General features: G+C 36.4%; 2 pseudogenes; one reads left to right on the forward strand and one right to left on the reverse strand.

Annotated features, from left to right (window-relative positions):
- Positions 1–11,147: 11,147 nt before the first annotated feature.
- On the reverse strand, positions 11,148–35,563 carry LOC100991507 (putative POM121-like protein 1-like; annotated as a pseudogene).
- LOC117980333 (NADH-ubiquinone oxidoreductase chain 5-like) lies at positions 34,848–37,390 on the forward strand (annotated as a pseudogene).
- Positions 37,391–72,089: the final 34,699 nt, after the last annotated feature.

Below are 72,089 nucleotides of genomic sequence, written 5' to 3' on the forward strand. Positions count from 1 at the left end.
AAGAACTCTGAACAGAGCTGTTCATAGCAGTTTAAAATAATAAGAAGTTTTAAGTAACCAAACTGTCAAAAAGTTAGGAAGTTGTTATACAAAAATATAGTAACAACTGTGGAAAGAAATTTTAGGCAACGAACAAAAATCAAGACATGTTTAAATGATGACAATATAATATTAGAGGAGAAAGCAGGATAAAACTGTGTATTCAATAAAATTGGATTGTAAGTCATTACCCTTTTTTTAGTCAAAACAGTCAAATATTGCCATTTTAAATAAAAATATAAATGTATTTTAAATAATTATAATTATAGGACTTTAAAATTTCATAAGTCAAAATGGACTATATAAATATAAATTAAATTGGATAGAATGATTACAGGGAGAAAATACTAACAGGTGTTATCTTGAGGTGATATAATTTTGGTTGATTTTTATTTTTCAAATTATCTATAGAGAATGCACTGTATTTTGTAATCAGAGTATAAACTACTAGTTTCTATCCATGTTTTGGAGTTCACACTGTGAACAACTTGTAAACTTCAAAATATCTTGGCTATTAAATACTTATCCAGAATGAGTGACACAGATGTAGGAAAACATATTCTAGTGTTATTCATTGCAGTGTTTCTTTAAATATGCATGAACTGTATCATTCTACTCTCAGGGTATTTATACCATTAGAACAGCGTATATAGAACAAGTGCACTGCTTTAAGATAGGATTTGATATTATGGATTCACGAAGAGCTGTGTTCCTGCTCTACCCCATCCCATTGAGGAACTTTGTTGGCTTCACATCTATTTGGCTTACTTTTTGCTGCTGTAGGCATTTTTCATCTTCTGCATAGAAAGCACCTTTTCTCTGTTAAAGTTCAGTGCCATTCAGAAAGATAGTGGCTTAGAAGGGAGGTTGCAAAAGCAAGATAAGAGACTTTTAAAATTAATACATTAACAGACAAGTCTGAACTGAGTCATTTTCTGATATGCTTGCTGAGGAAAAAGTTCAATTGATGGAATTTTAAAAATTCATTCATTGTGCAAAAAGCTGCACTCATCATTTTCAGTTGAAATTGGCCTAAATGTTTATAGTTCTGTTTTTTATTTGATTGGGAGATGTATATAAACCCATTATATTTTCTTCATTGAAGTGTATTTTTAAACATGGTTAAGATATTTTAGCACTCTGAGAAAACTTATTTTGTAATAAATTCCTATTAAATTTTCAGGCCTTCCTGAGTGTAACAGTTTAATGACACTACACATTGTTGTAGATTGTATAGCACACATCTTGTCAGTCAGTTGTAAAAAATAATTTTATGCACTAATATGATAGATTATGTAATTTTAGTATAAAATTAATAATTGTTTAATGACTGCACCATTTTTTCTGGCCTTTAAAATTAACTTTTACTTTGTATAACTAAATACATTTGTGTATATTCATATATCTGCTAATTTTAAACTTAAATTATGTCAAGTTTTCCTGTATATAGCCTGAAGACTGTGGTAGATCTTTCGAGTTAGCATAAAGTTTTTCAAAAATCTCTTTAAAAAATGCCTTATAATGTCACACTTCTCTGAATTCAGGATGATAAGATTCAAACTGATACAAAGAAAGTAAGCCCTGTTTGGATATAAAATAATTGCCTAATGTGAAATACACATGATTCAAACCAAAAAAGACTGAAGGCAAGAATTCTTTTAAAAAAAAAATAGCTTACTTTGCTTTGAAAATCTCAATTTCTAGTCATATAGGTTTAGAATACTTGAGCAATAACTTTAAACATAGTATGAAAAATGAAAATATGTACAGAGGGTTTCATATGCTATGGGCAACTCACCACTCTCCTTAACGAGTCACTGCAAGTATTACCCCTAAGATATGTTGGGCAAGATGTCATTATTTGTCAAGTGTGTCTCCAGGAACTGCTTCTGTAGGTAAAATGTTTTATTTACAGTATTAAGTCTTTATCTTTCATAATTCTCTCCAGTATCTAGATAATATTAAAAATGATTGTATGTCAAATAGTATGTATGAAAAGGAGAATAAAAAGTTAACTCATTAGATTAAGGTGGCATGATTATGGATATCTTTAAACTTAAATATTATAGTAATATATTTTAAGACATAAAAATAAACAGTCTAGCTGATTATATTATTAAACACAACTTGATAAATGAGTTGTTTAAAATGCCTAATTATGGGAATTTCTATCCTGGAAAAGAAATTATAGTAACCAGATATATTAATCATGTTCATACTTAGATTGAAGTTAAAAATAGCTTTCTCATAGAAAAAATTGAATGTCTGTGTAATATCACTAAACAAAGCATCCTTTCCATGCCAGCTGTGGGAGGTGTTACTTTTTACTTCTTTTTGGAGCCAGTATATGTAGTCTACACAAAGGCCCATCACCTAGAGGAAAATTTTTTTTTTCTCAATAAGCTACCAATTTTCTTGCTAATGCTTATTATTTTTACTTTTTTGTCAGAGTTATTGATAACTACATTTTGCTGGTAATAAGTTAATGGTCTAAATAACTATGCTAACTACAATTATATTTGAGGTGATTATATTAACTATTATTTCTTATTTTTTTACTTTATGACCCAATTGGCGATACTATAAAACTGGAAGATACTCAAGAAATTTTAAGTGCAGTTACTATATCCTATAAGTGGAGAAACTTTCTATTCAGAAATGTATAAAATAATGTCAAGTTATCAGGCAAAATAGCATCAGAATTGAGAGATATATGATGAATTATTAATTATTGTTTGATGTTTATTTCATTGCACTCTAACATCATTTTTCTTTGACTTGTAGTGGAACAGAGTAATTTTTTTCTAATCCTTTGGTTTAGCTGTTGAGAAAATTAAACTACATTTTTATTTATTTATTTATTTATTGGTGACAGGGGTCTTGCTCTGTCGCACAGGCCGGAGTGCAGTGGAGTGATCAGATTTCACTGCATCCTCTACCTCCTTGGCCAAGGGATCATCCTGTCTCAGCCTCCAGAGGAGCTGGGACTAGAGGTACATGCAATCATGCAAGGCTAATTTTTAAAAATTTTGGGGGAGAGAGAGAGTCTCACTATGTTGCCCAGGTCGGTCTTGAACTCCTGGGCTCAAGTCATACTCCCACCTCAGTCTCCCAAGGTGCTGGGATTATACTGAGAGTCACTGCACCAGCTAAAGTACAGTTTGAATCAACTTTGTAATGATATAAAACTGTAGAATCTGTGCATCTGCATTCGAACTTTCTTTTTTATTTATTCCAAGTCTACCTATATTTACATTTGAAATGATCTTATATTTATTTTTTATGTTTCTGTACTACCTTATTTAAAATTCTTGGGACCAGATGAGTTTCAGAATTTAAATTACTTTTATGTTTATTTTAGGAAGGAATTTGGAACATATTTTAAATATTCACAACAACTCATAGTCAACTACATTCATATTTCTGCTGCAAAATGTATAAATACTCTAAGTGGAATAAATAAATACCAACATTAAATTTACATGAGTTCTAGTCAGGTTTTGTAGTCAGATCAATGACAGACTGTTTATCTTCAGAAATTTTTGATTTTAAAATTTTTATAGGGATTGTGTAGATGTGGTTGTTTTTCTGAAAAGTTTATATTTAAAGTGAGTAACTAATTTAAAAAAAGGAGAAGTAAATGTACTAGAAGATCAGAATTTTCAAAATAATATAATGGCCAATCATTGTGCTAAAAAAATTGCCGGGGTAAAGCAAATATTTCTTTTTAATTTCCCTTTCCTAATAGACCATTATTAGTTCCAAGTAGTTAGAAGAAAAGGCTTCAAATTCAAATGCTTGCTTTCTGGGGTAAGTCAGGTAACATAAAGATGTGAAGTGGTCAGATGATTTGTTGAATTAGAGAATGGTGGAGAACTGAAACTGAAAAGAGGATGCTTGTCTAAAGACATTCAGTCTCTCCCTCTCTTTCCTCTCTTCCTTCTCTCTGTCTCTATCTCATAGTACACACACACACACACACACACACACACACACACACACAGAGTGAGAGAGAGAGTGCCAGATGTGATGTCTAAGTCAGAAATACATATACATTGTAAGGAAATATGGAACAGAATTTATTATGAAAAGCTTTATTTCACCTTAAGTGATTTTTCACGTTTAGCTTCTTTGTTGTTGTCATTTACTTTTACTTCCCTAAACAATTTACCTAACCTATCACTGAATTATTCATTTTCTTAGTCAATCAGTCTTTCAACAAATAGTATTACATTTCCACTGTATTGAAAAAATGTAAAACTCTGGAAAAATACAAATGAATGAGGCAGTTCATACCTTAAAGATGAGCTAGCCAAGATACAATTAATAATCAGAGGTGAGAGCAAGGTGCTGCAGGAATGCAAAAGATGTGTACTCAATTTAGTCTAAGGATGTCAGAGAAGCACTTGCAGAAGTGATGAAACTATGGTTGGAAGGAGAAAAAAAGTTAATCAAACAATGAATAGGGTGAGTGTTTTCCAAGCAGAGAGAACACGAGGAAAAAATGCACTGAGTATGAAGGAAGAGGTGTATTTGAGTAACTGAGGGGAATTCCTTATAAAAACAGCCTGGGGGTAAAAAAAAAATATCTCTAGTTTCAAACAATCTGGGCAAAATACAGCTACCTCAATTGTTCAGAATGTTTGAATCTTTGTCACTTCCACATTTTATCCGTCCCCCAGCAGTGACAAAATTCAATACAATTTGAATGTAAATGATACTATTTATGTGTCTGCTCTAGTTATTTTCATTTGTTAAAACATTCTTTGAAATCCCTACACTCTGAGACCACAAATAAACAAACAAAACCTCCTCTGATTATATTTGATAAATGCATGCCAAGGAGAAACAAAAGAAATGCAATAATATATAAAAAGGGAAAACTATAGCAAGAAAAAAAGTGGCTAGTTTTTTCTTAAACATAATTTCAGAGTAACTTTACTTCATATTTAAAAGAGAAAATGCAATTTTTATTACAATTGGGATCCAGTGTTATTTTATCATATCAATGTTTTAATTTTAATATAAACCTCATTGCACTTTAAAACACCAAAATAAAAGTCTAAGATATGCTTTAAAATGTTCATTTTATTGCTATTTTAAGCTGCTGCACAGTAGCAAAATGAAAGAAATTGAATTAAACGAAATTATATATTGCCCTCATTTATTAAAAAATCCCTACAAATGGGGGAAAAATATCTGTTTCAATTGCACCCAAAGTTATGATATGAAAACTATAACAGAGCAACAATATCTTGGAAAATTCATCAGGAGAAACTTCACACTGACCTGGGTAAGACTGCTAATTTAATTTTATCGTTTCAAGTGAAAGTGACTTGAAACCAAGGGAGACTAATTTGAACAGTAAGCTTGATAGCAAATGCCTCAGTACATTATGCAGATAATAACAGCTCCCATGTGGATAATAGAAGTTAGCAAGAGTACTGAAAATTACACTTTTTTTCTTGCCATAGTGAAAATGAACAGATATTGAATCTTATCTCCTTATCCACATACTAAAATAGAAATTGCTTTCCAGGTTTTACTAATTTTACTGACAGGATATTATGTGAAGGATTTTTTCTCTTATGCATTTATTTTGATTTAATTTAAAAGTACACCCAGAAGCAATATTTGAAAGTTATAAAAAATCAGAAAAGGAAAATTCTAGTCATGTACACATCTATGATTTCATATGGCTTTATCAGCAGCATTCATTATGATATCCAAAAATAAAATCTGAAGATTTCTCTTCCAAATGAGTCTATATTAAGCAAAAGATATTCTGCTGCCTCTTTGAGAAACCGGATGTATCTGAAATTAATGTGAACGGCTAAACCACACACACAAACCTTACACTGTCAAATACCGTAAATGCCATTATGAATAAGTTTGAGATGTTTAATATTTGCATATGAGTTTAAATTAGTTGAGTAAATTATACTTCAAATAAAAGTAAGACTTTCATGTCTCCAATATAGAGTTTTAAAAGAAATCAGCCACTGGGAGAGATTATATAGCTACACACTGTGGGAGCCTGAAAGGCAGTTCAATAGCACCGACCTTCTAAGAGCACTTCAGTAAAATGAACACGAGACTCACTCAAGTCTTCTGACTCTGAGTCAGTTTGTTCAAATCAGTCTCTTAATGATGTCTGATGTACTCTTAGGAGAGTTATCATTATGTTTATTTTTTATATCTCTAAGTTTATAAGATTTTGTGCTCTTTTTCTCCTTTTAGTGAATATTTAGTAAATATACTTACTATGGCATAATAGTCAACTGAACCCTTCCCACTGAATGTGATGATAAAGTCTAAAGCTTTTTGAAAGGAGAGAGGGTGATACACATTAGTTCTTTTAATATAAATGTTAAAACTGAAAATTTGTGCTCATTCCCAAGTTGGAACAAGACAGTTTTCTTTTTGAGACAAAGTCTTGCTCTGTCACTCAGGCTGGAGTGCAGTGGTGCCATCTCGGCTCACTGCAGCCTCCACCTCCCAGGGGTAAGTGATTCTCCTGCCTCAGCCTCCTGAGTAGCTGGGATTACTGGCACTCGCCACAACATTGGGTAATTTTTGTATTTTTGTAGAGATGGGGTTTTGCCATGTTGGCCAGGCTGGTCTTGAACTCCTGACCTCAGGTGATCCGCCTACCTCAGCCTCCCAAAGTGTTGGGATTATAGGCGTGAGCCACTGCGCCCAGCCTCTGAGCTCTGTTTTCTATCTTTCTAATTACCTCCTTCATATCCTTTTGGTAAATGACGAATCATATATACAGTCAGCAGCAGAGATCCTGATACTTCATTGAATGGTAGCACTGAAAGCCTCATTTTGTAATTTTGCTTTTTAATTTGTCATCTTTCTTCTTAGTTAGGAGAACAGTCAAGTTTGCAATTTATTCTGTTCTTCCTTGATAGAAAGGAATTTATCTCATATTTGTCAGACTGCATGTTTGTTTTCCATAAGATTTTACAATTTTTAGTTCTCCTTTCTTTTAAACACATATTTAGTAGAGTTTGTATTTTGTGCCAGGTTCAGTGCTGGGCACAGACAAGGTCTCTGTCCATATGGTGCTAATACTCTTGAGGGAAGGATAGGTACAGAATAGAGGAACCACAGATGAAGTTGTAATTTTATATTGTGTTGTAGTGAGATGAACACTGGTGGGGTTAGCCTTATTAGGAGGAGAAATAACTTTTAAATTGTAACAGGAGGGAAGAAGGATAGCATAATGAATGTAGAGGCAAGTGAGTTTCTAGGTGGTGGTAGCAGAAGCCACTTCTAGATTTTTAAAACTACTGTTCATTTATTTTTGTTTTTGATTGTTTTTTAAGACATTATTGTTCGGGCATAAAAAATGACTGTTTTCACTTGTATATTTTCCTTGACATCTTTAGAGTTCACGTCTAATTTTAACATAAGTATTATTATTTATGTATGATTCCCTTATATTATGAAATCGGTATTTGCAAGTGCTAATTGAAATGAATATGTTATTTTGTCAGTATCTGACTTATTTAATTATATTAATTACATTTCAAGTCTATTTATTAGGAGAACTGATTTATAGAAACTTCCTTTATGTAAAACGTTGACTCTGGCCAGGCGCCGTGGCTCACACTTCTAATCCCAGCTTTGCGAGTCTGAGGCAGGCAAATCACCCGAGATCAGGAGTTTGAGACCAGCCTGGTCAACAAGTGAAACCCCTTCTCTACTAAAAAATACAAAAATTAGCTGGGCGTGGTGCTACGTGCCTGTCATCCCAGCTACTTAGGAGGCTGAGGCAGGAGAATCGCTTGATCCCAGCAGGCAGAAGTTGCAGTGAGCCGAGATTGCACCACTGCACTCCAGCCTGGATGACAGAGTGAGACTCTGTCTCAAAAAAAACAAAACAAAAAAAACCTTTGATTCTTTTACTGTGTCCAATGTATGGTAATCGCATTAAATATTCCTACTGCAGTTCTTTTCTTCTTAGAGGGCAGTAGATCTAGGCACTTTCTGCTTTGAGAGAAAGCTACATATATCTTAGGAACAAGGAGTTACACATTGGATATTGACGTGTGAATTGGACCTAGGAAAGTTCACAGGGAAAGCAATTGTTTTTTTGTTTTTGTTTTTGTTTTTTTTTTTGAGACAGGGTTTCGCCTTGTTGCCCAGTTGGAGTGCAGAGCCACCATCTCAGCTCATTGCAACCTCTGCCTCCCGAGTTCAAGCAATTCTCCTGCCTCAGCCTCTCAAATAGCTGGGATTACAGGCATGCGCCACCATGCCTGGCTAATTTTGTATTTTTAGTAGAGATGGGGTTTCTCCATGTTGGTCAGGCTGATCTCGAACTCCCAACCTCAGGTGATCCGCCCGCCTTAGCCTCCCAAAGCGCTGGGATTACAGGCATGAGCTAGGGTGCCTGGCCTGCAAATTTTTTTTTTTTTTAAGACAGAGTCTCGCTCTGTCACCCAGGGTGGAATGCAGTGGCACGATCTTGGCTCACTGCAACCTCCGCCTCCCAAGTTCAAGCGATTTTTGTGCCTCAGCACTACAGGTGCATGCCTCCACGCTCAGTTAATTTTTGTATTTTTAGTAAAGATGGGGTTTCTCCATGTTGGCCGGGCTGGTCTCAAACTCCTGACCTCAAGTGATCTCCCTGCCTTGGCCTCCCAAAGTGCTGGGATTACAGGCATGAGCCACCGTGCCCAGCCGAAAGCAAATATTTTATGGAGCCAATATAAGTACTATTATTATGTGATTAGTCACTTAAAAATTCAGCTTTAAAAATAATTGTTTAAGGTGAATATACCGAGCCATTTGACCATAAGGGACAGATAATTCTGCTTTGTTCTACTTTGTTAAATAGATTTCTTAGAGCTCCCTTGGTGTTACTCATTTTGGTAATTTCAGATTCATATGGTTTTCATTCAGTTATGATTAAACTATCTTAAAAGTTTTCCTTAGATTGTATATTGAAAATGCTGAATTATTGTAATTATTTGTAAGATTTTTACTTGTACACTAAAGCAACTTAGTTTATCTTACGGAATTGCAGTGATAGCTATTCTGAGTACATAGTTGATGATTTGGGACAAAATTGTCAAATAGATTTAAAGTATTTTTCTTTATTGCAAAAGAATTAATATAGTAACAAAGTCTAATAATATAGAAGGCACCATCCATTCCCGCTTTTCAGAAGTAACAATAGTTGGTGGTTTGTGCTTCCAAGGCCTATAACATAGGGGGTGGGATTAAAGAACAGAAATGGGGGTTATAATTGACCATATGTCATTTTGCTCCAGTCATTTTATTTTATTTTTTTAAAACCAGGTGTCTGCTTTGGGTCTGGATCCCTCAGATGCCCGTTTGGTGACAGGAGGATATGACTCTGATGTTAAGTTTTGGGATTTTGCTGGAATGGATGCTTCTTTTAAGGCATTTCAATCCCTTCAGCCCTGTGAGTGGTATGCATTCACTTACTTAATATCTTCATATTTGACTTAATATCTTCACATTGGAAGACAGTGCTATTGGCTTTGGAATCCCATCTACAATGATTTGTATCAAAATACATTATGTTTATATGACTGTATACTGCCTTCATAATTTAAATGAAGTAAAATGAGCCTTACATTTCTTTTGTTTCATAAACTTATATTTTAGGCTGGGCGCGGTGGCTCACACTTGTAATTCCAGAACTTTAGAAAGCCGAGGCAGGCGGATCACCTGAGGCCTGGAGTTTGAGACCAGAATGGACAACATGGCAAAAGCCCGTCTCTACTAAAATTACAAAAATTAGCTGGGCGTGGTGGCGCATGACTGTAATCCAGCTACTCGGGAGGCTGAGGCAGGAGAATTGCTTTAGCCTGAGAGGTGGAGGTTGCAGTGAGCTGAGACTGTGCCACTGCACTCCAGCCCAGCAACAGAGAGAGACTCCGTCTCAAAAAAAATTGCAAAAGGCTGGGCACAGTGGCTCATGCCTGTAATCCTAGCACTTTGGGAGGCCAAGGTGGGCGGATCACCTGAGGTCAGGAGTTCAAGACCAGCCTGTCTAACATGGTGAAACTCCATCTCTACTAAAAATATAAAAACAAGCCAGGCATGGTGGCTCATGCCTGTAATCCCAGCTACTTCGGAGGCTGAGGCAGGAGAATCGCTTGAACCCGGGAGGTGGAGGCTGCAGTGAGCCAAGATTGCGCCACTGCACTCCATCCTGGGCGACAGAGCAAGACTCCATCTCAAAACAAAAAAATTAAAAAAACAAAAAAATAGTTTGTTTTAAAACATTCCAATTAATCCCAAGAAATGAGAAATTAACATATGGTAAGCCATTAACCAGGTACCAGTCCATTTTGTACTGTCTAGGTATGGTCGGCTAGCATTATGTTAGAAAGGGCCTTCCATGTTGCTACAATGAGCCAGCCTTTCTCTTTTTTTTTTTTTTTTTTTTTTTTTTTTTTTGAGACAGGCTCTGGCTCTGTTGCCCAGGCTGGAGTGCAGTGGCGAGATCTTGGCTCACTGCAACCTCTGCTTCCTGGGCTCAAGACATCCTCCCACCTCAGCCTCTCAAATAGCTGGGACTATATGGGTGTGCACCACCATGCCTGGATAATTTTTGTATTTTTTTGGTAGAGATGGGGTTTCACCATGTAGTCCAGGGTGGTCTCAAACTCCTGATCTCAAGTAATCCACCTGCCTCGTCTTCCCAAAGTGCTGGGATTACACGCATGAGCCACCGCGCCTGGCCCATAAGCCACTCTCTTTTCTGTTTTTGACCATATCTGATCTTTTGGCATATTGCTTTCTTATGGTATCATTTAACTCAGCGGTCCCCAATCTTTTTTGAACCAGTGCCTGGTTTTGTGGAAGACAATTTTTCCATGGACTAGGGGTAGCGTGGAGGTCGGGGTGGTGGGATGGTTTCCGGATGAAACTGTTCTATCTCAGATCATCAGGCATTAGATTCTAATATGGATTGTGCAACCTAGAGATCCCTCGCATGTGCATTTCACAATAGGGTTCATACTCCTACGAGAATTGAATGCCATTGTTGATCTGACAGGAGCCGGAGCTCAGGTGATAATGCTTGCTCACCCTCCCAACACCTGCTGTGCACCTGGTTCCTAACAGGCCATAGACTGATAGCAGTCCATGGCCTGGGCTTTGGGGACTCCTGACTTAACTTGTTTCTTTATCTCCTCTCCAATATTTCCTGTGGAATATCAAAGGCTTTATCAGAATTATATTGTATCACTTCAGATGGCATGTATTGTCTAGTTGTTTCACTGTTAGTGACTAGAAATTAAGGTAAATCCCTGGATTAAGGTAGTGACGTCTGATTCCTTCATTGTAAAGTTACTATTTTATACTTGAGATAGGCAAGAACTTCGTAGAGAGATAGTTTGGTACTATGTAACTATCCAGATACTCATCATTCTTTCACTTAATGAGCTTAGTGTCCATTGATGATTTCTTCCTGAATCGGTTATGTCACCGAGGGCTACAAATTGGTGATTTTCCTATTCTGTTATTTCATCTGCCTTTATTTCCTGGCATCTTCTTAAAGAAAAACTTTTCCATCGATGTTCATTGGGGATATTGGTCTAAAATTCTCTTTTTTTGTTGTGTCTCTGCCAAAATCCTCAATAAAATACTGGCAAACCGAATGCAGCAGCACATCAAAAAGTTTATCCACCATGATCAAGTGGGGTTCATCCCTGGGATGCAAGGCCGGCTCAACATACACAAATCAGTAAATGTAATCCAGCATATAAACAGAACCAAAGACAAAAACCACTTGATTATCTCAGTAGATGCAGAAAAGGCCTTTGACAAAATTCAACAGCGCTTCATGCTAAAAACTCTCAATAAATTAGGTATTGATGGGACATATCTCAAAATAATAAGAGCTATTTATGAGAAACCCACAGCCAATATCATACTGAATGGGCAATAACTGGAAGCATTCCCTTTGAAAACTGGCACAAGACAGGGATGCCCTCTCTCACCACTCCTATTCAACATAGTGTTGGAAGTTCTGGCCAGGGCAATCAGGCAGGAGAAAGAAATAGAGGGTATTCAATTAGAAAAAGAGGAATTCAAATTGTCCCTGTTTGCAGATGACATGATTGTATGTTTAGAAAACCCCATTGTCTCAGCCCCAAAACTCTTTAAGCTGATAAGCAACTTCAGCAAAGTCTCAGGATACAAAATCAATGTGCAAAAATCACAAGCATTCTTATACACCAATAACAGACAAACAGAGAGCCAAATCATGAGTGAACTCCCATTCACAGTTGCTACAAAGAGAATAAAATACCTAGGAATGCAACTTACAAGGGATGTGAAGGACCTCTTCAAGGAAAACTACAAACCACTGCTCAACGAAATGAAAAAGGACACAAAGAAATGGAAGGACATTCCATGCTCATGGATAGGAAGAATCAATATCATGAAAATGGCCATACTGCCCAAGGTAATTTATAGATTCAATGCCATCCCCATCAAGCTACCAATGACTTTCTTCACAGAATTGGAAAAAACTGCTTTAAAGTTCATATGGAACCAAAAAAGAGCCCACATCACCAAGACGATCCTAAGCCAAAAGAACAAAGCTGGAGGCATCATGCTACCTGACTTCAAACAATACTACAAGGCTACGGTAACCAAAACAGTATGGTACTGGTACCAAAACAGAGATATAGACCAATGGAACAGAACAGAGGCCTCAGAAATAATACCACACATCTACAACCATCTGATCTTTGACAAACCTGACAAAAACAAGAAATGGGGAAAGGATTCCCTATTTAATAAATGATGCTGGGAAAACTGGCTAGCCATATGTAGAAAGCTGAAACCAGATCCTTTTCTCATACCTTATACAAAAATTAATTCAAGAAGGATCAAAGATTTAAATGTTAGACCTAAAACCATAAAAACCCTAGAAGAAAACCTAAGCAATACCATTCAGGACATAGGCACGGGCGAGGACTTCATGTCTAAAACACCAAAAGCAATGGCAACAAAAGCCAAAATTGACAAATGGGATCTAATTAAACTGAAGAGCTTCTGCACAGCAAAAGAAACTATCATCAGAGTGAACAGGCAACCTACAGAATGGGAGGAAATTTTTGCAACCTACCCATCTGACAAAGGGCTAATATCCAAAACCTACAAAGAACTCAAACAAATTTACAAGAAAAAAAACCCCATGAAAAAGTGGGTGAAGGATATGAACAGACGCTTCTCAAAAGAAGACATTTGTGCAGCCAACAGACACATGAAAAAATGCTCATCATCACTGGCCATCAGAGAAATGCAAATCAAAACCACAATGAGATACCATCTCACACCAGTTAGAATGAAGATCATTAAAAAGTCAGGAAACAACAAGTGCTGGAGAGGATGTGGAGAAATAGGAACACTTTTACACTGTTGGTGGGACTGTAAACTACTTCAACCATTGTGGAAGTCAGTGTGGCGATTCTTCAAGGATCTAGAACTAGAAATACCATTTAATCCAGCCATCCCATTACTGGTTATATACCCAAAGGATTATAAATCATGCTGCTATAAAGACACATGCACACGTATGTTTATTGTGGCACTATTTGCAATAGCAAAGACTTGGAACCAACCCAAATGTCCATCAATGATAGACTGGATTAAGAAAATGTGGCACATATACAGCATGGAATACTATGCAGCCATAAGAAACGATGAGTTCACGTCGTTTGTAGGGACATGGATGAAACTGAAAACCATCATTCTCAGCAAACTATCGCAATGACAGAAAACCAAACACCGCATGTTCTCACTCATAGGTGGGAATTGAACAATGAGAACACATGGTCACAGGAAGTGGAACATGACACACCGGGGCCTGTCATGGGATGCGGGGAGGAGGGAGGGTTAGCATTAGGAGATATACCTAATGTAAATGATGAGTTAATGGGTGCAGCACACCAACATGGCACATGTATACATATGTAACAAACCTGCATGTTGTGCACATGTACCCTAGAACTTAAAGTATAATTAAAAAAGAAAAAAAGAAAAACTTTTCCTCATTAACTGATGTTATTTGGTTACCCTGAAATATAGTTACTACTGAAGAGGCAGGATAAAAGCTTAGTTATCTTTCTTTAATTGCCCATTTTTAGCTTAAGGGCTGGTGGTGATAAATGAGTTGTTTCTGTTATTGGTGATGGTTTCTTTTTCTTTTTTGAGTATCAGTCTTTACGATTTTTAAATTTTCATGTTTCAGTGAATTGCAGTCATTATTCTTTTTGATGTTTAAATTGTCCTAGATTTGTCTAGTAGGAGTCCTTGATTGCTGTATAATTTTGACATGACCTTATTAGTCTTTAAAACTTTCTTGGTTTCTGGCACAATATGATGTAGGCTTCCTGTTACATTCCTTTCCAAGTCCTGGAATCAGTACTTTGCCGAGTAGCCCGTCTTTCTTTTTGTGGGAATGGTATTTAGAGACCAAATCTGGTTGCTAGGCATGCTCATTGATATTGGGATGTCATTGCTTTTGACCTTTTGATGGAAAGAGGTAGAAAATATAGATGCGTATGTATTCATGCATATATGTGTCTATGTTTAAATTACAAGGTCACTTTGATATTTCTATTTCAATTTCAAAATATTTAGTAAACTTTTAAATTTCAGAATATTTTTAAACTTATAGATAAGCTACAAAGATAGTACAGAGTTTATGCATACACTTCACCCAGTTTTTCTTATGATTAACATCCTATGGTCCGTTTGTGACAATTAAGAAACTAACATTAGTCAGTTACTATTAATTAATCTCCAAACTTTATTTGGATTTCACTGTTTTTTTTTCACTAATGATTCCTCCAAGATACCACATTACCTTTGGTCCTTGTATTTGTTTTGTCCCTGACAGTTTCTCAGTCTTTCATTGTTTTTCATGGCCATGACAGTTTTGAGGGGTATTGGTCAGGTATTTTGTAGAATGTCTCTCAATTTGCTTTTGTCTGATGCTTTTCTCATGGTTAGATTGAGATTATGAGTCCTTGGGAAGAATATCACAGAGGTGAAGTGGCTTTCTTATTACATCATATCGGGGTACTTCTATCGTGTTTTTTTAGGTTCTTCATGGTAAAGTTACTTTTTCCTTTCCTTTCCATATGCCATTCTTTGGCTGCAAGCCACTGAGTACTGCTGAAACTAGAGGCAGTGGAAAAATTCGGCTCCACTTCCTGGAGTGAGTGGTATTTAAATAAACTTTTTGGTTTTCTTGTATATTTATTTTGTTGCTCAGCTTGTTTCAATTGTGGTGATTGGGAGCTCTTTTAGTTTGGTCTTTTGTCCCTTTGACATGCCTCCTTTCTTTCGTTTTTGGAAATACTTCCTTAATTTTTGATACTACAGGATGCTCCAGGCCGGGCGCAGTGGTTCACGCCTGTAATCCCAGCACTTTGGGAGGCCAAGGCGGGCAGATCACCTGAGGTCAGGAGTTCAACACCAGCCTGGCCAACATGATGAAACCCCGTCTGTACTAAAAATACAAAAATTAGCCGGGCATGTTGGTGGGTGCCTGTAATCCTGGTTACTTCAGAGGCTGAGGCAAGAGAATCGCTTGAACCCGGAAGGTGGAGGTTGCGGTGAGCTGAGATCGCGCCATTGCACTCCAGCCTGGGCAGCGAGTGAAATTCTGTCTCAAAAATAAATAAATAAACAAATAAATAAAATCAAATGCTCCAGGCTATAGATGCTTGTATTTTCCCTGCCCCAGTTCTAGAATCAGTTCTTTTCCCCAGGAAAAGTATATTAGCAAATAAGATCTAGGTTCTTTATTATTATTATTTTTACTATAGTTCTAAGTTCTGGGATACGTGTGCAGAATGTGCAGGTTTGTTACATAGGTTTACACGTGCCATGGTGGTTTGCTGTACCCATTAACGCATCATCTACATAGCTATTTCTCCTAATGCTGTCCCTCCCATAGCCCCCCACCCCTGACAGGCCCTGGTGTGTGATATTCCCCTCCTCGTGTCCATGTGTTCTCATTGTTCAACTCCCACTTATGAGTGAGAACATGTGGTGTTTGGTTTTCTGTTCTTGTGTTAGTTTGCTGAGAATGATGGTTTCCAGCTTCATCCATGTCCCTGCAAAGGATATGAACTCATCCTTTTTTATGGATGCATAGTATTCCATGGTTTATATGTGCCACATTTTCTTTATCCAGTCTATCATTGATGGGCATTTGGGTTGGTTCCAAGTCTTTGCTATTGTGAACAGTGCTGCAATAAACATATGTGTGCATGTGTCTTTATAGTAGAATGATTTATAATCCTTTCGGTATATACCCAGTAATGGGATTGCTGGGTCGAATGGTATTTCTGGCTCTAGAAGATCTAGGTTCTTAATATGCTCATTGCTCCTGGGATGTCACTGCTCTTAGGCTGACTCAGCTGACAAAGCTAGGAAATACATGCATATATATTATACTAACCTACGTATATAGCATATAGTATTTTGTATTTCTGTACATCCACGTTAACCTGAACACCAGTTCATACTGATGTTCTAATTCTAATCCAGTACTATGTTGATTTATTCTAACCTTCCTGCTTTTCCGTATCATCACTTTCCAATGGTGAGAAACCTAGCTTCCACTATCCATTTACTTACTTATTCAGCCTCAGTATACATGTAAAGCAATTTAAGAATTGTTCATTGTAACTGTGTTCCAATTTAAATTTAGCATTACAGAATTTTTCTTAATGTCTTTTAATTTGATATTCAAATTAAAAGATAAAAGTCATTTATAAGAAAACACTTATTGGTCAAGGGGTTGGCAAAGTTTTTTTATAAAGGGCCAGGTAGCATTTTAGGCTTTACAGGTCACAAATGGTCTTTGTTAAATTTATCTGTATGTGTATATATTTATGTGTGTGTGTGTGTGTGTGTCTGTGTCTATGTGTGTGTTTCTGTGAGTGTATACATTTTCTTTTTCTTTTTGTTTTTTTTTTTTTGAGATGGAGTTTCGCTCTTGTTGCCCAGGCTGGAGTGCAATGGCGCGATCTCGGCTCACGGCAACCTCTACCTCCTTGGTTGAAGCGATTCTCCTGCCTCAGCCTCCTGAGTAGCTGGGATTACAGGCATGTGCCACCACGCCTGGCTAATTTTGTATTTTTAATAGAGTCGGGGTGTCTCCATGTTGGTCAGGCTGGTCTCGAACTCCCCACCTCAGGTGATCTGCCCGTCTTGGCCTCCCAAAGTACTGGGATTACAGATGTGAGCCATTGCCCCTGGCCTACTTTTTTTAAGAAAAGACAGTAAAATCTGACTTGATGCCTTTGATTTGGTTAAGAAAGAAAATAAAATCGTTTTCTCGCTGTACTTTCTGTTTGATTGAGTATTCCAAGGGTCATCACCTGATGATTCCAGTAGTTTAAGAGTGCTGTCCAATATAACTTTCAGTGGTAGTGGAGATACTATGTATCTGTATCATCCAGTATGGTAGTCACTCATCACATGGGGTTACTGAATACTTGAAATGTGTTTAGTAATTCTAAGGAACTGAAATTTCTTAAAATCGAATTTTAATTAAAATGTAAATAACTACACGTGGCTAAGTAGCTGCTGTATTGGATAGTGCATATCTTGAGCCTCCCTTTAAGTGGCCAAATCCAGTACACACAGACTACCACGGTAGATAACAGGGTACCTCTAGACATAAAAATATGTGACTTAAGTTCAAAAACAGGAATACTACCACCAAAAACTCACTAAAGTTTAATGCAGATTTTTAAATGAAGAAAAAGTGAGGCCGGGTGCGGTGGCTCACGGCTGTAATCCCCGCACTTTGGGAGGCCGAGGCAGGCGGATCACGAGGTGAAGAGATTAAGACCATTCTGGCCAACATGGTGAAACCCCATCTCTACTAAAAATACAGTAATTAGCTGGGTGTGGTGACACCTGCCTGTTGTCCCAGCTACTAGGGAGGTTGAGGCAGGAGAATTGCTTGAACCTGCAAGGCAGAGGTTGCAGTGAGCTCAGATGGTGCCACTACACTCCAGCCTGGCAACAGAGTGAGACTCCATCTCAACAACAACAACAACAAGAACAACAAAAAAGACAAAAGAAAAAAAGTGAAACATATGTATTTTGATATTTATTTTCCCCTTCAATTTCATTCTCTTAATTTTGTTGGATCATTGTTCTAGTTTCTGATTGTAACACCCAATGTGTATGTTAATGATCACTGCTTGTGTTTTGCCAATTGCAAATTTGGTGGATGTACAGTAAATTCTCATTCAGCTGATACCTGTGGAATATGGGAGGGTCAAACTCTCATATGCCATTAGAAGCCTTTCTTTATTTTGACACTGATTTTTTTTTTTTTTTTTGAGATGGAGTCTGTCTCATGTTGCCCAGGCTGGAGTGCAATGGCATGATCTCGGCTCACTGCAACCTCCACCTTCCGGGTTCAAGTGATTCTCCTGTCTCAGCCTCCTGAGGAACTGGGATTACAGGTGCATGCCACCATGCCCGGCTAATTTTTGTATTTTTAGTATAGACGTGTTTTCACCATGTTGGCCAGGCTGGTCTTGAACTCTTGACCTCAGGTGATCTGCCTGCCTTGGCCTCCCAAAGTGCTGGGATTACAGGCGTGAGCCACCATGCCCCCGCCCGACATTGGTCTGTTAACCTTTTAAATTACGTTTTTCACCCAAGTGAGAATCCACACATGCCTATAACTGAGCTAAATTTCCCCACATCTTTTTGTCACTGATCTGTATTATTCCTATATTATCCACAAAGATAACTTGAGGGAGTTTGTTGACTGTCTTGAAGATGTGGAAACATAGTATGATGTTTTCAAACCATCTCCTCACCTGGAATAGCAAACATCAGAATTTGTTTGAGATCCAACAGGCAGCATCATGGTGAGTAAGTGGATATCAAAGAGGCAGTCACACTCAAAGAACGCCCCCGTAGCTATTCAGGAAGGGAGACAGAAGTCCAAGTCTAGGAGTGAAGCTGAGGTAAATAAAGTATTCTGGATTTTGGGCATCTCTGACGAATTTCTCCAGAAGAGCTCTTTGGTGCTGTAGTATTCTTAGCTTGTTTCTCACTCACCTAGCACACTTTAAAAAGACTGACGTTACGTGTTTTTTTCTTGGTCTACCAGTATGAAAATTGAATTTTAAAAAAAGCTTTTCTTTTGTTGTTAAGCACAGTTTATTATTTGATATACATTATTTACCTGAATATATTTTTCCTTCTTGCCGAGACCAGCTCTGTCAGGGAGACCCTAACCCAGTGGCGCTAGAGGAATTAAAGATGCACACACAGAAATATAGAGGTATGAAGTAGGAAATCAGGGGTCTCACAGCCTTCAGAGCTGAGAGCCCCGAACAGAGATTTACCCACATATTTATTAAGAGCAAGCCAGTCATTAGCATTGTTTCTGTAGATATTCGATTAACTAAAAGTATCCCTTATGGGAAACGAAGGGATGGGCCGAAATAAAGGGATGGGTTGGGCTTGTTATCTGCAGCAGGAGCATGTCCTTAAGGCACAGATCGCTGATGCTATTGTTTGTGGTTTAAGAATGCCTTTAAGCAGTTTTCCGCCCTGGGCGGGCCTGGTGTTCCTTGCCCTCATTCGGGTAAACCCACAACCTTCCAGCATGGGCATTATGGCCATCAGGAACATGTCACAGTGCTGCAGAGATTTGTTTATGGCCAGTTTTGGGGCCAGTTTATGGCCAGATTTTGGGGGGCCTGTTCCCAACACCTTCTCTTTGACATTTTCATGGTAAAATTATGTAAACTGTCTGTAATAGCCTTTTACTTAATTTCCTGGTTTTTGCTTCCCTCTGTAACTGTCATCAAGTTACATAATTTTAAAATTTTATCTTATTAAGATCCAGTGACCTTCTTTTGAGTCATGTCTCAGCTCAGATGTCAGCTCCTCAAAGAGACCTTTCCTCACCATACTGTCAAAAGTAGCTCCTCTCCCACCTCTCCACTACCACCCACTCTACCCATTACCCTGATTTATTTCTTTTGTAGCACTTATAACAATCAGAAATGATGTGTTTTTCACATTTGTTTACTTCTATTCCAGCACCTAAAACAGTGTTTGGGATATACTTGGAACTTATTATTCATTAAATAAGTCATACAATAATAGTGTTTCATATTTTTTTTCAGTAGTTTTCTGTTGAGAAATAGAGCAGAAGGCTATTTTCAGCAAGGTGTATCCACCTTTTGGAAAAGAAAGGAAGCATAAGGATTTCTTTTTCTGGAAGATCTGAAATTCTTGGCTTAAACCCTATCAGTTCAGGTCAAGTAAGGAACAGTTTTTGAAATCACTGGCTCTGCACTGTAAGTGACACCTTGAGCTACAGGCTTAAGGCTGATATGTTTAGCTCTTTTTAAAAAAATAAAAATATGTATTCTGAAGATAATTGAATAGTGAGTTTTAGTGCATCTTATGATTTCCATTCATTTTATATTAAAAGTGATTGCCACTGAGAAATTTCCATCTATTCACATGGTATTTGTAGTTCTTGCTATGTATGAACAGTTACTTGATTAAAGAGTTTCAGAGTTCAAATAAATAAAAAAAGAAAAAAACAGATACCTACTGTTTTGCATTTCTGAGTCGATCCTAGATTCTGAAATTTAAAAATTTCTGTTACTGGAAATCAGAATGGATGAGTCAATGCTGTAGTCATTGAGTGTTATACACTGTCTTCTCTGCTAATTTAGCTGAGCTTGTGCCATAACTATCAGTTTTAGTGGAATGAGGGGGAGATTACTGTCCTAGATTTTCACTGAAGTATTTTTCCTCCTCTTTCTTTTTTATAGCATATTAGTTGATGTAAAATTTAATTCTACAACTAAGTATAACTATAGACTTAATGTGCATAATGGAATGTGAGCATGGATTCTGACTCATGAAAATCTGAATTTGAATTATGTCTTGGCTTGTTCATTTGCTATATGGCTTTAGGCATGTCATTTAATCACTTTGACCCTTAGTTTCCTTGCCTGTAAAATAGAATTAATACTACCAGTTTTTTGGTGTTCTGATTGATGATTAAATGAAATAATGTATATATTATAAAGTGCATGGTACAGTGCCTGGCACCTAGTAAAGCATTCGGTAGATAATAACTCACCTAGTATTTATTTAATATGAAGGAATCTCAGTGCACAGATTCTTAAGTTGATATCTCTCATGTCTTTCAAGTATTACTTCCCATTTCTGAGTTTTTAGTATTGTAACATTGGATTTTACCTCTGAAAAATCAGACTACTGTTGAAGACTGTCACCTGTCCTGATTTCTTTCTTTCTTTCTTTCTTTTTTTTTTTTTGTGATAGAGTCTAGCTCTGTTGCCCAGGCTGGAGTGCAGTAGCACGATCTTGGTTCGCTGCAACCTCTGCCTCCCAGGTTCAAGCGATTCTCCTGCCTAAGCCTGCTGAGGAGCTGGGATTAAGGCACGCCACCATGCCCGGCTAATTTTTGTATTTTTAGTAGAGACGGGGTTTCACCATGTTGGCCAGGCTGGTCTTGAACTGACCTCAGGTGATCCTCCTGCCTTGGCCTCCCAAAGTGTTGAGATTACAGGTGTGAGCCATCGCACCTGACCCTGATTTGTTTTCTGGGAATATAGGCTATTTAGCTTTGGCTCTCTGTTATCTGTTCTCCATTTCCCTTTTTCTCTCTCTGGTCCAGTTCTCTTTATCCTTTTTTTTTTTTTTTTTTTTTTTTTTTTGCCACAATTTGTGAAAACTTCTTAAGCCAATTCACTTTACTAATTTTCTACTCTTTTAATGAACTTTTTAAAAGTCACATTTATTCAGGTATAATTTACATTTAGTAAAATTTATTCTTTTTACTTGTGCAGTTCTATGAATTTTGAGAAATGCATACAGTCATAGTCATACACTATGATTATCCTCCAAAGTTCCCTTTAGCCCCTTTGCAGTCAGTCCCTCCTTCTGACCCCCGGGTAACCACTGATCTGATTTTGCCTCTATCAGTAGTTTTGTTCCCTTTTATAGCTGTGTAGTACTCTTTTGTATGACTATATTACATACAGTTTGTTTATCTCTTTACCAGTTGATAGACATTTGGCTTATTTCCAGTTTTTAGGTACAAGGAATAAAGCTTCTATAAATACTCCGTACTGTAGAGGTCATTTTTATAGACAGGTGTTTTTATTTCCCTGGGTCAATACCTAAGTGTGAATTGCTTTGTCAGATGATATGTGAGTATTAACTTTATAGGAAACTGCCCGACTTTTTAAAAATGCCGTATCAGTTTGCTTTCTTAGCGGCAATGTGTAAGAGTTGTAGTTACTTCATATCCTTACCTACGCTTGGTATTGTCAATATGTTAAATTTTAGCCATTCAGTTGGGTATGTAGTGATATGTTATTGGGTTTTAATTTGAATTTCCCTGATGATTAGTGATATTGAGCTTATATGTCTTCTTTGATGAAGCAACTGTTCAAAAACTTTTGCCCATTTTAAAAACTGGGTTCTTTTCTTGGATTGGTTGATAAAGTTCTTTATAAGATATGTGTGTCACAGATATTCCAGTCTGTTGCTTAGATAGAAAGAGTTCCATAAATATTTTTTAAAAAGAAAAAGTAGTTTCCAAAAAAATTCCACTTTTGTAATATATAATTTATGTATATGTGTTTTTTAGTTACTAGGGAAAGTTTGAGAGGTTATGTCCTAGAAATGGAAGTGTATTATGTGGGGGTATTGGAGAACTTTCATTTTATATTTTTATATGACATAACAAAACAGCATGAATTACTTTTACAATTTAAAAAGATATTTTACACTTCAGAAAACAAAGGACATCAAAAACAAAATTAAAAGACAAATTATAAACAAAACATTGTAACACAGATGGAAAGCAATGGGCTACTATCCATAATACAGTTTCTGTAAATAAAGAAAGGGATATTTGAAAACTAAAACTAGCCAAAGGAAATGAATTAATAGGTAACAGCAGAAGAAATACAAATAGTCAATAAACAAAGATATTCAGCTTCATTAATAAAGAAGGAAAAATTAAAGTGCCAGTGAGGTACTATGTATTACCTGTAAGATTGGCAAAAGTGAAGAGAACATATACTATCCAATGTGAGAAGGCTAAGGTGGGGGTGTAAATGACCAGACTTTTTTTTCCGCATAACAATCTGATGATGTCTTTCTTTTTTTTTTTTTTGAGACAGAATCTTGCTCTGTCGCCTCGGCTGGAGTGCGGTGGCGCAATCTTGGCTCACTACAACCTCCACCTCCTGGGTTCAAGCGATTCTCATGCCTCAACCTCCCAAGTAGCTGGGAATTCAGGCATGCACCACCATGCCTGGCTAATATTTGGATTTTTAGTAGAGATAGGGTTTCACCATGTTGGCCAGGCTGGTCTCCAACTCCTGACCTCAAGTGATCCACCCGCCTTGGCCTCCCAAAGTGCTGGGATTACAGGTGTGAGCCACCGCACCCAGCCAGTATATCTTATTCTTATGTAAACTGTAAACTATGATGGCAAGATTTGGAGAAACAAATACTATCAGGCATGGTGGGAGTGTAAATTGGCACTGTCTCATAGATGGCAATTTGGCATTCTCTTCCAAATTACAAATGCATATACCCTCTGAACAAGTAATCCACTTTTAGGAATTCCTCTGACAGATATATCCACATATGTGGAAATGGTCAGGAACAAGTTTATTTATTATAGCATTATATGTAATGATGACACGTTTTCTTGAATTTTTTTTCAGCACAAAATAACAGTCTGATAATATGTTCTTTTTCCTTTAAAAAAATTCCACAGCTATATTCTTTGTCTTTTCTATCTTAGAACAGTACAGAGTGTGACCAGTGGCTGAACTGTAGTCCATGGCTTGTTTTTGTACGACACTTGAACTAAGAATGATTTTTTACAGTTTTAAAGGGTTGTGAAACAAACCCCAGAATAATGAAGAAGAATATGATACAGAGATCATATATGGCTTGCAAAGCCTCAAATATTTATCTGATCCTTCACATAAAGTTTGCTGACCCTACTGTAAAAGCTCTTCACAACCGCTTATTATTTTGCTCTTCTTATTTACGCTCTCTGCCTGGTGAGATACAGGCTGAAAAGATTCTTCTTGTATCTCCTTACCTTCTTAACCTCACTGCTTGTGGCCAGTGGAATGTGTCTGTGATCTTAGGAAGTTTGAGGGAGCTGGGGCTGAGAGTAATCCTTATATGTGTGTTGGGGAGTTTCTCCTCTATGTGATGGATGCTATAGTTTTGTTGTTGTAAACTGTGCAACAGAGTGAGACGGAGTCTCACTCTGTTGCCCAGGCTGGAGTGCAGTGGCGCCATCTCCGCTCACTGCAAGCTCTGCCTCCTGGGTTCACGCCATTCTCCTGCCTCAGCCACCCGACGAGCTGGGACTACAGGTGCCCGCCACCACACCTGGCTAATTTTTTGTATTTTTAGTAGAGACGGGGTTTCACGGTGTTAGCCAGGATGGTCTTGATCTTCTGACCTCATGATCTGCCCGCCTCAGCCTCCCAAAGTGCTGGGATTACAGGCATGAGCCACTGCTCCCGGCCTGTATGCTGTAGTTTTAGGAAAGATAGTAGGTTTTTGACTATATGTCTTTGTTTTATTAACCCTATATTATCTCTTCCACATTGTTTTTTGTGCCTGCTGCCTAATTTTTGTGACAACTGCTTCCGTAAGGGCATCCTTGCTGCTTTGAGAATGAACCGCCCATGGACTTCATGGTTTCTGGGTAGTTTCATATGAGGCTGTTGCACTCTTTCTGGGTGGTGCTTTCCTAATCATTCTGATCTTTTCCTACTAGAAATTTCTGGATAATTTCCAGTTTTCAGTAGTCCTTTCATTTATCCTGATTTTATATTTTTCTAGGTTATTTCTTTTGGCATTTGGAGTAGGGAAGTCTGATGAAGTCCTCAGCTCTTTTTCCTTAGACGTCTTCTATATTTCCTATTTCCAAATTCTTAAGGATTCCTTATTTCTATTCTTTTTTTGCACCCTCTGCAGAATCAACCTTATATTGACAAAATATATTTTTACATTTTTGGGTGACATTTACAAGTCCTTAATTAATTAATTAATTAACTAATTTTTTGAGATGGAGTCTCACTCATTCACCCAGGCTGTAGTGCGGTGGCGTGATCTTGGCTCACTGCAAGCTCCACCTCCCGGATTCATGCCATTGTCCTGGCTCAGCCTCCCGAGTAGCTGGGACTACAGGCGCCTGCCATGACGCCTGGCTAATTTTTTGTATTTTCAGTAGAGACGGGGTTTCACCGTGTTAGCCAGGATGGTCTCGATCTCCTGACCTCGTGATCCGCCCGCCTCGGCCTCCCAAAGTGTTAGGATTACAGGCGTGAGCCACCACGCCCGGCCCAAGTCCTTAATTTGTAAGTCTTGAGTATTTTGGTTAGCAATAATTAAGACATGTGCTAAACATATACTAACTTGTAGTGCATTTGAAATAACATTGCATTTGGCTACCAAGATTTTATACCCCTCAAATAATCTTAGCATTGGAAATAAAGTAGTAATAATAATAATTACTTGTTTCAGTTACTGTACTAGGTGTCTTTATGTATATTATTTTTAATCCTCACCCAATTTTATAAAAAGTATTATTTCTCATGTTTTTTTCAGTGGAGGAAACCAGGACTCAGCAAAGTTATATTAACTAGTACATGAACTCTGTGGGTTCAGGAGCATCTCTGTATAGTGCTGCCATCTAGTCTTGTCTCCTCATTTTCCATGAAATAAGGAGACTGAGGCCGGGCGTGGTGGCTCATGCCTGTAATCCCAGCACTTTGGGAGGCCAAGGTGGGCGGAACAGGAGGTCAGGAGTTTGAGACCAGCCTGACCAACATGGCGAAACCCCGTCTCTACTAAAAATACAAAAATTAGCCCAGCGTGGTGGCGTGCGCCTGTAATCCCAGCTACTTAGGAGGCTGAAGCAGGAGAATTGCTTGAACCCAGGAGGTGGTGGTTGCAGTGAGCTGAGATCGTGCCACTGCACTCCAGCCTGGGTGACAGAGCGAGACTCTGTATCGAAAAAAAAAAAAAAAAAAAAGAGACTGAGTCTAGTGAAGCCAGTGGACTTGCTCATCATCACGCAGCTAGTTAGCAGCAGAATGAGGACTTGGATCCCTGAACTCCTGACTCACATTCCGGTGCACTTTTCACTACAGCAGGACACCTTGACTCCTGAGCCCCAAGTGACAGCCCCAGACAGCTGTGTTTATCTGTCTTGCATGTCCCAGCTTGTTTTGCTAGCTGAGCAAAAACTACTTAAAAGGATCCTCAATCTTCACCTTCCCACTCCCTTCCACTTCTACTCATATACTCCCACTTGCCCCATGAATGACTTCATAGAAACAATTGTGCAGAGTCACTAAGCCTTCCTCTGGTGTCAGAGTTACTCCCTGAGAGAGCATTCACTTCCTCATGACTCTGGTTTACTGGTTAGATTGGCTTTCCCTCTCTTCTCTTTGATCGGAATCTTCGTTGTTTAGGCAGGAATTTGAGGAGCAGATGTTATGCCCCTTGAACAGGCCCTTTAATTCTCCTTAGTACTGTGTCTAATGACTCTTAATCCTGTCCTTTTAACTCTGTGGCTAGCAGATTTCGGAGTGAAGTGAGACAGAAATGATGAGCTTGATGCTGAACATTTCATTTTAATGTTGGCAAAGTAGTCTACAGAGAGTACATGACAAACAGTGAGACAGAGGGAAAATGTTAAAAGTGTTCCTATATAGCAGAAAAACAATGTGAACATTAGTGTGGGATCACTGAAATTTTGGGTTTCCCGTCAAATGTAGATAGAACAGTTTGGTTGATTAGTTTGCCAGAGAAATGGAGCCATTGACTGTTTCTACTTTGTCTTCTTAAACTTTTATATTTTTTAGATTTTCATTTCCCTTTTAAAATAAAAATAAATCATCAGAAGAAACAAAGTGATCTCTTATTTTTCCTGGTTACTGGAGAAAATTACACTTCCCCCAAATGGGAGTAGCATTAACAAGCATATATCCTGTGAGCTGATTCCTTCCATTCTTTAGAGACTTTGGTTTAGCGCTCTGAACTTTCTGATTATCAGATCTTATGTGTTTGCTAATATATAAAATAACAAATTAGACATAATGCCCTATAATTGTCTCAGTTTGATTAATTGCCTGAAATTTGATCTATCAGTCAGTGTTTGATTAGAATAGAGAAATCACATGTAATTTGAACAAGGAAAGATTAATACGAAGAACTGCTAGCTATAACAGGGTTTTGGAGCAATGAGGATTGGCTAGTAAAAAGTAAAGAGAACTCTAAGCGATATAAGAATAACAGATAAAAGGAGCATCAACCCCTGGGGTTGAGATAGAACATCCAGGGCCTCTGGGATTAAGATCCAGACCCTGTTTGAGGGGGCATGGCTATGGCTCACTGAAGGAAGAGAAGTTGCTGTGGTAGAAATCTGTCTCATCAGAATCACTCTGCTATAATACTGCCTTGTGGAGGTACTGGTGGAAGATACTTGGTGCTGCTGACTGCTGTGCACTTCAGGAGCCTGACAATGGAGCAAACTGCATGGGTTCTGGATCTGGACACTGGAGAAGCTGTGTTGCAGTACAGAAGCCTGCCAAGAGGAGCACACAAGACTCTTGGAAAGAAGAGGAAAATCTCCTCTTACAATGTCAATCTAACATCATGCCAACTAGCAAAGGAAAAATGTTTAAAGGGTCCAAGTTCATTTCTGCAGAGCAGACAGGAAAGGATGAATTCGGAGCTGAGAGACAATAAGTGGACAACTGGCACATTTGGTCAAACTTGTAATTTTATATCTTAGATGGACAAATTTAAACCCAGGTCCATAGGTGTTTTCCTTACAAGCTTACATTTAAATTTGCGATCCTGGTCAGAATTTTGCTAAGGACTTCATTCTTTCCTAGTGTTTCAGGAAGGATACCATGGGGCCAGAGCCACTTTTCTTTATTGTAAGGTCCTGGGCTGTGGCCCCTTTTGCTTTTCTGGGCTCCTTTCTCATGGGCATCTGTTTTGGGAGCTTCATTTCCTCATCTGCTTTGACACTTTAATCTTGGACGTTGTAGTGAAATGCTTCACATTGTCACACATTCTAATCTCAGAGACCACTCCAAATCTTTTTGAATTTTCTTGGCCATTGGAATTAGTACTCTGGAATCAGTACATTAAGAATGGTTTTTTAAAAACTATGAGCTAGAATTTCAACATTTTAGAAGAAATGGGCAGTATAAATTTGGAGAAGCAGTTTCTAGCCAGTAGTAGCTGTGCAGAAAAACAGTTTTATTGATAAGTATCTGATTTGGATTTAGGAACCAGCTAGGATGAAAAATTCAATTGAGGTCTGGCCAGTTAGACATAAATTTTATTTTTCCTTTATATTCTGTGTCCAAAAGACAAATTGTCATGAGTTATTTTTTTTTTCTGAAGTATCCGTTTATTTCTCAGCTTTGGAATTAGAGGTGTAGAAAATAAACGGGACTCAACAGCCTAAGATTTTGTTTAAAAAGATGTTCTTATTTATTTATATTAAAAAAATTTCTAAACTATTTTTTTGCAAGAAACTGTATGTCAGCATTTTCATTTTTGATAGATAAATTTTATATTTGGGATTTTGATTATGAAGTTGTTTCTGCACCAGAATTCCTTATGGATTTTTGTAATAATCTGTATTTAGTGTGTTTAATTATTTGCTTTCCATTTATATTTATTTTGGGATTTCTTTTTTTAAGAGAATGGCACCTGTGACAGCATACTGTTAATATTACCCTTGTATCGTACTTTACCATGCCATCTCTGAAGAATATTACAGACCATTTTGGAGCATGGTGAATAACAAATTTTTACCTTAGGAGTTCACTTGAATAGTCGTTTTTATATTTGTGACTGCAAGTCACTTTTAGGGGCTGTACTTCCTTAGTACTGGTAGCATTATTATCCAATGGACTTTTATAGCTTTCATTAGGTTTTCTTTTGTTTTTGTTCTTTAAAGAAAATTTTACTTATCTCAGTATTTCATTTTTCATCTATATTATGAGGCAGTAAGAGTCTTCTGTTTTTCCAAAGTGGAGACTGCTTTATATTTATTTCATATTGTCTACAGCTGTAGTGTTCAATACATTAGCCACTAGCCACATGGGGTTATTTAAATAAGATGAAATAAAAATTGGCCGGGCATGGTGGCTCACGCCTGTAATCCCAGCACTTTGGGAGGCTGAGGCGGGCAGATCATGAGGTCAGGAGATTGAGACCATCCTTAATAAGACGGTGAAACCCCATCTCTATTAAAAATACAAAAAATTAGCTGGGCGTGGTGGCGGGCACCTGCAGTCCCAGCTACTCAGGAGGCTGAGGCAGGAGAATGGCTTGAGCCTGGGAGGCAGAGTTTGCAGTGAGCCGAGATGGCGCCACTGCACTCCAGCCTGGGGGACAGAGCGAGACTCCATCTCAAAAAAAAAAAAAAAAAAAAATTAAAAATTAAGTTCTTTAGTTGCACTAGCCATATTTCAAATACTTGATGGATACATGTGGCTAGTGGCTAACATAATGGATAGCACAGATATAAAACATTTCCTCATCATATAAAGTTCTATTGGATAGTGCTGGTCTGTAGCTTACTTATAGGATGGTATCTTAGTCTGCTTCAGCTGCTAAAACAGAATACCATAAATTAGGTAGCTTAATCAGTAGATATTTTGACCAGGCATGGTGGCTTATGCCTGTATTCCTAACACTTTGCGAGGCCGAGGCAGGTGGATAACTTGAGCTCAGGAGTTTGAGACTAGCCTGGGCAGCATGGCAAAACCTTGTCTCTACAAAAATTAGCTGGGCATGGTGGTGCACGCCTGTAGTCTGAGCTACTTGGGAGGCTGAGGTGGGAGAATTGCTTGAACCTGGGAGGTGGAGGTTGCAGTGAGCCATGATCGCACCACTGTACTCCAGCCTGGATGACAGAATGAGACTCTGTCTCAAAAAAAAAAAAAAAAAAAAAGAAGAGATATTTCTCACAGTTCTGGAGGCTGGAAGTGCAAGATCAAAGTGTTGGCAAATTACGTTTCCTAAAGAGGGCCTGCTTCCTAGATTGGAAATGGCCATCTTCTCTCAGTATCCTCACATGGTAGGGAGAAAAGCAGCTCTAGTGTCTCTTCTTATAAAGGAAGTAATGCCACCATAGGGGCTCTATTCTCATGACCTCATCTAAACCTAATTCTCTCCTAAAGGCCACGCCTCCCAATATCCTCACCTTGGGGGTTAGGGCTTTATCATATGAATTTTTTTTTTTTTTTTTTTTGAGACAGAGTCTCGCTCTGTCTGTCACCCAGGCTGGAGTGCAGTGGCACAATCTCCGCTCTCTACAAGCTCCGCCTCCTGGGTTCACGCCATTCTCCTGCGTCAGCCTCCTCAGTAGCTGGGACTAAGGCGCCCGCCACTGCGCCCGGCTAATTTTTTGTATTTTTAGTAGAGACGGGGTTTTACCATGTTAGCCAGGATGATCTCGATCTCTTGACGTGGTGATCCACCCGCCTCGGCCTCCCAAAGTGCTGGGATTGCAGGCATGAGCCACCGCGCCCGGCCTATCATATGAATTTTGAGGGAACACAAACATGCAGTCTGTAGCAGATGGTAATAGGCTGATATATTGCACTTGTTGATGTAAATCTGATAGGTTTCCTTATCTCCAAGGACAGCTTTTAAAATATTTAACAATACCAATAATTTTTCAGGTTCTGTGAGAATTTTGTAATTTAGAAGTTGCAAACTTAAAATAATCTATAATCTATTTTGTCCTAACAATTACAAATATATTTTTTATTTCAGATTATATGTATTCCTACCAAATGGAGATAATTACAGCTTTAAAAATTTTTATTTTTTCATTTTATTTCACATATTGACATTAAATTTTTATTGACACATACTTGTACATATATATGGGGTACAATGTGATGTTTTAATACATGTACTCAATGTGTAATGATCAAATCAGGGTAATTTGCATAATGATTTTTCTGTAGGGAGAAAATTCAAAATCTACTCTTCTGGCTATTTTCAAATATATAATAGGTTATTGTTAACTATACTCATCCTACTATGCAATAGGACACCAGAACTTATTCCTGGGTTCTACATCTGTTTATTAAGCCAACCAAGGATCGGAAATATTGGGAAAAAAATTGCGTCTGTACTGAACATGTACAGACTTTTTTCTTGTCCTTATTCCTTACACAATATAGTACAATAACTATTTGCATGACATTTACATTGAATATTATGAGTGATCTAGAGTTGATATGAAGTATATGGGAGGATGTGCAAAGGTGATGTGCAAATAGTATGTCATTTTATATCAGGGACTTGAGTATCCTTTGTTATCCTCAGGAGATCCTGAAACTAGTCCCCCATGGATACTGGGGGCTGACTGTATAGTCCTATCCTCACGGAACTTTCATTCTAATGAGGGAAGACTGACTATAAACAAAATATATATAATAGGTGGTGGTAAGTACCGTGGAGAAGTAACAAATGGGGCAAAGTGAGTTATACAGCTCCATTCTTAGAAACGTTGGAGTACTTTTCTTAGTTTATACTCGTGGTGGTTTCCTTTTGTCTCCTTTATTACATGGGACTCTGACATGTGCCCATAGCTAGGGTGGCAGTAGGATCTACCCGATAGTAGGGTGGCAGTAGGATCTACCGAAAAAGCATCCTGCTGATACAGGACCAAAGCATCCTGTTGTTCTCCAGCCTATAAAAAGAGCTAATGGTCTTGCTTCTCTTAACTGTGGCCTCCTACACTGTGTTTTGGACGATTGGTGATGTCTTGGATATTCTGTTTCTTTGGAACTTTGAATATACAACACTTTACTAGGGAATTAGCAATGGAAGCAGAGCAAAGATGTACAGAGGAAACAATGCATAACTCTGATGGAATTGAAGTCATGAGGCAGCAGAAAGCTGAAATAGGCAGAGTGGGAGGGTTAGAGGGAATTTAATTGGGAGTAACAGAAGTAATAGTTAACGGAGCCAGAATGCTTGAGTCATATAATTGCAAAGCAGAGTTGGGAGCAACAGATGCTAAAGAGTAGTTGCTGTAGTTCCTCTCTGGGTGGTAGGAGCAGTTGTCATATTACTATATAGCTACTGAATGAAGAAGAGTTCTTAGTGAGGTCTGGGTGAACAGCTCTTCTTAGTATTCTGTGTGACCCCATTTGACCTTTTAACAAATCTCTAAGTCAATAAATAGCCCCTAAGGTACACTAAATTTTTCTCTGCTATTTTTTTGCTTGAGAGAGCTATAAGTGTAATAGACTTATATTTCTGAAGATTTTAGTGCTTGCCAATATTTGGTAATATTTATGTTTCCTATATTTGTAATGAACATTCTTCTTCTGGTATATTTTTTGTAAATTATTGTTTCATGCATAAAAGTTCACCTTTTATTGTATAAAATTCACGCAGATTAATTTATACACATTGACAATGGGTAAATAGAAATTTTCAGATTATTAAAAGCTGAAGGATGCCCAAGTAAGCAAAAAACAAAAAACAAAACAAAAAAAAACCAACAAACATAAAGCCAAACCCCTCAAACAATTTCGAACACAAAACATTCTTCTCATGCCGGCATTCATTCTCATGCCGGCATCCATGCTTGCAGCTGTGAAGGGGGCAGGAATCAGCGAGGTGACCTGGGCTGAGTCCCGGGAGTGGCAAGAGGTGGCAGGAAGGGGATCTGAGGAGGAGAACAGGGGTCCTGGTGGTCTGTGCTTCTTCCCAGACACGGGAGCTGTAGAGGGGACCTCTGCAGCAGATGCTAGGGGCCCACTAGGCCCAGGCAGTCTTGGGACTTGGGTCTGTCCTGCTGTGCATCCATAGTGGGTGCTTTAGAAACGGCAGACCCACCAGAAGCCCCTGTTGCAAGTGAGGACAAAGTGTGGGAAGGCCGTGAGGGTCTGCAGTGCGAGATGGCCTTGTCCTCAACCTGCAGTGCACTGTTGATGCGGGGCCTAGAGGCCTGGGATCTGGGGGAGCCACCCCTGGGGGCGAGTGTCTGCCCTGGTGCTGTATCTGCCGCCTTTTCACACCCTGAGTGACCCGAAGAGACAGCCTGAGGTCCGTCCTCACTCACTGTGTTTGAGGAACTGAGGGCCAGCTGGCAGTGGGATGAGGCTGGCCCCCTCCTCTGCTTTAGCCCCGGCAAGTCTCCCGTGGAGCTGTGGGAGCTGGAGATGGCATTTCATTTGGTGCACGAGCTCGCCCAGGAGGTCTGGGATGTCTGGTTATATCTGATTTCTGAGCTCTGGGCATGGAGGTCTGTCTGCAGAGGCCCGGGCCTGGGCAGAAAGGGAGAGAGGCCTCCATTGTCCCGCAGGGGCCGAAATGCAGACCATGCATCCCCGGTGACCTCGGGGACTGTTCTCTGATCATCAGGATTTTCTTGGACTCTGGGGTCCTCGTCCTGCTCAGGCATCCCTGCCCCGCTCTCCTGCCCTGCTGGCCCCCTCCTCCACTTTAGCCCCAGCAAGCCTCCCACGGAGCTGTAGGAGCTGGAGATGGCATTTTGGTTGGTGCACGAGCTCGTCCAGGTGATCTGGGATGTCTGGTTATATCTGATGTCTGACCTTTGGGCATGGAGGTATGTCTGCAGAGGCCCGGGCCTGGGCACAAAGGGAGAGAGGACTCCATTGTCCCGCAGGGGCCGAAATGCAGACCGTGCATCCCTGGTGACCTCGGGGACCCTTCTCTGATCATCAGGATTCTCTTGGACTCTAGGGTCCTTGTCCTGCTCAGGCATCCCTGCCCCGCTCTCCTTTAGGGCCCTCAACACTATCTTCCCTGGACACAAGTCTGGGGACAGCTGGGTGTTGTGGACCCCAAAGGAGTGACTACCTGCTCCTGGGCCCCACAGAGTCCTTGTGCTCAGTGTAGTGGCTGTGCTGGAGGATGCCCTGGAACTCGGAGCACACAGCACTGGCTTGCTATGGTACCTGTGCAGTGAAATTGAAGGCAGAATCACCAGGATCGAACCACAGGTCTTGCAGGATCACGGAAAACCTTCTTGGAGTTGTCTTGACACCACTGATGTCGAGTGTCCGGGTGCTTGTAGGATGGCCTGCCACTCAGTCCAGGGGCAGGAGCAACGGGGAGATCCCACAAGCAAAGTGAACTGGGGGATGGGCTGAAGGGGCTCCAGGCAACTGAGCCCTACTCGCGGGTCCTCAGCCTTGGCCCAAACAGGAATGAGGGGCACAGAGTGCCCGGGTAACTGCTCCTGGGAGCAGTGGGGAACCGTCCGATGCTTGAACTCTTGAGAGCTGGGCTCTGAGCGTCCTCGTCCAGCTGCCAACTCGGCCAAAGGCTAAGCCAGCAGACTCTTCTGTTGCCGGGCAACACGCCTTCTAAACCTGAGGGAGTGGGCACGTGAGCACATAATGGCACCAGTGACAGAGTGACCATAATGGATTAATAAGCACAGCCAGGTACCCGCACAAGGCACTTGCTGGCAATGGCAGGAGGCGGACGTGGGGTGTCGTGCAATAGGTACTGGAGGGAGAGACGCGGGCACAAAGGTCGCGGGAGGAGCAGGTGCCCACAGTGGCTGCAGATCTGCCCGTGGATCACTGAAGATTCCTGCTCTCCTGCTGAGGTGGAGACTGCAGTGAGCTGAGATCGCACCATTGCACTCCAGCCTGGGCAACAAGTGCAAAACTCAGTCTCCAGATAAAAAAAAGAAAAAGAAAAAAAAGAGGCCGGGTGTGGTGGCTTATGCCTATAATGCTAGCACTTTGGGAGGTCGGGGTGGACGGATCACGAGATCAGGAGTTGGAGACCAGCCTGGCCAACATAGTGAAACCCCGTCTCTAGTAAAAATACAAAATTTAGTCAGACATGGTGGGCAGGAGAGAGCATGTGCAGGGAAACTCCCATTGATAAAACCATCAGATCTCATGAGACTTATTCACTACCATGAGAACAGCATGGGGGAAACTGCCTCCATGATTCAATTATCTCCACCTGGAGCCAAACCATATAATTCTTCCCCGGCCCCTCCCAAATCTCATGTCCTCACATTTCAAAAGCAATCATGCCTTCCCCAAAGTCCCCCAAACTCTTCTTTCAGCATTAACTCAAAATTCCATAGTCCAAAGTCTCATCTGAGACAAGGCAAGTCCCTTCCACCTATGAGCCTGTAAAATCAAAAGCAAGTTATTTTCTAGATACACAGGGATACAGGCATTGAGTAAATACACTCGTTTCAAATGGGAGAAATTGGCCAAAGCGAAAGAGCTACAGGCCCCATGCAAGTCCAAAACCCAGCAGGCAAATCTTAAAGCTCCAAAATGACCTCCTTTGACTCCATGTATCACATCTAGGTGATGCAAGAAGTGGGTTCCCAGGGTCTTGGGCAGCCCCACCCCTGTGGCTTTGCAGGGTACAGCCCCCCTTCTGGCTGCATTGAGTGTCTGCAGCTTTTCCAGGCACACAGTGCAAGCTGTGAGTGGATCTACCATTCTGGGGTCTGGAGGATGGTGGCCCTTTTTTCATACCCCCACTATGTAAAATCAATTATTGCATCCGCCTTTAGTATTAGCCTCCTCCCCACAACAATATTCATATGCCTAGACCAAGAAGTTATTATCTCAAACTGACACTGAGCAACAACCCAAACAATACAACTCTCGCTAAGCTTTAAACTAGACTATTTCTCCATAATATTAATCCTTGTAGCACTATTCGTCACATGATCCATCATAGAATTCTCACGATGGTATATAAGCTCAGACCCAAACATTAATCAATTTTTCAAGTATCTGCTTATTTTCCTAATCACCATACTAATCCTAGTTACAGCTAACAACCTATTCCAACTCTTCATTGGCTGAGAGGGCGTAGGGATTATATCCTTCTTACTCATTAGCTGGTGGTATACTTGAACAGATGCCAACACAGCAGCCGTCCAAGCAATCCTATACAACCGTATTGGTGACATCGGCTTCATCCTAGCCCTAGCATGATTTTTCCTACACTCCAACTCATGAGAACCACAACAAATATTCCTCTTAAGTGCTAACCCCAACCTTATCCCACTACTAGGTTTCCTCCTAGCAGCAGCAGGAAAATCAGCTCAACTAGGCCTTTACCCCTGACTCCCCTCAGCCATGGAAGGCCCTACCCCTGTCTCAGCCCTACTCCACTCAAGCACCATAGTTGTAGCTGGGGTCTTTCTACTCATCCGCTTCCACCCCCAGCAGAAAATAGCCCGCCAACCCAAACCCTCACACTATGTTTAGGCGCTATAACTACCCTACTCGCAGCAGTCTGCGCCCTCACACAAAATGATATCAAAAAAATCACGGCCTTCTCTACTTCAAGCCAATTGGGACTCATAATAGTCACAATCGGCATCAACCAGCCATACCTAGCATTCCTACACATCTGTACCCACGCCTTCTTCAAAGCCATGCTATTTATATGCTCCGGATCCATTATCCATAACCTCAACAATGAACAAGACATTCGAAAAATAGGAGGACTACTCAAAACTATACCCCTCACTTCAACCTCCCTCACCATTGGCAGCCTAGCACTTGCAGGAATACCCTTTCTCACAGGTTTCTACTCCAAAGACCTCATCATCGAAACCGCAAACATATCATACACCAACGCCTGAGCCCTATCTATTACTCTCATCACCACCTCCCTGACAAGCGCCTACAGCACTCGAATAATTCTTCTCACCCTAACAGGCCAACCTCGCTTCCCAACCCTTAACAATATCAACGAAAACTGCCCCACCCTATTAAACCCCATTAAACGCCTAACAATCGGAAGTCTTTTCGCAGGATTTCTCATCACCAACAGCATTTTCCCCGCATCCACTCCCCAAATAACAATCCCACTTTACCTAAAACTCACAGCCCTAGGCATCACCTCCCTAGGACTCCTTACAGCCCTAGACCTCAACTACCTAACCAACAAACTCAAAATAAAAACCCCACTATATACATTTTACTTTTCTAATATACTCGGATTCTACCCCAGTATTACTCATCACACAATCCCTTACCTAAGCCTTCTTGCAAGCCAAAATTTACCCCTACTTCTTCTAGACCTAACTTGACTAGAGAAACTGTTACCTAAAACAATTTCACAATACCAAATCTCCGCCTCCATCACCACCTCAACTCAAAAAGGCATAATCAAACTTTATTTCCTCTCTTTTTTCTTCCCACTCCTCCTAACCCTTCTTCTAATCACATAAGCTATTACCCCGAGCAATCTCAATTACAATATATACACCAACAAATAACGTTCAACCAGTAACTACCACCAATCAACTCCCATAATCATACAAAGCCCCAGCACCAATAGGATCTTCCTGGATCAACCCTGGCCCCTCTCCTTCATAAATCATTCAACTTCCCACACTATTAAAATTTACCACAATCACCACCCCATCATACTCTTTCACCCATAACACTAACTCTACCTCCATCGCTAACCCCACTAATACACTTACCAAGACCTCAATCCCTGACCCCCATGCCTCAGGGTACTCCTCAATAGCTATCGCCATAGTATACCCAAAAACGACCATTATACCCCCTAAATAAATTTTAAAAAACCATTAAACCTATATAACCTCCCCCATAATTTAAAATAATAACACACCCAACCACACCACTAACAATCAACACTAAACCCCCATAAATAGGAGAAGGCTTAGAAGAAAACCCCACAAACCCCATTACTAAACCCACACTCCATAAAAATAAAGCATATGTCATTATTCTCGCACGGACTACAACCATGACCAATGATATGAAAAACCATCATTGCATTTCAACTACATGAACACTAATGACCCCTATACGCAAAATCAACCCATTAATAAAATTAATCAACCACTCATTTATTGACCTTCCCACCCCATCCAATATCTCCACATGATGGAACTTCGGCTCACTTCTTGGCGCCTGCCTAATCCTCCAAATCATCACAGGACTATTCCTAGCCATACACTACTCACCAGACGCTTCAACTGCCTTCTCGTCGATCGCCCACATCACCCGGGACGTGAACTATGGCTGAATTATCCGCTACCTCCACGCTAACGGAGCCGCAATATTCTTCATCTGCCTCTTCCTACACATCGGCCGAGGCCTATATTACGGCTCATTTCTCTACCTAGAAACCTGAAACACTGGCATTATCCTTCTACTCACAACCATAGCAACAGCCTTCATAGGTTATGTTCTCCCATGAGGCCAAATATCCTTCTGAGGAGCCACAGTAATCAGCAGCATTCATTATGATATCCAAAAATAAAATCTGAAGATTTCTCTTCCAAATGAGTCTATATTAAGCAAAAGATATTCTGCTGCCTCTTTGAGAAACTGGATGTATCTGAAATTAATGTGAACGGCTAAACCACACACACAAACCTTACACTGTCAAATACCGTAAATGCCATTATGAATAAGTTTGAGATGTTTAATATTTGCATATGAGTTTAAATTAGTTGAGTAAATTATACTTCAAATAAAAGTAAGACTTTCATGTCTCCAATATAGAGTTTTAAAAGAAATCAGCCACTGGGAGAGATTATATAGCTATACACTGTGGGAGCCTGAAAGACAGTTCTATAGCACAGACCTTCTAAGAGCACTTCAGTAAAATGAACACGAGACTCAGAGTCAGAAGACTTGAGTTCCTGTCCTGACTACAGGCTAGGACCACTTGTGATTTATAAGGGCAGTGTTAAATAATTGCTCTGCTACTTTCGCCTTTGTTGATGTGTACAATGCACTCAATGATATAATGTGTTCATTGGCACACATATGCACATAGGGGTGGAGATGTTTAAGAAAATATCCGTCTTAACAAACAGCAAATTCCTTCCAAATTTCAGTTAAAATTCAAGTCATGTTGACTGTGCTTAAGCATTTTGTTCTACAGCATAATAATACTTGGTGCAATTTCTTTTTTTGTTGACTCCACCAAGTTTTTTAATGCTTGTTTAATTCAAACAAGTTAATGCAGCATAAAATACTTTAGCTTAGTTAATAAAGTAAAATACTATGGTCTGTTTGAAAATTCAGCTACTCCCCAAAATGGTTAACTAAAGCAATCTCATGAATCCTGGGCAGTTTCAAAGGATGTACACTGAATTGGTCTATATGACTCCATTCTGGGAATCCATTCTTTCTCCCACATCTAACAGTAGGCATCAAAGATCCAAAAGGAACTTAAACTAGAGATGTAACAAAGAGCTTGACAGTTGCCTGAGGGAAAAAGTTTTCTCACCCACACTACGTGGGCTTTATTTAAGGGATCCATTAAATTAATTTATGATATTTCACATGTATTTTAATAATGGCAATATAATCTCAGAGTAAGTTACATTAATACATTTACATTAATCTAGATAGAGTATTTGGTTCATTTTCCAAATGGCATCTTAAGGCAACAAAATGCTGGAAGCATTGTTATACTTTAAAAATCATCTAGTCTAGTTATTAAAAATATTCCTAAGAAAGAGTCTCCTAGCTGCCGCAAAGGTCAGGGTATGTGAGAGATTGAGTTTATCCCCCTTTCCATTATTCATTACAATTAGTCCCATTATGTTGTATGAATAAATGATGTGGGGTGCTTTGCCATAATTACATAATAACATTACACAATTGGAAAAATATCTTTGAAGCACAATTAAGCCAAATATCCCATTCCAATTAAAATGTCTTAATGTATTAATATTTTCATACTTAATCTGGGAGAGCTAATGTACCAAGCATTGGGAATGGAGTGGAAAACAGATACTGTCTCCAATCCAGTCTAGGATACAGTCTGTTACTGAAGAGAAATAATTAAACAATTTTGCAAATAAGTATAAATGTACAGCTTGCTAATTACTATGAGAGTGGCATGATGCTACAAAACCGTATTGTACAGGATTTGACATAGACTGGGAGATGACAGATGACTTCTCATATGAACGATTGGTGAAGTGTGATTATATACAAATGTTTAGAAGAATCTATATCTAATTGTAGACTTATCTGCAATTGAAATGGGAGAGCCACTCTTTATGTAACTATAACTTTCAATTACATATACCAGTATGACCATTCTTCACAACAATGTGATCAGAGTAGACCTCAACTTATAGGCACTTTTCTCATCATCACTGTTTCCTGGCCTGAGTAAATTATTGATTACACATTACATCCATAAGGAAAATTGGTCTTAAACTGTAAATGTATACTCACAGTAGGATTCCACCTTTCTATAAGCTTTCTTATATTCTTTCCTTGTTGTTGAGCATGTAAATATTCAACAAGTTTCTTCAATATAACTATTCAGTTTATATGTTAGAAAATCTTAAGGTAATATTTAGAAGTAAAATTTTTTCCTGTTTACTGAAGAAATATTTGCATTAGTTCTACTATCATTTAGAAAAATATATTCTGAAAAAGTCATACTTCGAAAAAGCTGTTTGGGATTAAAAATAGCAACTTTATAGTAGAAACCTAGACATTCAAACCACAACTCTCATTTTCAGTCACAATTGACTTTTGATATGACTTTGAATTCATCTCAGTGTCTTGATTTATCCATCGATAAAGGAGAAATTAAAATTATTACCTAGCTACAGGAGTCTTGTAAGGAATTAATGTATTTAAATTTTGTTAGCATCTAAGATAAAAGGTTCTAGATGAGTACAAAATATTACTCAAGATGAATGTTATAGTTCATCTCGCATTCAGGTTAATAAACATCACTTTAGATCAAAGGTTTATTTTTTGCATTTCTGCAGAAATATAAAGAAAATTATTTATCTTCAATATTCTGCTGACAGTAATTTTTTTAAGTGTCATGAACTGTTACCAGTTCTTGGCACTTTCCATTTCCCTATTTTGTGGCATTATCTACAGCAGCTATATTGTGCAAGTAACCTTCAAAATTAAAAGTAGCATCTCTGGATCAAAAAAAGAAGAAGAAAAGTACTTAGCAAGCCAATAACAATAACAATTTAAGCAATGAGAGATTAAAATTATGTAATAAAGATCAAGGAGAACAAAAAAGGAAATGGCATCATTGGGAAGATTGTAATGACAAGTTTTGAAATTGCTGCATGTCTATTACAATTTATTTTAAATAACATAAACTAAATAAAAGTTCTTTTAACTTTCATTAACATTAGTTAAAATATCAATGAGAAACTCTCTTTTTGGGCAAAGACTTATTTTACTTATGTTTGCTTATAGGACAAATGACCTGACCTTGCTTTTTCTTTATATTGATTTTAAACATGTGGCATAGCACACAGGGACATAATGCAACTAAAAACACTGCAGAAGATTAACAGAAATAATCTAATGTGTTCTGGGTGGGAAATTTCTGTGCCAAATTTCTTAAAATATTTTGCTCGCTTCATTAATACTTATTTGGATTTTCATTGACTTTTGGAAAGAATGAGATTTAGTAGTTAGATATAAAAGTGAAAAAACCTCCAGAATCCCTTTGGGTTCCCTATTGACTTGAATAAATGTAGCCAAACAACCTTCGGCCCATGTATTTACGTATGTGTACATATTGCTCCTGGATCAAAATAAAAATCTGTGCATTATCCCAAATCTACATGAGAATCTCAGACATTAAAAAATTATAAAATTATAATGTTAGGGATGAGTAATTTTTCCTATTAGTAATTTTTTTTCACTTTTAGACACCATAAGAGATATAAATAAGCAGCTGATAATGTTTTTTGAGATTCTCAGAAATTGGTTCCGGGAAATATTACCTTGAGGTAATTTGCAAAAAATGTAACTAGTAGAAATGAGGAAATAATCATAGTTAATTTAATTTAAATACCTTTTTAAAATTTAGTGACAAATTTACAAATTTAATTAGTTTCAAAGGTTTTTCTTTATTTTTGGAAGGGGTAAAGCACTGTAAGTAGAGCCTAGGAATGAATGGACAGTAAGTAACTATTCAATTTGATAATGTATTAGGCAGTTTCTAGAAAGCTTTATTACCTTATAAAACCAAAGGCATGAACAGAGCTTTAAGATCATCTAGTCTAGTTATTAGAACATTTTTCTAAGAAATAATCTCTTGGCTGCCACTAAGGTCAGGGTATGTGATAGATTGAGTTTAGCCCCTTTACCATTATTCAAACAGATCTGTTCTGAGTTTACCTTTTATATATAGCAGTTCCATAAAAGTTTCATTGCAAAAAATGGTTAAGTTGCTTAAAACAGTTTGAAATGCACTGCTTTACACTATACTTTAGAGGTGAGAAATTTCTTCTCACCTGAGAGCCAGAGTGGAAATGGTTTTTATATCATGAAGTTAGTGCTTTGAACTTTGAAATCATTAAAGCACTATTTTTTCTCATATGTTAAGACTTCAGTGATACCTGTCCTAAGACCCTCAACTCCCTGCTCTCTCTGTAACAGGTGCACTCACCTCCCCTTTTATTTTATTTTATTTTTTTAATAATTCAAGAATGCTTCTGCCCTAAAGACTTCACCCTGGATGTTCTCCATGGCTGAAATGGCCTTTCCCAAGATAACTGCATATGTCTTTCCTACAACTTGAAACTAGAAGAACAAGGCAAATTTGAGACAACCAGTTTTTCTGTGATTTGCTTACTAATGTTTCTCCAGAACCCAGAACAGTGCTTAGAACATAGTGGATTCTCAATAAATATGTGATTATTGGAAGAAAAGAAGCAGTTAGAAGTGAACATCTGATTAGCTAAATGTTCAAGTAATATTGAACTATTTGCATGTCTATTTCTTAATCAATTTTTAAAGCCATCTTTTTCATGTCAATTATGCAATAGTAACCACATTTGCATTACGGGTTTATTGATAAGAATTTGTTTTAAGGAAAATCTGCCCCTTTTTCATTAATATATGTATATGTAATTGGAGATAAAATTTCAATGATTATTTTTAGATACATGAAAATTTGGGCATTGCCTCTTAACAAGATTACATTTTTGATTATTATGTAATCAGCTATCACTTAGCTCACAAATTTAGGCAAAAATCTTGATTAAAATTACCACTGTTATTTTAAAATAATGTAATTCTGCTTCTTACTCTGAATCAGACACCCACTCTGCCATACACATCCGGAGGACTTTCTTGATTAAAACACTGAGTTATCTAATTACTTCTGTGCCCTATAAATATATAGCATATGTTGAAAAAGTAGAAGCATGAGACTTTTTAAAATAGATTTTCTATTTATCTTTCTTACTTAAAATTTTAACGCATGTTACTTAATTATCTTTAAGCATTAAAGTTTCCCAATAAAATGTGCAATTTGTGCTCTCTGTTATGCTCATTTCCGTTTTTGGAAATATTGTTAAGCTTATTTGAATATACTTGAAGCACTAATAACAAGGAAAAGTTTATTTTCTCCATAGAAAAACTGGTTGTCTTAATTTTGCCTCGTTCTTCTAATTTCAAGTGTTTTTTTCCAGTTATATGGTGACTTTTATGTATTCTAGAGAAATTACCACTTATCCAAGTGCATATAAAAATTACTCACCAAATAATTAATAGTAATCCTCACCACTTTGTATATTTGTATTTTCTCTGCATGTATTTCTCAACAATTGTGCTTCTTTCTTTTCCAGAATATAAAACTTATATTTCCTAAAACATTCCTTTTAAATTTTAACTCTTGTGTGTATGTGTGTGTGTGTGTGTGAGAGAGAGAGAGAGACAGAAAGATTTCAGCTTGAGAGTAAGCTATGTTAAACTTTATCACTAATAAATCTCATAAATGTCTGGATGTGTCTAGACTCAAAGAATGGTGCCTTGATTAAGTGAAAGTCTGTTTTATTGGGAAGCCAAATAAATTTTGGGGAAAGCACTAATTCTAAGGAAAGAGGGTGTTAGACCCAAGGCAGGCACAATAATAATACTTTTCTCATTCCCAGGAACAGGACCTGGCACATCACTGCAGCACAATTAATATTTTAAGTGTCTGGTTAAAAGAACAGCTGAGAGTAAAGTATAGTCACTTCCATCTACATTTTTAAATTCAGCCTAAATGCCATAAACTTGTATGTGAATCCAACAGAGAAGGATATTAAAAACAAACAAATTAAAAAAACCCCAAAACCTAAAGATGTAGGTCAAGATGTTATTTTTACCGACACAGACACACTCACACATGCCTGGACACACACAATCTCTACAATATAGTGAAAAAGAAAGCAGCATTGCTCAGAGACAAATACAGAAATGTAGATGTGTGTGTATGTGTGTGTGTGTGTGTCTGTGTGTGTCTGTGTGTGTTGTGTGTAACAATAGAGCTCAGTTATCTAGGCTTTTCACACAAAAAAAACATAGGGCAGCTTTGGCTCAGAAGGATAATTCGTTCTGCCTTTGGCCATAATAACCTCCTAATTATGGCCACTGTTTATTCTGCCTTCCTCATTGCTTTTGCTTATTTCTTCTTCCTGAAACAGTAATTATTCACTACCCCTCTCTCTGTTTCTCTCTTTTTCACACACCCCCACAGACACACACACCTACACACACAGAGTTCTCATCTGGCTAGCTCCTAGTCAATTTTACAAAACCTCTAGGCCTAAATTTAATTCCTCTGAAAGAAATCAGTGAAATTAGGCTCCATTTTTAATTTTCCCTCAGACTAACCTACATTTTGTTTTACAATATTATGATTCATAATTCCATATTAATTATTCATCGTCTGGCTCACCCAGTAGGGTGTGAAGCTCATCAGGCTAGATTATTTGACTGTATTATTCCACAATATAACTCAGCATATAACACACAGTGAAGATGTGCTAAGAATTTGGTGAGTGACTTGATGATTGGAGACTGGCCTTTGGGCCCATGTTCCAGCAGCTCCCCTGGCAGCATGTTGTGCATCTGTGGCTGAAGGAGCCATAATATAAAAAAAGAACTGACAATGGGAAATGTTGTCTTGGCATCTTTTAGGGCAATAGCAGCTGGGACTCTTTGCAGAAATATTAGCCTTCTTGAATATGGGATTCCAGCAGTGGTAGCAAGTGCTATTATTGCTTGATTATAGCTCAGAAACATGTTTATTCTTATCAGTTCTCATCCCTTACATTATAACTGCTGTCAAAGCCTCTATTCCACCTTCAAATTGAAGGTAATTTTAATGAGTCATTTTATTAAACTCACTGGAATTTTATTAAAATTCAACTTTTATTAAACACTGAGAATGACCAATTTTGTGTACGTACAGATATCAAACAACATAGAACTGTCCTCACTCAAGAACAAATAATAAAGAAATAATACCTCCAACATGGGACCTAGTGATTTCATGCAACAAATACTTATGAAATATTATCAATATACGGAGGAGAAAGCAAACCTTTGAAAGAGAGAAAAACATTTTTGAAACCACTACTGTTATTGGGGTCTAGTATTTTGGTACCCTGGAGAAAACTGTAGGATCTACTCTCCGTTTTTGAAGGTAGCTTAGAAGGTAACCTTTGGCATGTTAATTTACACAGAGTTAACAAAATTTCCCATGTTTTGTAGGCAAATATTTATGGTGACTCTGTTAAGCTGGAGATGGATCTTCTGTTTATCCTTGATTGAATTATTCAGAAGTAATCATTCTTATATGTTTTGAAGTAGTTCTTCCAAATGAATTTAGGGAATACTGCATCCCATATTGTATTCCTATGTCCCAGGACTTAACCACTTTCATTCCATTTATCTATCTATCCATATACATTCTTCCATGTGCTACCTACTATTTATTAAATTTTAATTATGCCATTAATGTGTTATATACATTTAAAATGTTAACATATTTATCGCTTACAGCAAACATTTGGAACGAATATGGGTGCTGAAAAGCCTATTTCCCTGACAAGTAGATTCATTAACGTGACGTTCAATTACTTGTTCAAGATGAGACATCTAGTAGATAGTGAAACTGAACCGTGAACTCATGCCCTTATGCAGGGGTTTGTGATACTCACAAATACACATCTCCAAAATTAGGGTTACTGTATCAGGTTGTAAAATACCAACTTCTTCCCTTTTGCATAATACTAGATTAGAATCATGAAATGTAGGATAAAACGTAGAGCAGAGTGATGAAATGAACTGAAGCAGAAAGCAGAAGACAAAATGGCTTTGCTTGCCTCGGAAAAAATTTCGAAATAATTGGAAAAATAGTTGTAGAAGTTCACGCCTCTGATAGACTGTAGGTGTGTGAACATCTTCAATTTTATCATAACAAACCTGGGTATGTAATTTCCTAGTCCTATCTATATTTTATTGATTAATCCATTTATTTATGGATTAATTTATTGATTGATTCCTGGGTTATCCCATCTTTGCTTTCTTTTAAGTAATTTTATGAGAATTTTGATGGCACTGCTAAGCTAGCAAATATTTTACTTTGAAAGTTTCTAAATATTCTCTAATTCAAAGGAATGATTCACCAATTTTGAGATTACATTTTCTTAAAAAATAATCTACCTATTTAAGGAATAACTTTAGGTTGAAGATATTAGATTTTCATTGTCCAGATGTATTTTTATTATTTTATTACATATTTTCTTTATGATAAGTTTATCTTATTTAATATATAGTCGAGTGGAAACTAGTTATGGGCTTAATCCAGTGTATTTTGTTGTTGTTTTCAATGTCATAAACTATACCTGGTCCCTGGACATCTGACTCATACATAAAAGCCACTGGTTACAATGGAAATTGATTAGGAAAATGATGTTATAATTCTCAGCATTACTGTAAGGTAATTTAAAATATATCTGCTCTCATGATGGGATACATGCATTACTGATTTAGAAAGGTGATATTTTATCAAAGCATGTGGAAGTCTGTATATGGGAAACATTCTTGATTCTCATTCTTTGTCTCTGTCTCAATATGTTTCCCTTTTTGTTTCTATGTATATGTATCATACATATATGTACAGTCATGCACCACATAACAATGTTTAGGTCAATGATGGACCGCATATACAATCATGGTCCTATAAGATTATAGTACAGTAATTGTACTGTATCTTTACTATGTTCAGATATGTTTAGATACCCAAACAGTTACTATTGTTTTACAATTCTCTATAGTATTAAGTACAGGAGCATGCATTTCTTGGAATGTATCCTTCTCATTAACGAATGCATGACTGTATCTATGTCTATCTATATCTATTTTGCTATCCTCTCTCTCTCTTCTTTCTCTGTTCTGTAACTTTCTGTATTATTTTCTGCCTCTTGGTTCAGTCTGTCTCTCTCTCCCTGTCTCTGTTTCTCTTTCTCAAATTGTTTATTCAGGTGGAAAATAGAAAAAGATAAATAGTTCACTGGAACTTGTAACATGTATGGCAAGTTGAAATTGGTGAATATGACCCCTAGTGTGAAATATCATACTTAAGAAGTTAAAGTACAGCTATAAAACTTAGAAGATTGTCTTTCCTAAAAAAGCAAGAATTAAGCTAGATAATTTTAATGAAAATCTCACTACAAAAGATGTGTAAATATAAACATTGTTCATAAATGTGCTAATTTATCTTTCCTGCTAAGAAAATCATTCTGATTATCTTATAGTCAATATCCAACAGTATAAATACACAGGAAAATTTATTTGAAAAGGAAATGTATTGTTTCAGTTTGTAGAAAGGTTAGAAAGAATACTTTTTAAAAACATACATAATGCTAAAAATTACACTGAGGAAAAAAGGAGCAAACATAAAAATTCCCAGATCAATTAGCATCTTTAAAATTTTTAATCCTTTTTAGTTTCCTGGGAAGTTGATATACATAGAGGTTATAGTAACTATTGTTTGTTAACATTTGTAAATTACTTGAAAAAAAGGAATAGCAAATTGCCTTGACAATTATTTTTTAGTGAAATATTATAATGGTGATTTTGTTTTAAAAATGTACTCATGGTAAAAGCGATTTTATTTTCAAAGTAAATTTTATGATAATGATCATTATATATTTTCACTTACTTAGCATTCTCAATTTACAGTGGTTTTCCCAAAGTAAACAATGATGAGATTTTTAGACTATTTTGAGTTACCTCTTTTGGGCAGTTCAGTTCTAGGTTCAGACATATTTGAAAGCATAATTGAAATTCATCACTCTCTTAATTAATATAGCGTTATATTAAGACATAATACATGATAGAATGTCTCCATGCTTCTACTCTTTTTTCTTCAAAAGAGCTGGTTAGCCTTAACCATTTTATATAATTATTAGGATCACCTTGTCAAGTTCTGTAAGTAAACTTTTTGGAGTTTTGATTGGAATTGTATTGAATCTAGATAGTTTGAAAATAAGATAATAACCACATGTGTTTCCAATTTTAACAAAAATAATGATTCATCTTTTGAATTACATATTCCTTAATGTATATTAGTAAAATTATATAATATCCCTGTAGAAATCTGATGTTTCCTGTTTGATTTATACCTATATATTTTATATATAAGAATGGATGTGATAACTTAGATTTGGATTTTTCCTGTTTACAACTGGTATAAAAAATTACAATTCACTAATGTATATTAATTTTGTATCCAGCCAGCTTATTAAACTCAACTATTATTTTAAAATTTTGTTTGTAGATTGTTTTAAATATTCTGGGTAAATGATCATATCACTTGAAAACAAGCTGTATTCTGTCCTTTCTCATGCTTACACCACTAAATTATATTTCTGGTCTTATACTATAGACTAGAGGCTATAATATTAAATTGGTGTAGTTGACATTTTCTTCTTACTCCTGATTTAAAAGGGAAGGTTCATAAAGTTGTTATATTTATTATATAGTTAGCTCAGGTTTTTCTTGTTTATTTATTTAAGTTTTCTGTGCAAAGCTAAATAATTTCTTTTAAGTGCTCAAGTTCTTTTTTAAAAATAATGACTTGGTAATTAACTTTATAAGGTGCTTTGAGATGATCATATGGTTTCCACTTTAATTTTTTAAAGGCCTGAAATTTATTCATTTACTCACTTGGTTTTTTCACACAGCTTTTATTGGATGTATAATTTAAAAATCAAATATTTTACCCATTTTAAATGTAAAATTCAGTGTTTAGTAAATTTACGGAGTTGTATATCTATCACTACAATCTAATTTTAGAATGTTTCCATCAGTCCGAAAATATCCATCGTGTCGAGCCCATTTGCAGTCATTTCCTGATTTTGCCTCCAATCCTAGACAACCACTAATCTATTTTCCATCTCTGTAGATTTTCCTTTTCTGGGCTTTTCACATAAATGGAATCATGCAATATATGGTCTTTCATGTCTGGCTATTTTCATTTAGCATAACATTCTTGAAGTTCATCCATATTATCAGTATTTCATTCCTTCTTATGGCTGAAGTGCGTTCAATTCTGTGGCTATAACTCTTTTTTATGAGTATGCACTAGATGTATATATTAATGGAGTACATGAGATATTTTGATAGAGGCATACAATGTGTAATAATCATATCAGGGTAAATAGGATATCCATCATCTCAAGTATTTATCATTTCTGTGTCACAAACATTCCTATTATACACCTTCAGTTATTTTTAAATATACAATAAATTATTGGGTTTTGTTTTGTTTTGTTTTTTCAAGACGAAGTCTCGCTCTGTCTTCCAGGCTGGAGTGCAGTGGTGCGATCTCGGCTCACTGCAACTTCTGCCTCCCGGGTTCAAGCAATTCTTCTGCCTCAGCCTCCCGAGTAGCTGGGACCACAGGAGCGTGCCACCATGCCTGGTAAGTTTTTTTGGTATTTTTTAGTAGAAATGGGGTTTCACCATGTTGGCCAGGATGGTCTCGAACTCCTGACCTCAGGTGATCTGCCCCCTTTGGCCTCCCAAAATGCTGGGATTACAGGCGTGAACCACCGTGCCCAGGCAATAAATTATTGTTGACTGTAGTGATCTTGTTGTGCTATCAAATATTAGGCCTTATTCATTCTATCTAACTATAGTTTTGTGCCCATTAACCATCCCTAATTCCCCCTACAACCCCTAATATGCTTTTCAGCATCTAGTAATGATCCTTCTACTCTCTATCTCCATGAGTTCAATTGTTTTAATTTTTAGCTCACACAAACGAGTGAGAACATGCAAAGTTTGTCTTCCTGTGCCTGGCTTATTTCACTTAACATAATGTCCTCCAGTTCCATCCATGTTGTTGCAAATGGCAGGATCTTATTCTTTTTTATGACTGAATACAGTACTTCATTGTGTATATGTACCACATTTTCTTTATCCATTTTTCTGTTGATGGGCACATAGGTTGCTTCCAAATCTTGGCTATTGTGAATAGCACATCAATAAGCATGAGACTGCAGATGTCTCTCCAATATATTGATTTCCTTTCTTATGAATATATACCTAGCTAGATGATTGCTAGATAATATAGTAGTTCTAGTTTTAGTTTTTCGAGGGACCTCCATACTGTTTTCCACAGTGGCTGTACTAATTTATTTGATACATTCCCACTTAAAGTGTAGAAGGGTTCCCTTTTCCCCACAGCCTCACCAGCATTTGTCATTGCCTGTCTTTTGGATAAAAGCCACTTTAACTGGAGTGAGATGATATCTCATTGTAGTTTTGATTTGCACTTCTTTCATATTCAGTGTTGTTGAGCACCTTTTTATATACCTGTTTGCCATTTATATGTCTTCTTTTGAAAAATGTGTATTCAGATGTTTTGCCCATTTTTAAATCAGATTATTAGATTTTTTCTTATTGAGTTGTTTGAGCTCCTTATATATTCTGGTTATTAATCACACATGTCAGATGGAGAGTTTGCAAATATTTTGTCCAATTTTGTGGGTCATCTCTTCACTTTGTTGATTCTTTCTTAGCTGTGCAGAAGCTTTTTAACTTAATGTAATCCCATTTGTCCACTTTTTGCTTTGGTTCCTGTGCTTGTGGGGGATTGTTCAAGAAAACTTTGCCCAGCAAATGTCTTGGATGTCCTGGAAAATACAGTTTCAGGTCCTTGATTTCAGTCTTTAATTCTTTTTTTATATAATTAGAGGGAGGAGTTTAGTTTCACTCTTCTGTATATGGATATCCAGCTTCCCCAGCATCATTTATTGAAGAGATTGTCCTTTCCCCAATGAATTTTCTTGACACCTTTGTCAAAATGAGTTCACCATAAATGTGTGATTTATTTCCAGGTTCTGTATACTATTCCATTGGTCTGTGTGTCTGTTTTTATGCCAGTAGCATGCTACTTTGATTACTATAGTTTTGTGATATAATTTGAATTCAGGTAATGTGATTCCTCCAGTCTTGTTCTTTTGGCTCAAAATGGTTTTGACTATTCTGATTATTTCGTAGTTCCATATGCATTTTAGGATTATTTTGTCTATTTCTGTAAAGAATGTTATTGATATTTTAACTGGATTGCATTGAGTGTATAGATTATTTTGGGTAGTATGGACATTTAGAAAATATTGATTCTTCCAATCCAGAGACATGGGGTATATTTACATTTTTTTGTGTCCTCTTCAATGTATTGCATAAATATTTAACAATTTTCATTTTAGAGATCTTTCACTTCTTTGGTTTATTCCTAGGTATCTAATTTTTTTGTAGTTATTGTAAATAGGATTACTTTATTGCTTTCTTTTTCAGAATATTTGCTGTTGGCATATAGAAACAATACTAATTTTTGTATGTTGATTTTGTATACTGGAACTTTACTAAATAGTTTTGTTTGTTTATTGATGTGATCTTTAGATTTTTCCAATTATAAGATCATATCATCTGGAAACCAGGATAATTTTATTTCTTCCTTTGCAATTTAGATTCCCTTTATTTCTTTCTTTTGTCCAACTGCTCCAGCTAGAACTTTCAGTACCAAGTTGAATAATAGTCATTAAAGTGGGCATCCTTGTTGTGTTCCAGATTTTAGAAGAAAGGCTTTCAGTTTTTCCTTATTCAGTATGATACTAGCTGTAGGTCTGTTTTACATGGCTTTTATTGTGCTGAGGTATGATCCTTCTATTCCCAATTTTTTAAGGGTTTTTATCATGAAGAGATGTCGAATTTTATGAAATCCTTTTTCAGCATCAATTAAAATGTGGTGTAAGCATGAGAAAGGACAGAATACAGCTTGTTTTCAAGTGATATGATCATTTACCCAGAATATTTAAAACAATCTACAAACAAAATTTTAAAATAATGATTCATCTTTTGAGTTACATATCTTTAATGTATATTAGTAAAATTATATAATATTTTTAAAATAATAGTTGAGTTTAGTTAGCTGGCTGGATACAAAATTAATATGCATTAGTGAATTGTAATTTTTTATACCAGTTGCAAACAGGGAAAATCTAAATCTAAGTTATCACATCCATTCTTATATATAAAATATACAGGTATAAATCAAACAGGAAACATCAGATTTCTACAGGGATATTATATAATTTTATCCTTCATTCTGTTGATAGGATGTATCATATTGTTTGATTTCCCTGTGTTGAAACCTTTTTACATACCTAGGATAAAACTCACTTGGTCATGATGAATAATCTTTTTAATGTGTTGTTGAATTCAGTTTGCTAAATTTTGTGGAAGATATTTGCACCAATGTTAATCAGGGATATTGGCTTGTATTTTTTTCTTTTTTTATGTGTCTTTTAATGGTTTTGGTATCGGGGTAATACAGGCCAAATAGAATGAGTTTGGAAGTATTCCCTCCTAATCTTTTTTCAGAATAGTTTGACTAGAATTTATATTAATTCTTCTTCAAATGTTTGGTGGAAATCAGCAGCGAAGCCATCATGTCTGGGGCCATTTTTTGCTGGGAGATTATTATGGCTTCAATCTCATTACTTGTTATTGGTGTACTGAGGTTTTAGATTTCTTCATGCTTCACTCTTGTAGGGCTATGTATGTTTAAGAATTTGAACATTTCTTCTGGGTTTTCCAATTTATTAGTTTGTAGTTGCTTATTGTAGTTTCTAGTGATCCTCTGAATTTATGTGGTGTCAGTTGATAGTATCCTTTTTCGTCTCTGATTTTATTTGGGTATTCTGTCTTTTTTTCTTCATCTTGTTGACCCTTTGTATTGTTTTTTGTTTTGTTTTGTTTTGTTTTAATATCATTCATTTCTGCTAATATCTTTATCTCTTTTCTTTTACTAATATTGGGTTTGGTTTGTCCTTGCTTTTTTTTTAATTCTTTAAGATGCATCGTTAGATTGTTTATCTGAAGCTTTTCCACATTTTTGGTATAGGCACTTTGCTATAAACCTTCCTCATAGTACAGCTTTTGCTCTATGTTATAGACTTTGGAATGCTGAGTTTCCATTATTATTTGTTTCAATAAGTTTTTCAATTCCCTTGTTAATTTCTTCATTGATGAACTGGTCATTCAGGAACATATTGTTTAATTCCTACATGGTCATAAATTTTCAAAGTTCCTATCCTTATTGCTTTATAGTTTTGTTCCTCTGTGGTCAGAGAAGATACTTGATATGATTTAAATTTGTAAATTTTTAATTTTTATTCAGATTTGTTGTGTGGTATAATATAAGGTCTATACTAGATAATGATTCATGTGCTGAGAAGAAAAATGTGTAATCTGCAGCCACTGGATGACTGCTCTGTAAATATCTAGTAGGTCAATTTGGTCTAGAGTATAGATGAAGTTAAAGGTTTCTTTGTCTAGTTTCTATCTTTATTGTCTGTCCATTGATGAAAGTGTGGTGTTAAAGTCTCCAACTGTTACCGCATTAGGGTCTATCTCTTTATCTGTAATAATAGTTGATTTATATATCTGGGTGTTCCAGTGTTGTGTGCATATATATTTACAATCACCATGTCCTCTTGCTGAATTAACCCTTTTATTATTATATAATGATCTTTGTTTCTTCTTATAGTTTTATCTTTAAGTCTATTTTGTCTAATACAAGTATAGCTACTCCTACTTTTTCTTTTGTGGTTTCCATTGGCATGGAATATCTTCTGTTCCTTTATTTTCAGTCCATATGTGTCTTTGGGGGTTCAGCATGTTTAATGAAAGCAACAGATCATTGGGTTTTGTTTGCTTATCCATTCAGCCACTCAATTTCTTTTGATTGAAGAGTTTAGTCCATTTATATTCAATGTTATGAATAAGTAGGAATTTACTAGTGCCATTTTGTAATTTATTTTTTGGTGGTTTTGTGATCTTCTTTTCCATTTTGTGAAGTTGATTTTCTCTGGCAGTATGTTTTAATCTCTTGCTTTTAATTATTTGTATATCTATTGTAAGTTTTTTGAAGTTACAATGAGGCTTGCAAATAATATAACACATTATGTTAAACTGATGGCAACTTAACACTGATTACGACAACAAACAAACCAACTAACAAACAAGCAGAGAAAACTAATAAAAATCTACACTAATTTCATCCCCCCTTTAACTTTTTGTTGTTTCTATTTATATGTTACTATACTATGTCTTGAAAAGTTGTTGTAGTTATTATTTTTGATAGGTTCATCTTTTTGTCTTTCTACTCAAGATATGAGTACTTTACTCACCACAATTACAGTTATATTATCTTGTATTTGTCCGAGTACTTATTTTTACCAGTGAGTGTTGTACCTCAAGATGATTTCTGATTGCTTGTTAATGTCCTTTCTTTTAGATTGAAGATCTTTTCTTTGTAGGACAGATCTCGTGTTAATAAAGTCTCTCAGCTTTTTTTTTGTCCGACCCCCACTTTTACTTCTTCTTCATGTTTGAAGGATATTTTCACTGGATATACTATTCTAAGATAAAAGTTGTGGTTTTTTTTCCTTCAACACTTAAATATGTCATGTCACTCTCTTCTGACCTGTAAGTTTTCCACTGAGAAATCTGCAGCCAGACTTATTTGAGCTACTTTGTATGTTGTTTCTTTTCTCTAGCTGCCTTTAGGATCATTTCTTTATCATTGGCTTTTGGGAATTTGATTACTAAGTACCTTGAGGTAGTCTTATGTGGGTTTAATCTGCTTGCTTTTCTATAACCTTCTTGTACTTGAATATTCCCTAGGTTTGGAAAGTTATCTGTTATTATCTCTTTGATTAAATATTCTGACATGATATATCTCTCTACTTCCACTTTAAGACCAAGAAATCTTAGATTTGCCTTTTTAAGGCTATTTTCTACATCTCATAGGTGTACATCATTCTTTCTTATTATTTTTCCTTTTCTCTCCTCTGATTATGTAAATTCAAATAGCCTGTCTTCAAGTTTACTAATTTTTCTTCTGCTTGATCCATTCTGAGAGACTCTAATGCATTCTTCACTGCATCACTTGAATTTCACCTCCAGAATTTCTGCTTTTTTAAAAAAAAATTCAATCTCTTTGTTAAATTGATTAATTAGGATTCTGAATTCCTTTTCTATGCTATCTTGAATATCATCAAGCTTCCCTAAAACAGCAATTTTGAATTCTCTGTCTAATGTTCACATATCTCTGTCACTCTGAGATCTGCCACTGGTGTCTTCTTTAGTTTGTTTGGTGAGGTCATGTTTTCCTGTACTGCCTTGATGCTTGTAAACATTCATTAATGTCTGGGTATTGAAGAGTTAGGTGTTTATTGAATTCTTCAGAGTCTGGGCCTATTTGTACCAGTCGTCCTTGGGAAGGCTTTCCAGGTATTCAAAGGGGGTTGAGTGTTGTGATCTAGGTTTTTGGACACTGCAGCCACATCTGCATTAGGGGCCACCACAAACCCAGAAATGCTCTTGCAGATTTGTAAATGTACCACTTTGGTAGTCTTGAGTAAGATCCAAAATCCTCTGGATTACCAGGCAGAGACTCTTGTTCTCTTCTCTAACTTTTCCCCAAAGAAACAAAGTCTCTCACTCCATTCTGAGCTGCCTGAAGCTGAGGGAAGAGTTATACACTTACCTCTGTGGACATAACCCCTGGGACTGTGCTGGATCAGACGTCAAGCCAGCACAGCTCTAGGTCTTGTCCAAAGCCTGTGGCAACCACTGCCTGGTTACTGCCAGTGATCACCCAAGGCCCAAGGGCTGTTTAGTCAGCAGGTGGTAAATCCAGCCAGACTTGTGTCCTTCCCTACAGGGCACCAAGCTCCTTTCTCACCCTGGGTGGGTCCAGAAATCCCACCAGTTAGACGCCAGTTAGAATGGTGATCATTAAAAAGTCAGTTTCCTTCTTTTTTGATGTGCAGTTCTCAAAGGGAGCTCTTGCCCAGAAGCATCAGCATTACCTAGGGACTTGTTAGAAATACAGATTCTTTGTTCCTACCCTAGACCTTCTGGATTAGAAACTCTGATGATCAACCTTGCAATGCCTTACACCAAGATTTTCAGGTAATTAGGACATGCTAAAGTTTGAAAACTACAGCCCTTGACTTGAATTTTTTCTATTTTCTCTGCCTTTACTTTTTAATTGTACTTCCCTTACCCCAAGTAATTAAATTAAATAAACTGTGGTGATGATCTTCTGTAAGTTTTCCCTAATTTTGAAGCTGTTCACTTCCCAATCTTTTCCTATTTTGAAGCCAGAGGGACCTTATAAAATAAGGAAGTATTGTGTTTCAATGCCTAACAATTGCCCTTAGCATGAGATGTAAACTCCTTATCACAGTATACAACTTCCTCTACAATTTGGCAATGCCCTTCTCTTTAGATTTATCTTTTCTTAATACAATTAGGTTCATTTTCAAACATACCAAACTCTTTTTAGTTACATATGTTCTTCCATATCTACTGCTTGGAACACAATGAAATGTTTTCAACTTCCTTCTTCTTATTCTTCTCATCCACTTTTAACGAGCAATCTCTAGCCTCAATTTAATTCTTACTATAAAATTCCTTATCTCTTGAAATTCTTTTTGGTACTGTAATGTTGGCCAAGTCCCTTTGATATCCATTTCTGCCATTCTTCTCCATATTACTTACATTCATTACACTTAAGTATAATTAGCTTTTGAATTATTTGTCTTTATATCTGAAATTAAATTTTGTGTGCCTGTATCCCCAGTATTAGTGCTTCAGTTTTCTCATCATTAAAGTGAAGATTTAATTGTATTCCTAGGATTGCCTGAAAATTAAGTGAAATCACACTTAGCCAAGTGCTGATATTACTGCCATGATGTATTGAATGAATTAAATGTAACTCTACCCAATTACTATAATTATAAATTTGATACTTAACATCATTTAGTTATGATATATGCAATAACTATTTTGGTTATGTTTAAATATTTGTAAATTATAAAGATAGCTATCCATAGAAGTTGCAAATGTAGTAAATGATTCCTTTTTAATATACAATAGGATTTTTCACTTTATTTCTATATATAATATGTAGGGTAAATGATGTGTGTTTTAAGGAAATCACGTTGGGATCTATCTAAAAAATATGTCTGCTGGCAGACTGCCAAGGAAAAAGCATGATGCAGTGAAAACCAGTCAAAATAATGCTTCATTTGACACTGCAAACACAGATTATTGGATAATGAGCCTAGCTACTTTTCTTGATGATGTGCTTGTCTTGGAAGCACTTTGAAATTTTATTCAGAGGCACTTTAAAGTTTTCGCTCTCATAATTAGCAGGTGGTAAGTGGCTGGAATGAATCTTTGGAAAATCAAGGTAAACTTGATGGGTAAACATTGCAATGTTCTTTTGTCATATTAGTCTTAAACTAATCTAGCCGACTTTTGAATCTGCAAGAAATTATATACATATCTGTACACATATACACACATATATGTTTGAGATATATTACATACATACATATTATATGAACATATACACATATATATTACATATAATATATATAATCAATCAAGGAAGTTAAACTTCAATAATATTGAATTTCTTACCAAATAAACAGACTGTCTTGCAATATGCTTGTGAACATAGAATAGCCAAGAAAGTGATTTTATTTTCATTTGTTTCATGAGTTTCTTGAACAGCACAATGCCTTTTACTCTGTCTATCCTGGAACTTTATCATTTAAAATGTGTCATGTTGTGATAAATTGTTTGGTGTTGAATCCTTTGGATTTTGTTGTGCTTTTCCACCAAGCCAGTATGAAATGTCTGATGCAATCTGGCATGACAAATTATAAATGATGAGTCACCTTAGATTGAGAAAAATCAGCATTTATTTACTTTAAAATAATTTATTAAAATGAACATCATGAAAAGTTAGCTGTGAAGTATATTAAGGCAGGGAGTATCAAGAAGGGAAAATAAAGGTTACTCACAAGTACAATAGCTAATAAACAGATTTTGCTAAACAAATCCATCACATGTAATTTAGAACATTTGCTATTAAACATATAATCCCTACAAATAACTCAGATTTGTTTGCAAATCTATGTATAAAGTACATAATATATTGGCAATTGGACTACAGTTACATTTTCTGCTCCATGTTGAAAATGTAAATACTGAAATGTTGAAAAGCTTTTTCTCTGGATGCTGGAATTAGTTGAGAGATGGAGATACAAATTTACACCCCCCGCCCCCCCACCCCCCCCCCACCCCCGCCACCACACACACATGCCTATGAGGGGACTTTTGAAGGCAGGAGCTTCTGTTTATGCATTAGGCCCTTAAGTCTTCAAGTTGCTGATCAGAAAATCATTTGAAAGGAAAATCTCTCAGCCTCACAACGTTGCATTTTATTCTGTAAGGTTATGGTAGCCTTCCTAGAGGCTATTGTGCTACTTCTTATCTTAGTCTCTAAAATAGAATCATTTACCTGCCTTTGCTTTTTTTGTGTGGTGATACTAGATTTTGTTTTAATTTATCACAGTTGATGACACATTTCTTTAGAAAAGGTTAGTCTTCGGGTTCTACCTCCTTCCAGGCAATAATTATCTCAAATTTATTTTCAATCCACTCTAGAGGGTCATTCAAGCACCTTGTGATACTAAAAAAAATATGATTTCAAAGTATATACAGAATTCAACTACAGTATTTACCATCATTTCAAGACCACCACAGTGGTCCAAGGCCTCATAATTCTTCCCTGAATTATTCCAATGGAATCTTAACTAACTCTCTGCTTCTGCCTGGATCCCCCTTCTGTCTCTGCTTAAGAAAGAAGCCAAGTGCTGCTATTCTTATACTATGCTACTCTTGTGCTCCAGCCTTGCCATCATTTGTAATTTCAGTTAGACTAAAACCAGAGCTGTATGTATGATATTTGAGGGTCTGTGTATTCTGACTCTCCCTGACCACTCTTCCCTTGCCAATTACCACCTTTCCACTCACTGACTGATCCACTTTTATTAACTCCCTCCCTATTCCTCAAATACTCAGGCCTATGCACAACTAAAAATTTGCTGCTTACTCTGCAGGGAATGCTCCTCCATAAGATGTACGTAAGTCTCAATTCCTAATTTCCCTTCAATCTTTACAATAAAACTAGATTCTCAGTGAAATCATTCCTGATCACCCTACATAAAATTTTATTCACCTCTCTGATACTATGTGATACTTCCCTGCTTTATTTTTTCCTTTGCTGTTATAATTATCTGCATTTTATAACTTATTTATCTTATTTATTGTCTGTTTCCTTCACAACAGTGTAAGTACTGTGAGGGCAGGGATTGGTTTTCTTTCTAGAAATTATGTTACAATCACTTAATAGTTTTTTAATTGTTGAAAAAATGTATGAGTAATTCAATATGTGACCACTTCCCAAGCAACTGAAATAATTTTACCGTAAAGAATTTTTATACATAAAAGTGTTCATTGAAATTGGATTTACCATATCACACCTTATTCTTATATAAGTAGTTTTTGCTTTGTACAAAATTTAGTTACTACAGATTAGTTAAATAACACCAGTCCCCCAACAGCACAGTTCAAATTTCAGTTACGGTGGTATATTAAGTGTAAGTAATTGCATGAAGTACAAACTTTGCTGCTAGCACTTAAGTCCACAAATCATTGTGTCAATAGAAGATCTACCTCATGATCAGTGACCAATCATACCACCTTTTCAAAGTCTGTGGGAGATTGTCACTACATATATGTTATTCAGTTCATGCACAGATGCAAAGCATGTACTTGTATTGACTCCTTACCACCCAGAGATAAATCCTTGTGACATTTTACAAAAAGAGATAATAAAAATAGAGGATTGGCCAAGAAAGATAAAAGCATTGCAAATAAATGAAAAGTGATAACACTGGAAGTGAAATTTGAATCAACATAAGTAGAATTTCAGAAAAAAAAATAGCCGACCATGGGAATATTGACATTGCCACTATTTGAGAGCTTCTAGACATACTTCCAAAGAAACACAGCAGAAAAAAAATCTCTGAGATATAAAGGAGGAAAGTGCTAGTGACAAAATGGATGAAGAAGGCTCAGACAAAGTGATACCAACAAAGAAAAAACAAAAAAAAAAAACCTTCACTTTAAAGGGACATTTGGAGATGTTTCATGCAATTGGAAGGGCAAAGGATAGAATGCTGGAGCTGATCCAGATTTAGAAAGAAATATGACAATTTGTTAAGACATACACAAGATGCTTTCTCTCCCTTTTCATATCATAAGTGATAGGGTAAAAAGATAAGCCCTGTCCAAACTACTCTGGCTATGTCATTTACAAAGAAATAAAATAATTTAATTCTCAATGTTTCTAAAGCTTTAAAATACAGTGCATTAAGCAAATATTAATTATATTTTTTCATTTCTTATAAAAATAACTGACATCAAGAGAATTTTTAATGTTTTAACAAAAAGTTTTAAAAGTCACAGAACAGGTATTAAGATCACCCTGCATGATTTCATATTGCTCTGTAATTATTATGGTCACACACTACCATGCAGAGTGAGGACTGCATATATTTAAGTTTTCAGTATGTCTAGATTGTAGTTCCTGATCTTTTATCAAAAACTCATGCTACCTAAGATCAATTACTCTACCTCTCTGAATCTAAGGTTTCTGAGATTCAACTTCACTAGATTATCTCAAAGGACTGCCTCATTCCAAGTTGTTCTATCTAAATATATTTTCTAGAGATTGATTTTGCAGTATCTGCTATGCTTCTGTTCATGTTTGTGATATGAAAAAGGTTGATATAAAAATAAAAAATAACATTATTGTAGTTCTTGAAATATTGAAGATTATAAACTTTTTTCTAATATTATATTGATTTGACATGATAAAATGAAATACAAATGTAAATCCAAGTATTTTGTTTTACTTGTGAGATTACCAAGTATTACTTCAAGAAATTGTATTTCATATGGCTGATTTGGATTATTCTTTAATTTTATTTTCATGAAACATGTATAAATATTTTGACTTATATGCATGGCTTATGGGGTGATTTTTACTCTTTGTATCAATGAAACCATCTACTTCTTTGCTGCCCTTTTACCTTAGTAAAAGAAATTAGTAGTAAATATTTCTTGAGGTTTTACTATTTTATTTCTAAATATTTGTTTCCAACTAGTCTTCTCAATACCCTTTGAAATTGATATTGTCACTATTTTAAAAATAAGGAAACTGAGGTTAATAAAGTATAGGTAAATTAGTCAAAATTAGCTATCTTTATGCTTTCTATCTAATTAATCTTTTCATTAATCTCTCCATGATGACATTAATATGAGAGTTGTAAACCCCAATGCATTGGAATAGACAGATAATGGAAATAATGCTGATTGGTTGAGAGAAAAACAACAAAAGCATCATATTAAACAGCAACTGATAAAAATCATGTTCGACGATTCTTGTCCATTTATAAGTAGAATGCTTCCCAAAGGTACCAGCGTGCCTCTCTTTCTCTGTCTCCCCCTTATCATTATTCTCATGAAGAAATGAAAACAACAGTGACAAAAACCGGAAATCCACATATGTATGTTAAATAAGAAATTATTCAATGTTTACAACTAATGCAAAGTTTTAGTGACATTTTGGTGGACCCAGTCAATCTGCTCTGTTGTCTGGATGCAGCTTGTGTGCTGAGAGTTGATGACATGTGCGTTAAAGGGATAGCAGGAACAACAATAGTCCTGTTTTTGGTCAACCAGCATGTATCTACTGAAGAGGTGCCTTTCACAGAGCACTGGCTACACCAGACTCTGCATACACCTTCATCGGGCTCATATTCCAACTCATATTTTGTCACTTATTTTAGTATATGTATTTGGTATTTTCAGAACTCATAAAATTGTATACTAATACTTAACTGTTTCCAATTTCCATTACATGTACTTGGGAGGAAAAAAAATCATTGAAAATGTTGCCTTCAGATGACTAAAATAAAGGATATTTATCAATTAAATCATGTTTATTATATTTCCTTACTTTTTTAAGGCTAGTTAAGTGCAGCAGTGGGAGTGAAGAAGGAACAAATAAGTCTGTAAACTGGTTGTGATCAACTAGTGGTAAACACTACTGTACTCATACCAGCCTTGTTTGATTTATTTTTAAGACATTTTCTCAACCTGACAAAAAACAAATAAATAAAAAGAGGCAATGAAATGATAGTCTTCTTGATTGGTGTTTCTTGTCAGCAACTTTATTAAAAATGAAAACTCAGGTGCCTACCACATCATACTGAATATTTCATAGTTAGACATGCTCTCCTCCAGAGCTCTTGGCACATCTTATCAATTTTAATGTGGTGGTACACAACTATCTTTCATGTAAGGAGACATAATATCTCGTTTTATTGATGGGCGACTGGGAGCCAGAAAACTAACATAACTTCGTTAAAGCCACATAAAGATTAAAAAAGCATATACCAAGTGGTTACTGGTTTTATAGAGGAGAAATTCTAAATTTTACTACTTAATATTATCACAGAAGAATTTTTTTAAATTGCCAATTTTAGGAAATGAAATAATAGGTAATCAATTTCCAGGTTAGTTTTTCTCCATTTTAATTACAAAGAGGGGGAAATACGATTATTTGGGAAGAAAAGGATATAAGAAAATACAGTAAATAGGCTTGCCTTAAACCGTAGCTATGTGGCTTTAGTGCCATGTGGGCCACAATTAAGGTTTCTTTTGGAGAGCCTACTCCTTTCTCTGTTTCAGAAGCTCATCTAGATTGCCTGATTTTTCATTGTCATTATTGCCCTTACCTTGTAGTTTTCTTATTTTAAATAGCCTCTGTTATTTCATTGGCTGGCCTATTCTGAATTCAATTTGAAAAATAGTTTATATTGAATAATTTCTTTCACTTTTGTTTATCTAACTGGTTTCTAATTTTTAAATTACTGTAATATGAACAATCTTCCTATTCAATTTTATACTGAAGTTTTGAGGTATTGAAAGAGATTTAAATTATATTTTTAACAATAAAGCCTTCTGGACAGGCACGCTGGCTCACGCCTCTAATCCTAGCACTTTGGGTGGCTGAGACGGGTTGATCACTTGAGTCCAGGATTTTGAGACCGGCCAGGGTGACATGGCAAAACCCAGTCTCTACAAAAAAAAAAAAAAAAAAAAAAAAAAAATTAGCTGAGTGTGATGGCACACGCCTGTGGTCCAGCTAGCTACTCAGGAGTCTGAGACGGTTGTATTGCTTGAGTCTGAGATGCAGAGGGTGCAGTGAACTGAGATAGCACAACTGCACTCCAGCCTCGGCAACAGAGTGAGACCCTGTCTCAAAAAAATTAAAATAAAAAAAGCCTTTGATATTATTTTTCTATGGATGCAGTTTTTACCCCAGTTTAGCCATCCACATATCCAGCTACTGCATATATCTATCAGGAGACCTATTTGTGAAGTTAACTGAGTTCGATATGTTACTAATTAGAAAGTTAGCATATTTACTTCTATTTGTGATGACAAATTATTAACACTTCTGTTAATCATCAAATTTTTGGAAATAACATGATAAAATAATAATCTCAAAGCACATTGACATATCTTTTATAGTTGGAAACCTGCTTGGATTTTAATTTGTGACAAATGCCATCTAATAATGTATTCACCAAATATTTCTACATAATACTGATCTAATATATGAAAAATATTTTATTTCTATAACTGTCAGAACTAAGCCACTAATAATTAATTTTATGTTTTTATGTATAATGATAATTACATGAATAGTTATAATATTAACTGAAGAGTTTATATGAACTAAGTATAATAATACACAATATTACAGTTATCCCTTGGTATCTGTGAGGGGTTGGTTTCAGAACTTCTCTTGGATACCAAAATTCACAGATGCTCAAGTCTGTGATATACAATGGCATAGTATTTGCATATAGCCTATGCATATCCTCAAGTATATTTGAAATAATCCCTAGATTATTTATAATACCTAATACAATGTAATAGTTATGTAAGTCATTGTTACACGCTATTGTTTAGAGAATAGCGAGAAGAAAAATGTCTTTACATGTTCAGTACAAATACATTTTTTTTGCAAATTTTTTTAATCTGCAGTTGGGTGAATCCACCTATGAGTAACTCAAGATATGGTGGGGCAACTTTAATGTGTAATACTTTGATTTTTTTTTTTTTTTACTTTATATTGGAACAACAAAACCATATTTTGAACATTTGTTATCTTCTTTCTTGGTAATCATTTGTAGTAGATTTGCCACATTTTCATTATTGAGTAACATCTCCTCGCCACTTCAGATAAAACTTGAGATAATCCATTGTGCTTTGTCTTTGTGTTCAGAACTCACTTTACCTTTGTTAAGCTGAAGGAAGGTGGAAGTTTTATATCTATTTTTGTTCAGACTTGATAGTTTCTTTTTCCATAAGAACATCAGGTATGTTCTGCTCAGTTTCATCTTCTAGACACATTGAACTCCTTCACTTTTCTCCTCCAAAAAGAGAAAATTGCTACTTCCAAAGAACTTTGATATTTTGATTTACAGGATGTTATGTTATATATGAATGCCTGATTTGTAAACTGTAAGTACTAATAGGGGTTTCCTAGAAAAGAGAGAGTAATATTGAAGAACGATGAAGGTGATGTGACTGCCATTGCAATTAAAATCCTCCTACAGGCAAAGACAAAATGTAGTAGAGGCTGGGAAGTAAAGGAATCAAAAGAATTAGGCTGGCAGGGTAAAAAGAGTTTAATGAGTTGATTACCAGTTGAGTTTAAATTAGTATGAAAACTCTCAGGGAGTTCAGTGAATACATGGATATACACAGTGGTAGAATATGAGAGATACTGAAAGAGAATATGGATGTGTGTTGCTGCACACTTAAACAGTTGTAGGTGGCAACAGTTGTGGGGAAGGATCATTTTTCCCAGAGCACTAAAGCAACTAGGTTATGGGCAGTAGCAGGATGACATCAGCAAGTAGACTGTAAGACTAGAGTGAAATAAGATGAGTATATTTTTCTGGGCATGGGTCTAACCTTTATTGAGATTCAGGAATAACCAAGGGGAATTGGAAAGGAATCCCAAGGGAAGTTATCCATTAAAATGTTAAGTATGAAAATTATAATATTCCCTAATTATAGAATTTACTATATATATTAAACTTTCTCCTTTCACAGGAGGATTTAAATCACCTTTATGGTGTGTACCATTCACAGATTATTTTAGAATGCGATTACTGGAAAATAATAAATGAGACTATAAATAAATAAATAGATATAACTCATTCATAATCTAAGTCAAGCCCTTGGATGTTATTCCCAAGGGATTGAAGTCGATGATTGCTAATAATTCAACTATTTAAAGTTTTTTGTCACGTTATTTAAGTGATGCATTAATTATTTACACATCAGAAAATTGTTACACAATTGTAGACAATTAGAAAAAATTTAGACAATTTTCATAAACTTTTATTCCTTCATTTCTACAGAACTGTTTCTCTTTTTTCTCCCTATTGACATTTAAGCCTCTTCTATCCAGAATACCCTAAATTCAAGAAGCACCATGTTCCTTTCATAACTTTTCTTCTATTTGTAGTTAAACATACAGATGTGGCTGAGGAAACTGTAGAGAATGTGTAGTGGTCTTTATGTATCTGGAAAACTCCCTGATACATGAAATGGTTCTTTCCTGGGTCTACACAAATACATTTTTCTAAATTTGTAATTTAAAAATGAAGAAGTTTGCATGCCTTGATGTGCTTGGCCTACTACTTCAGCACAATATTTTGTTACTGAGATTGCTTGGTAACCACAGAAAGACACTAATGAGAAGCTGCCATGGTGATCTTAGGAATGCTACAAAAGTCTTACATGTAAAATTCATTAGGGCTGCATTATTATATCGAGTTCATCTTGTTTACAACATTGTCATTATTTTCTTCTTCCCCACTTAGGATGAAAACTCAAGAATTTTTCCATTCAAATAAATACAGTACTTTTTCTCATACTTGACTCATCAATTGGAAGCATATTTTGGTATTTCTGCCCCTTACAAATGGTAGAAGTTGAGGACTGTTTACTCACTATACGTTAGATATTTTCAGACTTCAAATCAGTCGCGTTTTCAGGGGGCTCTGCAGATCACTATGTGCTCCATTGAGACTCACCTTAGAGTGCTAATGCATAGCAGATGCACAGTTGTTAAGGAGCTGCCATAGAGACCACATTTTTTGAAACCAGAATGAGACTTTGAGAGGGTTCGGTGTGTGTCATTTGCAATGTTCCTATCGTGATGACTATTGCCATTTATACAGTGTCATTAAGTTGCTTCTAAGATGCTTTGTGCATTTTATTCAATTGGTTTACTGTTTGAATTTGGAACTTCCAGAGTTTTCCAGCTAATCCTTGCTTGTCACACACTTTCTTTTTTAAGGAAGATGAAGTAAATTTCTTAATTACTCTAAGATCTGCTTTCTTCTGTTTCTTTTCTGTCACTGTTACATTTGTCCTTCTTATGGCATTCAGTCACCTATTAAACTTTTTATAGTAGAATTTTTATAATTCTTACAGCTTTCATTTGTCATCTATCACAGTTCAAGGCACATATGGTAAGAACTCTGTGCAAATGAAAATTTTGTCTTTTCTCTCTCTTTTTCTTTTCCTTTCTTTGAAAATATTTCCACAAATAATTCAAGTATGAACGTAGACTTAAATAACTATTTTGCTAAAATGATCACATCACCCACTGATTCTTAGAAGAGTATGAAAGACCACAAGAATCACCTAGAGAAGGGACAAAGGGAAAGAAAGGGTCGGAGGATAATGCATATGCAGTGGTTCTGATGCCTTCTACCAAGCACTGAAAGAATTCACTAATTTATTGCTACGCCTCAAGAGAGGCCTTTGATTAGCAGCATCAGCATCATCATCGCTAGAGAACTTGTTAAAAATGTGGATTTCTGAGCCCCACTCCAGAGCTGTGATAGAAATTCTAGGGCTGGAGACCAGCAGTCTGGGTGCTAACAAGCTTTATTAGTGATTCTGAGGCATACTGATGTTTGAGAACCACTAAAGTCTAACCCCCTACATTTACAGGTAGTAAACAGGGGACAGAGAAGTTCTGCAGTGGTTCAATATCACATAGCTAATTTAGGCGTGCTGGTTTACATCATCAGGTTCTCCTTAACCATTACCACATGATAAATATTTTCAGGTTCGTTTTTGATTGTGTTTGACAATTATTACTTCTCCTAGAATTTAACACGTTCTTATAACACTTAATTTTACATGCAGAAATCATCCAGCAAGTACAATAAACACTGTAATACTTAGGAATTTGAATTGGCTAGATAATTTCTGAATATTCAGCTCTCAATCTTCTATGATACTATTACACTTCATTTCACAATTCAATTTTTAAAACTTAAACATCTCTTTTTCATGTACAGTTAACATAAAATTAAAGCAGAGCTACTCAAATGGCATTTTCTTTTATTACGACAACTTGATTTATTTTTTGATGGCACAATGTATTTTCACAAATCCCATTTCTCTACTGTAGCATGGCTGCACCATACAAACTTGTATTCTTTGTGCATATCCCTATGACATGGAGTTTTCTGTTTTTACTTATACAGGTCTGCCTACTGGGTATATTTATATTTATTTGAACTACTTTATAGAAAGGTGTCTGCATGAATAATCCAGAAATGAACATTAGAGAGGTGAAATCCTAGTGAGTCTTTTCTTAGAAATAGGACTTTGTTCATACTAAAAATTGCACTTAGTCTACCCGCTGTGGGTGACTATTTGAGCATCTTTCTGTCTCCTTCCTTTTAATACTTGTAAAGAGAAAAAAATATTTGATTTGTGAAATAAGGTTTTTAGTAGAAAATTTAAGTTGACCAAGGCTTAAAACCTATCTGAAGATAACTTAAAGACAATCAAGAAATGACTATCATGTTTTCTTGCATCTTAAATGGGAAATCCCTTAGTATCATTTTACAAGTGTCACCATTACCGCATATGGGCTAGGTCAAGAAGCACTGTGTATAATGATTAAGAGAATGGTTTCAAGTATGGTAGGCATAGTAATGGCCTCTCCAACGATGTCTATATTCCACTTCCTGGAACTATGAATGTGTTACATTACATGGCAAAGGGGAATTAAGGTTGCAGATGGAATTAAGGTTGCTAATTCATTGACATTAAAATAGGAAGATTATCCTAAATAATCACAAGTGTTCTCACAAGTAGAAGAAACAAGCAGAATTGGGGAGTCAGAGAGAGATGTGGCTACAAAATACAAGTCAGAAAAAAGCAAAGGGGGCCAGAAATCCAAAGAATGTATGTGTTCACTCTATGGAAGCAGAAAAAAAACAAAGAAACAGTTTCTCCTAGGATGCCAAGAAAGTAACACAGTCCTGCTAACAACTTTATTTTAACCTGCTGAGACAAATGCAGGAATTTAAACCTACAGAACTATAAGATTTGTATTATTTTAACCCAGTAAATATGTGACAATTTTTTATAGCAGCAGTAGAAAACTAATGCAGAGAATAACAAAGATCTGGATTTGAATCTCACCTTTATCTCCCACTAGTCTTATACTTGAGTAGCTTTTAACAACTTTCAAGCTTCAGTTTATTCATCAACAAAATTGGTATAGAATAAGAACCTACATAATGACATTGCTTTAAAGATTAAGTAAAAAAATTGCAAAGTGCTTGTCATTGGCTTTAGTATATGAATATATCAGCTATTGTGTACAAAAGTAGATTTTTTTGATATGTGATTTAAAGGCTATTTTTTTAAGTAATTGGTCTTCTTATTGAATCTTGAGTATGTCTCAACACTTTATAAGTGTGCAGTACATGTTCATGGAATTTAAGTGTGCATTTGGTACCACTGAAATAGAGAATCATTACCTAGCCTTTATTTTGGAAAGACATATTTAGAGTCAATAAATATGTACAAAATTCTAAAATGAATACATTTAAATAATCATCTACAATAAATAAATAAGGTAAATTTTTATCCAATATTAATATCACAGTTTATCAGGTTTACCTATAGCATCATTTTGTATATTTTTAATTTATGGGTAAATGATAGGTGTTTATATTTATGGGCTATAGGAGATTTTTTATACAAGGTATAATATCTTAGCATAATTATTGATGATAATTGGGATATATGTTTTCAATCTTTCAGTAAAATTTCATTTCTTGGAAATGTAATGTAATCTGTTGTTTATTCATTATTAAAAATTTTTTTGTTAACTCATAGTGAAAATAAAGTTCCAATCTAAAGTAACCTTAATTTACTTGCCAAATTTTAGATATATTTTCCTGTTACGTTAGCATGATATATATTTGTATGCCCCCTTCTACCTTGTTTTGAGGAGATGAATAAATGCCTTAAGCAGCTGCATGTGCTGTATATTATCCTATTTCTCTGAAGAAATTTTAAATTTTTGCACTGAGCAGAAAGTGGCATAATATTAAGTATTTAACAAGGGAAGTCAGAAGAAGGTAATATTATCCGTAGAGACAGTTTTATTATGAAGATTTTTCATCAAGATTTCTCACTTCCCTGGGACTCTTCAAGTATGTGGTTATTTTTTAAAATAAATTTCCAAAAAGTAATAAATTTTAACTCATTTAATTGTGAATGCTGTTCCTTTCAATTCTGAATTACGCTTTATTATACTTCCCCACCTGAACAGAGATTTACATGAGTTTGCTTTGATTCTATGATTTCTCCAATTTTTAAAATCTTAAAAATGTTCTATATCCCTTGAAAATAATTACATTATTTCAGAAAATACTAAAGCCTTAATGGATTAAAACAGAGAAAATTTCCAGGGACTAGGATTTTTTCCTCCAAACTTCAATATGGGCACCTTTAATTATATGTTTTTAGATAAATTAAGTGTTTTATAAGTTGTTAGTATTGACCGATATTTACACAGTGCAATTTTTGCTATAATAATGTGTGTGTTCCCAGTGAGCTTTTAGATATCTTTCCACATGGAAACTCAGTTAGGGATTTTTCTGTATAACAGATGCTTTTAAGAATTATGAGGGTTGTTAAGAAGAAGAAAAAATGATTTGAATTATTGAACTTGAGGTGGGATTTATATTTAATGGAAAATATTTCCACACTTTTTGTCCAGAACTGAGGGCTCAGCCAGGGTTACTTGAAAGAAGAAACAAGAGTGAGAAAGGATAACTACCCATTTTTACTTCTCAAACCCATTCTACCTTCAGTAAATACATGGTAGATGTCTGTGCATGTTGTTCCGGAGCATTAGGTTAATTTTATGCTGTTCCTTTCTTTGGCTGGGAGAGGAGGGAATGTTTGTTTATTTTATTTTATTTTATTTTATTTTATTTTATTTTATTTTATTTTATTGAGATGGAGTTTTGCTCTTGTTGCCCAGGCTGGAGTGCAGTGGTACAATCTCGGCTCACTGCAACCTCTGCCTCCCAGGTTCAAGCGATTCTCCTGCCTCAGCCTGCCAAGTAGCTGGGATTACAGGTGCGAGCCATCATGTCTGGCTAATTTTTGTGTTTTTATTAGAGACAGGGTTTCACCATGTTGGCCAGGCTGGTCTTGAAGACCTCAGATACCCGCCCGCCTTGGCCTCCCAAATGCTGGGATTACAGACATGAGCTACTGCGCCCAGCCTAACTTTTTCTTTTTCTTTTTCTTTATTATTATACTTTAAGTTCTGGGATACATGTGCAGAACGTGTAGGTTTGTTACAAAGGTATACATGTTCCATGGTGGTTTGCTGCATCCATCAACTCATAATCTACATTAGGTATTTCTCCTAATGCTATCCCTCCCCTAGGCCCCCACCCCCCGACAGGCCCCAGTGTGTGATGTTCCCCTCCCTGTGTCCTTGTGTTCTCATCGTTCAACTTCCACTTATGAGTGCGAACATGAGGTGTTTGGTTTTCTGTTCCTGTGTCAGTTTGCTGAGAATGATGGTTTCCAGCTTCATCCATGTCCCTGACACAACAAAACATTTCAGGCCAATATCCTTGATGAACATCATGCGAAAATCCTGAGTTTTTTTTTTTTTTAATGAAAGAAATCCATCTTGACAAATTCAAACTCATCTAATGAGTGCTCCAGTGGTCCAGATTCTCCAGCAATCATTTATTGGGTGGATGCTGGTCCAATTTAAGGTTGTTTCCTGCTGTTATGTTGGCTACACACCCACTTTTTAATCTGCTGAGAGGGATCTACAGATTTTTTATTCTCAGACTTCAATCTGACAACTTCATATCAGGATTGAACAAGGTGAAATTGGAATAAAATTGGTACAGCTGAAGTAACTCAGATGTCCATATTACTTCTTTCCCTCTCATTTATGACAAATATTTAAGTAATTTCATGGGTAACTGTCCTTTAACAACATTGAATTGATTTTGAATAAGATTATCAGCAATAAGAAAATGTTTTTCTGTATGAAGAAGAAATATCTTAGTGGCCTGGATAAGAATCAAGAAGAGGTAGTCAGATTTCATATTTGTAATGAGATCTTACTTTTGTTTAAAATCTTTATTTTAATTAAGGTAAAATTTACATTAAGTGAAATGCACTGGAAATTTAATTGTTTCTCAAGTT

This window comes from Pan paniscus, chromosome 4, assembly GCF_029289425.2.
Source record: "Pan paniscus chromosome 4, NHGRI_mPanPan1-v2.0_pri, whole genome shotgun sequence".
Taxonomy (NCBI): domain Eukaryota; kingdom Metazoa; phylum Chordata; class Mammalia; order Primates; family Hominidae; genus Pan; species Pan paniscus.